General features: G+C 40.4%; 1 long non-coding RNA gene across 1 annotated transcript; it reads left to right on the top strand.

Moving 5' to 3' along the window:
* Positions 1 to 56,994: 56,994 nt before the first annotated feature.
* Positions 56,995 to 71,676, top strand: LOC103185502. Its single transcript, XR_006085465.1, has 3 exons — positions 56,995 to 57,079; positions 58,023 to 58,114; positions 71,101 to 71,676. It is a non-coding gene; the product is annotated as an uncharacterized LOC103185502 (long non-coding RNA).
* The last annotated feature ends 413 nt before the right edge of the window (positions 71,677 to 72,089 follow it).

Below are 72,089 nucleotides of genomic sequence, written 5' to 3'. Positions count from 1 at the left end.
AGTTATTTCCATTATTCCACCCACACAGCTGTGCGCAATTGGCTCCCGCATATCGGACACAAAATACACAGTCAATTCACTTTACAGTATATTCTGTGAAGCGCTTTGAGATGTCTCGAAGATGTGATAAGGCGCTATATCAAATGTAAGAATTATTATTATTATTACAGGACCCGTGACTTTACATACCAGAATCACAGTCAATGCTTATTGCATTATTGTAACTAGACTTACTCGAAATGATCATATCATCTTCCCAGCACTCTCAAACCTTGTTACAATATACTTTGTTATGACAAGTTTCTTGTTACAACAAACATCTTCCCCTGTCTCAGTGAACTTCCATTGAGGATGGTTGAGAAGCTCGAATTCCAAGAAGCATCTAAACGATTGAGGTTGTAATAATGAGGTCTGACGAGTTGCAATGAATGGGGTAAGATTGCAGCCTTTTATATTACCATATTTTATTTTGCAGTGAAAATAGAGGCATTCAATGACACAATGAAAGAAGCTATGCTTCCTGGCACTGATGTCAGCGATCAGCACAATGAGCCAGATGCCTTTGAGCTAATTGCTGACTGTAGAAGTAATTCTTATCATTAGAGCTGTGATGTAAATGGATGCACAAAGCTTGCTGTGTAACGCTTTGGTAAGACCCTCTGATCATCCGATCGTTGATTCTCTAATCACCTGTAAATTTACCAACCTTGGCAACCAAGCGCATCTCATTCTCTTGATAACCGAAAATCATTCACTGTATGTTTAGATCAAAGTCTTTGTGTCGTTAGTAACACCAGCATTTAGTTTGTACAGACTCCGAAAGTAGTATTGTCAAATTAATTATCCACATTGGCTTTCAAAAGGAAACTAATTAGATATCTAAAAAAGGAATAAACTCCAAGGGGATGGGGAAAAGTCAGGTAAATGGGACTGGAAGAATTGCTCTTCAAAAGAGCCAGCAAAGACACAATGTTTTCTTCTTTATCGTAAATGTCTATGTTTTCTATGGTTCTAATACTTAGATGTAGAACAAAGATCTTTCGCTACATATAACAATAGAAAAAACATGCAACTGCAAGGATTATTATTAAAGAAAACATTTTACTTCTTACTAATTTTACTTGTCTGACTTTCTTCCATTCACTAATCCTCTGCAGAAGGTATGTTGGAACCTTCCAGTACCATTGTTCCTGTGTGAGCGTTATCACATCACTCCCACCCTCGCTCCACTGGTTCCCCATCCCCCAGAGGATCAAATTCAAGATCCTCACCCTCACCTACAAGGCCATTCACGGCCTTGCTCCTTCCTACCTCTCCGATCTACTATCCCCCTACCTACCTGCCCGTACCCTCCGTTCCTCTGGCTCCGGTCTGCTCCACATCCCCCGCCCCAACCGCCCTACCATCGGTGGCCGGGCCTTCAGCCTCTCAGCCCCTAGGCTCTGGAACTCTATCCCCCAGTGCCTTCGCTGCCTCCTCCCTTTCCTCCTTCAAGGCCGGTCTCAAGACCTTTCTCTTTGACCGTGCCTTCAGCTCCCCTCTCGACTCTCTACCCCCTCCTCGCTCCCTCCCTTCCCTCCCCTCACCCTGACCATTTCCCCCCTGCTCGGGTCCTGACCCAACTGTACAGCGCCTTGGGACGTCCTCCCGATGTGAAAGGCGCTCAATAAATGGAATCTTGTTGTTGTTGTTGTTGTTGGCAGTGTTTGCTGCCAGGAGCTTCTTTGCAGAGTGTGTCCTCACCCAATCTACACCTTCCAGCAAGAATCTCTGAGTAACAGTCAGCAGGACATGATTTTCATTTCATTATCCAGAGTCCAATAGTAGTACCCCAACTACTGCACCAGCAGATATTAACCAACTCAGTACAGATTGTGTGTAGTTTAGCCTAGTAGTGTGCTAGGCAGCGCCTTTACTCTTTCTGGCTCTTTCTGGTATCTTACTAGCTCAGTTGGTAGCACTCTTGCCTCTGTGTTAGAAGGTTGTGGGTTCAAGCTCCATGTCGGGATTTGGAACTCATATTGTCTAAGATGATACTCCAATGCAGTGGTGTGTTGCATTGTTGGAGGCGCTGTCCTTCATATTAAACATTAAATTTAAGCCCTTCCTGTCTGTTCAGGTGAATTTTAAAGATACCATGGTGCTATTCAAGAAGAGAAGCGAATGTTTCCCAAGTCCTGGCCACAATCCTCTAAAAGCAAATGTGAAAGGCACTGTATCAAATGTAAGGATTATTATTATTGTTAGCCACAAGACCATTGAATGAGCCTAAGTATTTTATTGCATATAATATCTTTGATGACTGTTGCAAAACAGAAGTCAGTAAAACCACAAAATGGATCTTATCCATAATTTTTTTAAAAATAAGACAAGGTCATATTTATTCAATATGTTCTTCCTCCTGGCAATACAAAATCCTTTCCATGAATAATAATAGTGCTGTTTTGTATCTCCTACTCCTGCACTACATCATGTGTAGTGGCTTTTGTCCCTTATCCTTTGGTTTCCAGCATTTGCATCTGTCATGCTGTAATGAAAACAGCTTTGATCAAAATGGAAATAGGCTTCCGACTTCTCACAAATATTAATTGTTCTCCATTTTGCCTGTGCTTCTAAAATGTGGGTTGATCTTATTTGTATTGCCAACCAGGTAATGGGGAAACTGATCACCATGCTTAAGAATATCCAGATGAGAGTGAGAGTTCCACATTCACGTGTATGCCACCTGCACATGGAAATTTCCCTGTGGGTTGGAGTACTGCTGGAGTTTAACCAGCTAAAACTGCAAAGCTTTGCATTGAGAGCACTCCTCGGCAAACTACCCATTGCTTGTCCAACTAGGACCACCATACCCATTCAGGCTTTGGCTTGTAGGGTTCATTAGGAAATGTGGGAAGAGTCCCTGTTTCCGAAATCCAATGAGCCAGGCTGGCTTGTCTGTTATTAGCAGTGCCCTGGGGTACTGGAGACCCCATGGATCAGAAACTGGACTACTGAAATCTTCCCGGTGGACTGACACAATTGGGACATCCCATCATGTCATCTTGGAACCAGTTTGAAATTGCCGTATGTACTGCAATTTTGGCATTTAGAAAATGATTGCAAAGCTTCATGGCTAGAAAATAAATGTGATCAAAGACAGAATGTGACTAGGACAGCAGTATCACTGTGTTCCTCCTGAGGGTGCTGGTGAGATGACTAAATTTTAATAACTACTTTGACAGCGCTACAAGCAGTCGCCTAACAGTACTGCAATTTGTGGAGTTCATTTTTGAGCAGCTTTGGCTACGAATGTACTTTTAAATTCAGTAGCCGGCTGCAAAATGAGAGAATAGGAGCTGTGTTTTAAAAACTTAAAGCCATCGTAGGTGTCAAATACAATACTGAAAGATACTGCATTATCAATCCAATTTACAATTTACTGTGCCTTCAGCCACTATACCCCAAGGCTCTGGAACTGCCTTCCTCACTCCCTTCGGCTCACTCCCTCCCTTTCCACTTTCAGGTTTCTTTTCAACCGCGCCTTTGGTCACCTTCCCCCCCCCCCTCGGTCCCGGGATCCGTTACTGTAAAGCGCTCTGAGAAGCCGTCTCATATATATATATATATATGAGGGCGCTATATAAATCCAAGTTGTTGTTGTTACATATTACATTACATTACATATATGAAATGCTTTGAGACATCTCAATAATGTGATAAGGCACTATCAAAGGCGAGGATTATTATTATTATTATTGTTGTATGTTTTCTGGATCTAGCTGCTAAATAAAATAGTACTCTTCCAACACATTAAGATTTCAAATTGTTTCCTTAAATAAAAATATTCAGTCATTTTAAACCATTCCCAAAATAACAATTAGGACTTCCAAACACTTTAGTATCTTTTTAGAAGATGAATCATTCCGTCAAAAGGTTATTTCTGATTCCCAATATTCCTTACCATGACTATGACAACAGTCACCAATAAAGACAAACTAATCAAAATCCATTCTTGTAAAAATACCCTATTGGAACAGTATTGCGGCAGTGAGCAGAAGGTACACAAAACATACTTCAGCAGAAAATGCATGGCACTTTCATGTAAGCTTATTAACCACAAAAATGTTGGTTAACGATGACTTCAGTAAGTCTGCTACAGAAATATAGTTAAAATGCATTTCTGAAATACAGTAAACTCCTGCTAACTTGTCGCTCCAAGGGAAAAGGGCTCAGCAATGAGTTATCCAGAGAGATGACTTAAGCATATGTATTAATATATAAATAAATGGGCCAAGATATAGGCAGCATGCTGACTTAAGCAGAAGTGACAAGTTAAGCTAGGGTCGAGTAAATGGTGGTTTACTGTTACAAGGGCATGGTTTTGAGTTCGCAAGATAGATTCTGACAGTTATCAAATCAATTTGCCAGACAAGTGGAGCTTTCAATTGATTTGGGCAGAAAGTGAATAAATTGGACGCTGCTCCAGAGAAGTACAGCAAAAGGGAAAGAGAGAGGCAGTTATTCAAGAAAACATGAAATGGAATGGAGAAATTGCAGTAATCACTTTAATTGCACTGAATAAAAAGAAAAGTTAGATTTCATAGAATCATAGAATCCTACAGCACAGAAGGAGTCCATTCGGCCCATCGTGCTTGTGCCAGCTCTTTGCAAGAGCTATTCAATTAGTCTCACTCCCCCGCTCTTTCCCCAATTCCTTACAATGTTTTTCTTTTCAAGTATATATTCCAATTCCATTTTGAAAGTTATTAGTCAATCTGTTACCACAATCTTTTCAGGCAGTGCATTCCAGATTGTAACAACTCACTGCGTAAAAAAAAATTCTCTTCATTTCCCCTCTTGTTCTTTTGCCAATTATCTTAAATGTGTGTCTTCCAGTTACTGACCCACCCGCCAGTGGAAACAGTTTTTCCTTATTTACTCTATTATTTTGAACATCTCTATTAAATCTCCCCATAACCCGCTCTAAGGTGAACAACCAGTTTCTTTAATCTCTCCACATAACTAAAGTCATCATATCTGATATAATTCTGGTAAATCTTCTTTGCATCCTCTCCAAGGCCTTGACATCCTTTCTAAAGTGTGATGCCCAGGATTGGACACAATTCTCCAGCTGAGGCTAACCAGTGATTTGGAAAGACTTAGCATAACATCCTTCCTTTTGTACTCTATGCTTCTATTTAAACGCCAAGGATCTCATATGCTTTTGTAACAGCTTTATCAACTTGTTCTACCATTTTCAAAGACCCCAACATCTCTCTGTTCTGGTACGACTTTTAAAATTGTACCATTTAGTTTATATTGCCTCTCCTCATTCTTCCTCCCAAAATGCAACACCACACTTCTCTGCATTCAATTTCATCTGCCATGTGTCTGCCCTTTTCACCAGTGCCCTTTTCACTATGTCCTCCTGCAGTCTACCACTATCCTTCTCACTATTTACTACGTTTCCAAGTTTTGTATCATCCGCAAACTTTAAAATTGTGTTCCCTATTACCCAGGTCCAGGTCATTAATATATATCAAAAAAAGCAGTAGTCCTAATACCAACCCCTAAGGGACACCACTGTATACTTCCCTCTAGTTTGAAAAACAACCGTTCACGACTCCTCTCTGCTTTCTGTCTCCCAGTTAATTTCGGATCCATGCTCCCAATTGTGGAAATAATACAAAAGAATAATTTCTTGGCATAAATTAAGAGGTGTTAAGGCAGTTGCTTGACCTAAAATTTAGTTTAACGTGGCAAGTTGCAGTGTAATAATGTAATTCTTACATTTGATATAGTTCCGTATCACTTCACCGAAAGTGAAATGAAGTAGTTCGATTCCCAGCAGGGCGAAACCTTGGACAAGTTTCCTTACTCTACACATCCGTTAATAATTTCTCAAGAAAAAAAACAATAATAAATTGGTCACTTCAATCCACGACTGTTTGTGGGACACTGCTGTGCGCAATTTAGCTGCCGCATTTTACCCACAAATATACAGTCGATTCACTTTACAGTATATTCTGTGAAGCGCTTTGAGACGACTAGAAGATGCAAGGATTATTATTGTTATTAACTGAACAGGCAGACGGGACCTCAGTTATCATCACATCTGAAGGATGCCACCTCCAACAATACAGCGAGACCCCAGCACTGCATTGGAGCGCCAACCTAGACTGGGAATTCAAAGTTATTACATGGGACTTGAACCCACAACTATTTGACTCAGAGGCAAGAATGCTGCAACTGTGTTAGGCTGACATCTACCTTGTTGGCTCTTGTAAACCTGCACCAAACTCCCTGGGATTAGGTGAGTATGATGGGTCATGGTGAGATTACACACACCATAACATAAGAACATAAAAACATAAGAATTAGCAGCAGACGTAGGCCATTCGGCCCCTCAAGCCTGCCCCGCTATTCATTAAGATCATGGCTGATCTATTCTAACTCCACCTACCCGCCTTATCCCCATATCCCTTAATCCCTTTATCCACAAGAAATCTATCAATCTCAGTCTTGAATATGTTCAAGGACTGAGCACCTACAGCCCTTTGGGGTAGAGAATTCCATAAATTTGTTACCCTTCGAGTGAAGAAGTTTTTCCTCAACTCAGTGCGAAAGGGCTTACTCCTAATTTTAAGACTGTGACCCCTGGTTATAGTTTCTCCAACCAGGGGAAAAAGTCTCCCACTGTTTATTCTGTGGTGCCCCTTAATGATCTTATAGGTTTCTATAAGATCACCTCTCATTCTTCTATATTCTAAAGAATATAGGCCTAAATTGCTCAACCTATCCTCATAACTCATCCCCCTCATCCCAGGTACCAACCTAGTTTTTCCTACGTTGTACCCCCTCCAAGTACGTTGTACCCCCTCCAAGGCAAGTACATCCTTTCTTAAATAAGGAGACCAAAACTGCACAAAATACTCTAGGTGGGGTCTTACCAGGGCCCTACACAGTTGCAGCAAGACTTCCCTACTCTTATATTCTAACCCTTTTGTAACATTTATGTAATGTCCTACATGTGGGATAATGTCTCGTGCCTCACAGAGTCTGGGTCAGATGCCAAGCAAGGGAGGAGGAGGAAATGGGAGATGATCAAAGGTGCGTTCAAAGAGGTAGTTTTTTTAGGCAGGATTTAAACAGCTAGAGAAGGGGCAAGATGATGAGATAGCAGGAATTCCAGAAATTAGAGGGGATAGTTGCTGATAGCTTGGCTACCAATAGTAGCATTTATGAGGGGAGCAGAAGCATAGTATAGGAGAAGGGAGATAGGGGGGTATGAAGGGAGTTAGAAGTGACATTATGGAAAGGCACAGGGTGATGGGCATCTAGAGTTTGGTGTAGGTGAGGATGCTCATACTGTATCAAACATACACTTCCATACATCTGTAGTTTTTTTTTAGACTAAATATGAAGCCAGGTTGTGGGTTTGGACACAGAGAAACACTTTTTTTTCAAATAAGATTTGTAACGAGAGGAATATACCATATTTCTAAGGATAAAAATGATTTAAAATATCAGAAGAGAGGTGTGAATGATCCCAGCATGTTCTTTCTTCAAGGAGAGGGGAGGAGAGAGGGAAGAAGGGAAATGGAGGGGGAAAGAGAGAAAGGGTGGGGGGTAAAGAGAGAGTGGGAGGGGGGGAGAGTGGGAGGGGGGAGATAGAAGGGGGGGGAGAGAGAGAAAGGAGGAGAGGGGGAGCGGGGAAGAGAGAAGGGTGGGGGAGAAAGAGAAAGAGGAGAGAGAGTGTGGGGGTGGGGGGAGTAGAAGTAAAGACGCCTCCGCAATCTTTGCGCTTAGCAACCTGTGTGACAGCACAGAGGAGTGTAACACTGGGAGCTCCCAGGAAAAGAGCCAGAGAGAAACTCGGGGACACAGGCTCAGCAACAGCATCACTGACTCACACCCTGTGAAAGGAAGAAGCCTAGTTACCAACTTAAACCTTCCTCTCTTGCATCCCAGGTAACACAGCCTCCGCCAGCAAACCGTCACTGAAGCCCTCACTGAGCCTGGCTGGCGCTGGACTTGATCTGAGTGTTTCCACGACACCTTCAGACCCAGGCTCGTCCTGCTTCGCGTTTGTGTCTGCAAGTGAGAAAGTTAAGGGAAGGGGAAAACCTGCTAAATCGGCATTTCATCTTCTGTCATGCGAGGTTATTTTTTATTCCTATCTTTTTCTTAAATGACAACAACAACAACATGATTTTTCTTAGGAAAAGAAAGCGGTAATTTCTTCAAAAGGTTTGAGGAATCGTTTTTCTCAGAAAGTTCAAATAAAAACTTTTCTTCGGAGTGTTTTTTTAAAAAAAGGTTTTGTTCGAACTTTTAAGAAAAGTTGCTTCTTTTGCCACACGGGATCAAATAAGCTGTTTCTCTGGTTGCAGGGTTTAACACCGAGGTTTTTTTTTAAAACTAGTTTTTTTTAAAAAAAACAATTGCAGGTATTTTGAGGAACCTAGAAATGTTGACGATCAATGTTCTGGTGTCGCTAGTGACTTTGTAAAGAGAGCTGTGGAATAGGAAGGTTTGTTTCAGGTAGTCAGGTCAGTCCACAGTGGCAGTGAGGGTGTTTTTGACTGGCTCTGATAACAACAATAACCTGCTGTTTGGGCTCAGCATCATGAGGAAACATGGACCAGTTGGGTTAGGGTCCCAGAGGTTGCCATTACCCATGACATGTATCTCGCTCTAACTTATGGAAAGGAGGAGGTGAAAAATGTGTGAATTGCACACTGCAAATAGTTTGCAATACTGCAGAGAAAGCAAAGATTTTTCCTTCAGTCACGTTGGGATTCTGACTCTATAACTCTACTGCTTCTAATACTATCTATTCAGGACGTCCTTTATTGCATCTGTCCAATGCCAATTTACCTCCCCTCAAAATGTGAACATTGCATCAGTGAATCTGACAAAATAAACTAAAAGATTGTTATTTTTTCAGTTATATACCTCAAAATGTCTGCAACAGATGGAAAAATAAGTGCTCTATTTCGGTCACAGGTAAGTTGTGAATGGGTACCAGATGTGCCATATGAAAATGAATATTTATGTACCATAAGCCTCTTGTATTTTTCAATCTGAACATTTAGAAAAAAAATCATGTTTTATTGTATTGGGACACTGTTGTGCACAACTTCATTGCCACATTCGCCTACAAAATATACAGTCATTATACTTTACAGTAAACCCTGTGATTGCCTCACAAATGAAAGATCTGTATCAAATGCAAGGATTATTATTTTATTATTAAGTTAAAACTCTGCTGTACTAAAATTGAGGGGCACCAATGACTTCCTAACTAAATGAATCCCGATGGTTAAGATCTACACAGTTAGCAAGGGAGTGAAGGCGGGCGGGCGGTGGGAGATTAGGAGGATTTATTTTACATAGAGAATGCCAGGTTTGTTAGGATGTGGAATGCTCTACAAGGTGCGATGGTCAAGGCAGGATTCGTATGAGCTTCCAAGAGGGAACTAGATAAGATATATAAAAATGGCATTCAAGTCTGCTAGGAGATATAATTAGGGCTTCTGATTTTTAATTTTAACCACCACCCCTCCCCGATAAAACACCCCGATACTTAAAATAAAATGAAAATGGTGTTTATCCAATAATCCCCAGAAACACTGTGAATGTTTTCCTACCTTCATGCCAGTTGCGCATGTATCACTCTCTCCTAGGCTCACTCTTCCCTCCATGTGCGCAGGTGTGTCTGGTGATGTGTTTGTGTGAGGAGGCACTGTGCATAGGTGAGGGCACCTCTCTCTCCCCTGTATGCAGGTGTATCTCTGAATCTTGTATTGTATTACAAACATGTTTTTCTACGTTTTGCAGTTTGCTTTAGACCCTGTTTTATCTGCTTTAAGTGTGGAAATGCTGGCGGCATTTAGCTCAAGCCTAAAGTCGACTGATCAATAACCTTTAAAAAGGCAATTTAGTTTTTGTCATGATATATTTATTGAGGGACTCTATTTCTAAATCCATACACTAGAGATGACTTGCTTGAATTTAATAATAATCCTTGCATTTGGTATACCGCCTTTCACGTTGGGAGGATGTACCAAAGCACTTCAAAGAAGTCACTGGGGAGTGGAGCAACTATACATCTGTAGGTGAATGCAGCAGCTCAATTGCATATAATAATGTCCCACAAACAGCCATGAAATGAATGACCAGCTTTATTTGGGGGACTGTTGGCCCCCAGTGCTGTATTGGAGTGTCAGCCTAGACTGCAGACAATTTATCGAATGGGTGAATAGATCTTTGCAGGAAAAGCAACTGCATCTGAAACCAAAAACAGAATAATTCAATGACAACCTAATGTCAAAGCATTTACTAATAAACTGGGCATCTGAGCCAAATTGCCAGCAAATCTGCACATGGTTTGGTAATTTTAATTGATTGTATAGTACCAGCCACAGCCAATAATTAATGATCCAAGCAATTACCAGAAAAGCTTCCCAGAGATTTGCAGACACAGATGCCTTTATGAATATTGTGTTCACTCATTCCATCATCATTGAGATTATTCAATAACAACAACAACTTCCATTTATATAACAGTAAGTAGGAACCTGGTTGTTAGTCAATTGGCAGATCACTTTCCAGGGGTGTTAATCCCCCATTAAAAAAAAATTGGTCATTCAATCCACGACTGTATGTGGGACCCTGCTGTTATCATTATAACACCCTTCATGTAGGCTAATGTCTTGGAACACTTTATGGGTTGAGCAAGGGACGGGGAGATGGGTAAGTGGTCTAAGACACATTCAAAGAGGTAGAATTTAAGCCAGGGCTTAAAGGCAGAAAGAGAGGGGGTGAGATGGAATAGTCAGGGAAGGCGTTCCAGAGGTTATGGGCATAGGAACTGAAGGTTCGACTACCAATGGTGGAGAGGACGGAAAACATGCAGCAAGCCTGAGTTAGCTGAGCGGAGGAGGCGAGCAGAGGGGTCTGAGATAAGGAGGAGCCAGGGAATGGATGGATTTGAAGATGAGGGTGAGGAACTTGAAATAAAAACCTTGGGAGATGGGGAGACAGTGGAGACTGGCAAATACTGGGGCATTGGCCGTGTTAAGTTTCATGTGCCATTCCTGTCTAACTTCTGTGCATTAGCACATATGGACCATACAGGCTAGATTTTGATTTGGCCTAAATGACTAAGATGTGTTGCATTCAAGTTTGGCCATTTCTGCATATTGTTGTTGTATATAAAAAGTCAGGCATTGTATGTTCATTGCGGAGTCCTGTAGGTCAGTGGTTGGAGCACTTGCTTCGCAAGCGAGAGACCTGGGTTTGATTCCCGGCAAAGCGAAACGTTGGGCAAGCTTCCTTACTCCACATGCCTCTGTTTACCCAACAATAAGTAGGAACCCGGTTGTTAATCGATCGGTGCATCGCTTTTCCGGGGGTAATAAATCCTTCAAAAAAAAATTAGTCACTTAATCCACGACTGTTTGTGGGGACACTGCTGCGCGCAATTGGCTGCCTCATTTCACCCACAAAATATATAGTTAATTCACTTTGCAATATATTCTATGAAGCGCTTTGAGACGTCTTGAAGACATGATAAGGCGCTTCATCAAATGCAAGGATTATTATTATTATTATGGGGGTATGCAATATTTTAAGGAACAGGGGTTGGATGACAGAGTGGGTTAGATATTCAGATTATATGATCTGTGTTTTGAGTTTGGCCACATTTCCTAATAAAGAGAATTTCATGACCTCCAGTTTTGTCTGTCGAGGCCTTTTGTAAAATGAGTTTGGTAGATCTCAAAAGAATTCAAATTGGTGCATTGGGCTCAAGGCACAAAAATTGTCCTTAATTCAAGATAATGGAGCCTGGTTGTAGCTGAGCTGTTTGGTGTATGTATGTGTTCACTGGCTTGGATAGGTTTCCTGGGAAACCTACCAGTCGGTGAATGAGGCTCAGCTCCCAGCATATAATGGTGGACAGATGTTAATTCAAAATTGTTTAGTGATTACAATGAGTGTTTTTAATTTGCTTTTGCAGGGCTTGTAAAGGCTGGTCACAAAACCGTCTGTGTATTTGTATCAGAGCATTTTATAGAAACTGCTGACATCTGCTATACCTCATTTGTTTTAGTCTGGATTCAGTTATTTCAAAACTTAATTTTGGATTGAACTCTCTCTGATATTTAATACCTGATTTTTTTTATCATAAAATAAATGAAATGTAATGAAAAAAAGCCACTGAATGAAATTCAGGTCATAGGTTAAACACATAAACTTTTGTGCATACTGTAGTGGGTGGGTTCTTAAGCTTGACCATGGTTCTTCATGGCTCGATGCTAATTTGGCCTGTTTATAAGTAAAGCAGTGCCATAATTGTAATGCGGTTTCCTTCATGTGATCATCTCTAAAGCAAGTCAGTTTTCATTGCGATAACTAAACTGTTTTGTTTCTCTTTTGTTTGCTCCTTGCAATTGTAGCACAGGAGAAGTCCAGCAGCTGGAATCCGTGCTAAGCCAGTGGTCAACTTAATAAGGATATCAGCATCATGGCATTGAGCATTATAGCATTAATGCGTATTACCATGGAGGGTTATAAATTTGAGATTTTGTACCCTTGGTTCTCTTCAGTTTTTGATCCAAACCAACCCAGAGGAGGCTGTGATATTTCCCTATGGATGTGGGAAAAGGGTAGGGCGAAATTATAATCAATTACGGGTATCATTGTTAGTTGCTATCAGCATCAGCCAAAGGTGATACTAGTAAAGGTATGAAACAGGTCACCCAGAAGAATAACAAACTGAAAATAAGAGGGCACACCAATCAACTGAGGGTTAAGTTAACAAAAATATCTAAAATTACAATAATAATTATTGTGTTTAATTATTGTGTTTAATGTAGCAAGAGGACCAAGATTCAATTCCAGGCAGGGCGAAACATTGAGCAAGTTTCCTTACTTCTCACGCCTCTGTTTAGCTAGCAGTAAGTAGGAACCCAGTTGTTAGTCGATTGGCGGATCACATTTCTGGGGGGTTAATAATTCCTTTTTAAAAAAAAGTGGTCATTTAATCCACAACCGCATGTGGGACACTGCTGTGTGCAATTGGCTGCCGTGTTTCGCCCACAAAACATACGGTTAATTCACTTTACAGTATATTCTGTGAAGCGCTTTGAGATGTCTAGAAGATGATAAGGCACTACATCAAATGCAAGGATTATTATTATTGTCCTTGCATTTGATATAGGCCTTATCATGTCGTTGAGATGTCTAAAATATAGCACCTGATGACACTGACAATATGCCTCAAAGCGCTTCACAGGATTTACTGTAAAGTCTAGTGACTATATTTGTAGACAGATGCTTATAATAAGCACTTTGTGTCAATTTAATTCTTTTAAATTAATAGTTTTCTGAGTACACCTTAATCATGGTAACTGCAGAACTTTATTAATCCTTGGATTTGATGGAGCACCTTATCACGTCGTTGAGACATCTCAGGAGTGTGGGGTGGATTGAAAGCACTTCACAGGATTTTACTGTGAAGTGGACTGACTGTATTTGTAGGTGAATACAGCTGCCAGTTTGCACACAGCAGTGTCCCACAAACAGTCAAGAAGTCAAAGATTACATTTTCTCCCAGGACTATGGGAGAAACTCCCTTTTCTTTTCGAATAGTGCAGTTTAGACTGTCAACTACTGAAGAGACCCAGGGAGCAGGGCTTTTAGATGGCAATGGACCTGAATTTTATTTCTATACAGTTCCATCTCTATCTCTATCTCCAGTTCCATTTCCATTATTGGCATACCCCCAAACAAGGGAGAGAAGTAGCAGAGTGGATTGATATTGCTACTATGGTTCTCCCAAAATCATTGATCAGATCATTCCTCAAGCTCACATCCACCACCAGCATTTGTGAAATTGGATATTTTTTCTGCTGCCAACAGGTGGAAAATAGGTTCTGGTTGGAGATCAGTACTGCTGGTTTGATGGAGTGGTATGTAAGGCTTTTATAGATGTGGGTAACCATAGCAACCATCCAGCGAAGAAACTCAAATGTCATTGGCAAGGTAACCAGAATTATGCTAACTGCATAAAATAAAATTGCACCTTACTCTGTTGAGCTCTTTGTCTTTTAGTTACCTTTAGCTGTGAGTAGGCACTGAGCTGAGAGTAGGTACCTCTCAAATGATGGAAAAATTAGCTAAGCCTTCTCAGGCATCCTTGCAGCTGCAGTATGTTTGTAGTCTAAGATGAATGTAACCTTTGCTGGAAAGTTTGTGTGTTAGAAAGGTTGTTCAGGACAAGACCGAGCTCTGCTTAATGGCTTGAGCTGTCAATCTTGTGTGAAGAATGGTTGTTATGGGTAACATACCGAAGGGTGATATGGAGTTAGCACCATGAAAGGAAAAAAGGCAGAAACAAATCCATTAAAATGCTTCAGCCTGGCTCAGTTGGATAGCCTTCTCACCTGAGTCAGAAGATTGTGGTTTCAAACCCCACATCGGGACTTTGAACTCACATAGTGTTGGGGTTGCACTCCATTGTTGGAGGTGCTGTCCTTCTGCCTGCTCAGGTGGACGTCAAAAATCCCAATGGCACTATTCGAAAAGAGGTTTTTTTTCCTGGTGTTCTGACCAACAATCCCCCAAATAAAATTGTTCATTTCACTTTATGGCTGTTTGTGGAACATTGCTGGACACAATTTGATTCTGCCTACAAGATGCACAGTCACTTACACTTTACATCTGTAAATTCTGTAAAGTCCTTTGAGACATTGTCCTGATGTGAAAGTAGCTATATCAAAAGCAATTAATTCTATTTCTACGTAACTCTATTTCAGATGATGAAAAGAATAGAATTCCATCGGCTTGTGATGGAAATAGATCACTTTTTCTACAATCAAAAACTATACTACTTGATGATGAAGAAAAGGCGTTTAAAGTAAAAATGGAGCCCTTTCGCTTATCCAAGCATGTTTAAAGATGTCAAACTGAATTTTACAGTACATTTTCTCTTTTTTCAAAAAAAAGCATTTTCCCTTTTATTATAAATGTGATACTGAGAATATGTGACATCTCCAATGGAACATGCCAGAAAGATTTAATGCAATGTTTGGTTATGTTTGGGTGATCTCTGGATGTCTGAATCGTAAAGACTCCAAAATGGGCAGAACCATTGAGCATGGTGCTGTTCAAAAAGTGTCTCTGCTGTACACAAGTTTTGGTAAGCCTGCCTAAGAGATTTATCTGCCATTTAGTTATTCTGATAACCAGATAAACTCTTGTAGTTGTCCGACTATCATAGTTTAGGTAAAACACTCCCTTTTCATTCTGTTGACATTTAGCATTCCATGTCCAGGGTAAGCTGCTGGCAAATATCATAGAATTATACAGCACAGGAGGCCATTCAGCCTATTGTGTCTGTGCCGGCTGTTTGAAAACAACTATCCAAATCAATCCCACTCCTCAGCTCTCTCCCCGTAGCCCTGCAATCAGCTTCCATGACCCTTTCAGGCAATGTATTCAAGATCCGAACAACTCGCTTTGTGAAAAAAATTCTCCTCACCTTCCCTCTGTTTCTTTCAACAACTATTTCAAAACGGTGTCCTCGGGTTACCGACCGACCCACCAGTGGAAATAGTTTCTCCTTGTTCACCCTATCAAATCCCCTCATGATATTGAAAACTTCTATTGTCTCCTCTTAACCTTCTCTGCTCCAAGGAGAATAATCCGAGCTCCTCTAGCCTCTCCTGATAACTGAAGTCCCTCATTCTTGGTTCCAACATGATAAATCTCCTTTTCCCCCCCTCCAATGTCTTGACATTCTTCCTAAAATGCAGTGCCCAGAACTGAACACAGTACTCCAGCTGAAGCCTAACCAGGGTTTTATGAAGGTTCATCATAACTTCCTGACTTTTGTATTCTATGCCCCTATTTATAAAGCCTAGTGTCCCGTATGCTTTTACGGGACAGCTTTATCTACCTGTCCTGCCACCTTCAAAGATTTACTGATATGAACCCTCAGGTCTTTCTGTTCCTTCACTCCCTTTAAGATTCTACCATCAGCTTATATTGCCCCTCCTCATTCTTCCTCTCAAAATGCATCACTTCGCATTTCCCCACATTAAACTTCATCTGCCACACTTCTGCCCATTTTACCAATCTGTCTATGTCCTCTTGCTGTCTGCTACTTTCCTCCTCACAGTTTTCTATTTTTCCTAGCTTAAGAACTACTACACTTAAGAATCTATACATATTTTGCTGTAGAACCAAATGCTGAGGAGGTAATAGACATGAAATTCTTTCATGACCTTGTCTGACTACAATTCCAAGCAATCTCCAAGGACATTTATTTAGTGCCAGAAATCATTTAATGGCTACGTATGTCTGTAACGTTGGGTTATGTTTGGGTCATCTCTAGCTGTCTGAATCCTAAAGACTCCGAGACTGAGTGAGGTTCTTACTTCACCCCCAATGCAGCCCAAACCCTCATCCACACATTTGTCATCTCCAGCCTTGTGTACTCCAATTTCCTCCTCACCAGTCTCCCCATCTCCACTACCCGCAAACTACAACTGATTCAGAATTCCACAGCCCATATTCTCACCCACACTAAACTCTGTACCCCAGTCCTTGTCAGGCTCCACTCGCTTCCTGTCCCAGAATGGATCGATTTCAAATTCCTTTCACTTATCTACAAATCTCTTGATGTCCTGGCAATTCCCTATCTTTCTGACCTGCTTTCTCCCCATTCCACTGCCCCTGCCTCCTGCTTGTCCCTCATCCCCTCTGCTCCACTATTGGCGGAGATGTTTTCAGCCACTACGCCCCGATGATTTGGATCTATCTCAGCCAATCCCTCCTCTTTTTCTTTCTCCTCTTTTAGATCACGACTGAATATGTTCCTCTTCAACCGTGCTTATGGACACCTCATCCCTCCCTCTGGTTCCGCCACTGTTTAGCACTCCAAGACCCTGCCTCATATGTAGTTTTAGTTTGTCTGTTTTTATGCTTGTTTAAGGCTTATAATGAAACCGATCACCTGTGTGAACTTTATCAGCAACAGACGACTAACTGGCAGTGACATTCAGCTATGATGGAAAAACCTCATTATCCCAATTGCTGAACTCAACGAGAGCCCAGATTCCTACATGGATGTTTTACGTAACCAGGAAATGACCTGCATGTAGAGCAGCCAGATTTTTCATGCAAATATTTATTCAAAACACAAGTCGTGCGTTCTTCCTGGATAGTGACAGAACAACAACAACAATTTGCATTTCTATAGTACCCTTCACGTAAGATAACATCTCCAAGCGCTTCACAGGAATGGGCTCAGATTCCGAGCAAGGGAAAATGTGGAAGAAATGGCCCGCAAGGATGGTCAAAGAGGTAGGGTTTTAGACAAGATTTGAAGCCAGATAGGACAGAGTGGGAGGTGAGACAGTAGGGGTGAAAAGAGGGAGCTCAACCCCTCCAGACTTATTCCTATAACCTATTTTTAAGTAGCTGTACTCAGCCCATCAGATCATTATTTTATTGGAAGTTTCTTTCAGAGAAGGCAGTTTAGTTTAATCAGAAAGCAATACAATGCTATAAACTTAAACTTCAGTTTCCTATTTACTTTTTTTTTAAATTTTGTACAGTCAGATCTTGCAATGCTTCAAGCAATCTCCCTTGTGTCCTGTATCATTCTCTCCTTAGCCGTTAACTATCTCTTCCTCATGTTGTTTGAGCTATCCCTACCTTCTCTTGTGATATGAATCGCAAAGCGTGCTTTATAAACACCATATCACCATTTTGTTTGCCAGGAAAAGGTGAAATATAATATATGACTGAAAAGTAAGTTTGCAATGTACAGTAGTTTTAATCTGTGTTTTAACATTTCACAGGCCTTTTCAAATACTAGGACGTATTTGAGTTCTAGTTTAAAGATGAACTACACCTCTGAGTATTTGCAAAGCTTTGAGTTTGTAATGACAGTATTTCAGTAGAGATCAAGGATGCTTGCACCTATCATCTCAACGAACGATACATTGTGGAGGCTCAGGGCTGCAGAAATAGATTAAAAAAAGGATCGGGCAGATTGTTTCCAAAAATATTTATTCTACAAGATGGTCCTGTCTTGGACCAGGTGAGGGCGCCGTTGGTTCAAATAAAAAAAAACGGTACTCAGACTTGAGACACTGGCATTTGACAGTGAATCTACTACTAATGCGACCGATTTAAATAAAGCATAGTTTAACATTTTCTTCCTCATTGAATCTGACCAATTCTACCCTACCCCAAACCTCACCCTCCTCTGGCAGCTGTAGAAGAATGTTGATAAGATTATTTTAATTGCAATTCTATTTCTTCTTCTTCCAAGGGAGAAAATGGTCTCTGACCAGGACTCAAACTCGAGCTTCTACAACATCCTGTTGGAAATGCTCTATGAGGTCTCCAGGTAAGATCTGTGTTTTATATTAATAAACGATGTATGATAAACTGTATGTAATATATATAAATCAAGATAGCCACAAGAACAACAAAAAGAGAACTTTGAAGGATCTGGTTTTCACCCAGTGAATAGTTGGGATCTGGAATGATCTGCAGAGTAGGCATAGTCCATTGTAGCTTTCAAGAGGGAAGTAGACAGGTAGATGAAAGGTCGGAGCTTGAAGGCGTATGTGGATAAAGCGGGGTGATGGAACTGCAGTGACCTCCTTACTCGGAGAGCCAGTGCAGACTCGACAGGCCAAATGGCCTCCTTGTGTACTGTAGATTTCCACGTTTCTAAATGACAAGTGGAGGGATAAAATAGTTTATAAAAAGAAAACCTTTGTGTGGCTATCTTGGCACATGTTCTAAATTGCACAATAAACACCATTAGGGATTCCTTTTTCAACGGAAATGTTCTCCTCTCTAAATTCAGTGTTCTATCCCTCTAAAGGCTTTCATGAAAGTGTTGACTTGTACCTTTCCCTGGGTGCCAGCTGTCCTCTAGTATCTCACCAATGTGGGTCTTCATGTTTGTGTCCAGAAAGTGACCGTCAGCAGGACATTCAACCATGTGGGCATCACAATTAAACACAATCTTGGCTGGGTGATGTACAGGGAGTGTCCTTTGGATCATTCACAGAGGGTTTCCTATGGAGAAAACAGAGTTTATATCACAAGATTATTTTTCAGCCACTATTTGCTAGTTATATGACAGCTTTGCCAATCAAACACTTTTTGAACCCCGTTTCTATTAGCTTCAACATCTCCATGGAAATATTCCTTTCCTTATTGATGTAATTTTCCTATTTCTCAATACTTGTGATTTTATTTTGTTTTTAATTTAATTCTCCAAGAACAACAGATTTGAGGAAGGAGCATTTTAACTTAAATCTCTCAATATAGTGACATAATTACTTTGTGTTTTATGAATTTTATTCTCTAATTGCTGTACAGTACAAAGAAAATAGCAAGCAAAAAAAATGCATTTTTGTGAAAAAAGATAGCTACTTTGCTATTTACTTTGCTACAGGAAAACCCTTTGCTGTGATAATTGTTCTGATAATTCTCTTCTGATCAGTAGATAAATTGATGATAATAATGATCATCATCCTTGCATTTGTTATAGCAGTCCTGTGGCTCAGTGGTTAGAGCACTCACTTTGCAAGCGAGAGACCTGAGATCAATCCCAGGCACGTCAGGGCGAAACCTTGGGCAAGTTTCCTTACTCCACACAGAGCCTAATAATAATCCCTCCAAAACAAAACAATAATAGATTGGTCATTTTCAATCTACGACTGTTTGTGGGACATTGCTGTGCGCAATTGGCTGCCGCGTTCGCCTACAGATATACAGTCAATTCACTTTACAGTGTGTTCTGTGAAGCGCTTTGGGACGTCCTCCCGACGTGAAAAGCGCTATATCAAATGCAAGGATTATTATTATTATCACGTTCTCGAGACGCTTCAAAGAATATACTGTAAAGTGAATTGACTGTATATGACTGTATATATTTTGCGAGCAAAACGGTGCATTGCACTTCATGCGCTGAAAATTGCAACGGTTTACTTTATTTCTATAAATATTTATTAAACGCACATTTTCTTTTGTGTTTTTGCAAGTTTTTTGAAGGCTAAATTCTCCTGTTTCAACAAAAACAACACATTTGAGGAGGGATCATTTTAATTTAAACTTCTCAATATAGTGACACAATTGCTTTGTATTTTATTGTAGAATACAATACAGTACAAAGAAAATAGATGTTTCAACTTAGATAATGTAATCAACACTGTTCGTTTTCCTCTGTTAAGCCTTTTTTCTATCCTGGTTCCCATTAAACTGCAAAATGTAGCAGTTTCCTAAATTATTTTTTATGTCCTTCTATTGGGATGTTTCAAGTGGGGATAGATAGGTATTTCATTTATACAGCATGCTTACCATTGTATAACCATCACATTAGAATAGGGGCTCACACTGGCTGCGTGTGTCCTGCTGCAGAACACATTATAAATGCAGCTCAACATAGATTTACGGGTGAAACATAGTGACTTTAATTACCTGCAAAATGGACCCATTAGTGTTAAAGAACTGTGGGAGAAAACCTGAACCGTATCTGGCACTTAATCTTTGTGGTTTAGTAGAGAAGCCAAAAAGCACCTCCCTGAAGAGCTTATAAAATACTTGATTTTGAATCTTTGCACCTCCCCAGGACCTAATTCCTGACTGTTCAGCGCCTTCGGATGTCCTCCCGGCATGAAAGGTGCTTCATAAATGTAATTTTATATTGATTATTGCACCGTTTTCAACAAGAGAGCAATTTTTTTTGTGGGGGGGGATTTTCAAGAATATAGAAAATGCACCATTACTCAACTTTGGGTATGGCTGAGTGCCCAGGTTGGACATCATTAACTTTGGGCCATTTTAACCTTCTCAGTGACAAAGCGAATGTTACTTCCATGCATAATGTGGAGAGAACTCTTTTGAATTCCAAACTACAGGGCAAGATTGGTAATAGGGTACAAGAGTGGAAGCCAGCAAAAAAAATATTTTCAGTTATTGTAATCACAAAGTTAAAACCTTTGCTATGATTCCTATAATGAAAGGCCATTAGAGAGGGTCCAGAGGAGATTCACTGGATGATACCAAGGTGAGTGGTTTGCCCATCGAACAGACGAGAGGCGCTAGTCCTATTTTCATTGAAAAAGAGAAGGTTGAAACCTGATAAGAATTTATCAGGTTTTTGATAAGAATTCTCAAAATACCGCCTTCAAAACCAGGAAGTTAAATTCTGGCTGCTCTTAAATATTGACAAAGTTTAATAGACCCAGTTACAATTTTTTCCTCATGGTGCCTCTAGTAAGTATTGCAGGTTGATTCAAGCAGAATGGTTCGTGAATTTCAAAGAGTTGCCTTACATATATATGTTGCTTATCCTCCAGGTTCTCATTTGAGGCAATACTGAGCCATTCGTAAACCATGTGTGACTGCAAGTTCCAGTTGTCATCATTTATACCTGGGCATCTGGGCGTGTACTCATACATGGTGTAATGTTCTCCAAGACTTGGGTCTGAGCAGTGGGTACAGCTGCAGAGCCAAGTGACAGATCATTCCCACCAGGGTGGCCTGCAGGGACAGAGCACAATCTCAGCGTGCGTTTGGGAAGAACCGTCATTATTGTTGTTAAAGTGACCCAGTTTACTATTGTTAAAGTGTTTACTATTTACTCTATTTACTAGTGACCCAGTTTACTATTGTTAAAGTGTTTACTATTTACTCTATTTACTAATGATCCTGTTTACTATTGTTAAAGTGATCCGGATTAATAATAATAATAATTCTTGCATTTGATATAGCGCTTTATCACATCTTTGAGAGTCTCAAAGTGCTTCACAGAATACATTGTAAAGTGAATTGACTGTATATTTTTTGCCCACAAAACTATTAGGAATTATTATCCCCAGAAAAGCGATCTGCCAATCAACTGACAACCAGGTTCCTACTTACTGCTAGGTAAACAGAGGCGTGTGGAGTAGGGAAACTTGCCCAACATTTCGCCCTTCCCCGGGAATCAAACCCAGGTCCCTCACTTGCCAGGTGAATGCTCTAACCACTGAGCTACAGAACTCCACAGGATTAAGTTATGGTCATAAGCAACGTTTCTACCAACCTTGACCAGGCCTCTCTTTGCTTATTTGACCTCTCTGCTGCCTTTAACACTGATTCCAGGAGCAATGCTCTTCTGATTGATTACCTGTCAGGCATCAAGTGAGCTCAAACATTCTTCTGATGAATATTAATAAAACTGAGGCTCTCCTACCTAGCTCCAATCAGCACCTTCTTATCTAAAGCCCTGTCCACATCGATCTGCACAGATGCTCACTACACCTCACAAAGCTGGTTTGGTAACTCAGTTTCTTGTTTGACTGTCAACTGTCCTTCAAGTACTTGATTGGCTTTCCCTCAATGTTGCCCTCCTTTGCCTCTACACACCCCCCCACAGACTGCCGAGGCCCTCATTTATGCTTTCATCACATCTAGTCTCGACTGTTCAAACGTCAAGCTCACCAGACTCTCCAGTTCCTCTTTAGAAAGTTGCAAACCATCTAGGGTTCTGCAGCCCATGTCCTCTCCTGAACCAGACTCTCAGCATTGTGGCAGAAAATATCATGGGTCTCAAAGAAATAACTTTCAACAGCAAATCAAAGACCAGCTAACTAATGGGGAAAAAAAATGAATGAGGCATGAATAACTTGCAGAACATTCTTCCTCGCCCCCCAACCCTGGTCTATTTGTAGTAATGAATGAATGATATAAAATATCCTACAGAAATAAAGCCTCCTCCAGTTCTGCTGGTGAAATTCAGCTCCAGATGTTGATGAGATGGAACACATGGCAGTTCATTCTCGTTAAGGTCTCCGTTGCTTAATGGATATTGCAACAAAAATAAGATGTTTATCACAGCACAAACTCCTCCAAGCCTCTGTGGGTGCCATTAATTTGTTTATTTGGTGATTACATTTTCGCTCTGGAAAACCTGATTGAGAGCTGAAGAGTTTCACTTATCTGACAGCTGCTGTCACCTATTAGGATATTCTTCGTTGTACAACGTTCCAGCGAGATAATCAGATTGATCGCTCGCAGGAGGGTAGGCATTAGATTTCTTTTTCTCAGATTGAGATTTTAACCAGGTATTATTGTCCAAAGGTTTAAATTTGCTCTCGCAAAAGCTATCTGTTTCAGATGGTGCCAGGGGCAGGTCCATTGTCTAATGTCTCGTGATTATATTGGCTCATCTGAGATCATTCCAATTGTGTCCTGGACTGTCAACAGCCAGTCTATGTCAATTTATGTCCATTTGAATGGCTGCGAATTGCAAACTCGGTCAGAGTTCCCAAACCCAGGCAGTCTCTGCAAACTGTGGCAGTGCAGTAACTTAGCAATGTTGTTGCTGCATTGCCAATAACAAGCTACGTCCTGTTGTGTGGTTTATAATAATCATCCTAGGATTCAATATAGTGCATCTCACACGGAGAAAACGTCTCAAAACACCTTACATGATCTACCATAAAATGTAGTGACTGTATTTTATAAGTGAATTGTCCAAAGGTTTAAATTAGCGCAAGCACAAACCAGGGAGTGATCAATTTTATCCGGGAGATTGTTGGATTGTTCACTAGGACGCTAGAAGAAATTCCCTCCTCTTTTCGAACATTGCCGTGGGATCTTTAATGTCCATCACAGATTGGGTGAATCTACGTTTGATTGTCTCCTGCCCTTATGCTCATGGTTTTAAATCTCTGTTCAAATGGTAATTGTTAGAATCCCCTCTTGCTATTCTCGGGATTGATGTTTGTATCTGATTGCATTGATGAAAGGTCTGAGTTTGGAGTTACTTAAGCTGCCCATTACTGTGTACATGTAATATAGTGTCACAAAATGTACAGATTTACGAGATTTATCATATTGATTATTCTGTGCTCTTCATGCAAGCCATTAAGTCAGCCAAAGAACTTCAAACAATGTCGCGTTGTTCTGTGCAGAAGAGGGCGGGTTGTAAAATTGATCGGATCTCTTTCAGTAAACATATTTGACATTGTCATTTGGATGCAGTTCATTCTGGCTTAAACTGAGAGTTTGTGGTGGCTTTTTCCAGGCGCTCTTAATGCAACAGTAGGAAGCTAAAGCTGAAAAATATTTTAAATGACCTTTTCAAACTATTTGCTGCCATGGACCTCAGTTCTGCAGAGAAAATAAAATCAGCTTAGCAGAGTGTGTAAGTACAATCTCACTCTGAATTATTTATTTCTTTTTTTAAGAATAGCATATTAAATCTCCTAGGATGTAAAATCTAGCCATAGTTTTTCTCAATTTTTTTCACTCAGAATTGCAGACTTTGTGTATTTGTTTTATGAAATATACCCTAAATATTTTCATTCTCCTCCTATAAATCCTATAATTCCATGAGAAAGGAATTGAATTTACCACCCACCTGGCAAGTTCCTTCTCCTGCTTGACCCATTGGGACCTGCGTCTAGGTCATTCAATTTTGATATTGTGATTTGAATGCATTCGTTCTGGCTGAAACTGAGAGTTTGTGGTTATTTTTTCTGGCACACCAGATGCAAGTGAGAAGTTACAACTAACAAATGTTTTAAAAGACCTTTTCAAAATGTTTGGTACCTAGATTTCATTTATCAGACTCCAGACACCTCCACTTCCTCAACTTCCTCATGTTACCTACCTCTGCAAGCTCCTGGCCCAGGAAACCGGACTGCTTCATGTCCCCTGACCTATTTGCCCCACCACTCTGTGGAACTCTATCCGAGTGTTTCTACTTTTAGTCTCCCTCCCTGCGTTCAAAATACACCTTAAGAATTATGTTTTCTACCTCACTGTCAGCTGCCCCTCTCCCTTTCGCTCCATCTCCCAGCTTGGTCTCCCAGTGAGCTGTGTGAAGCTCTTTGAGATGTCCTCCAAATTGAAAGGAGCTATATAGATGTAAATTGTTATTTTCTGGGAAAAGGGAAAATCTTGCAAATGGTTGACCTCAAGTTGCTATCGTGCATTTCCCGACAACACATTAAGGACCAATGTTGGCAGATATACAGGAGGAGGCTGCCAGCCCACCTTTTGGGGTAATGGACAGGGAGGGCTGTACTGGGGAGCGGAGGGAAATGTAACAGTAAATACAATCTAAACAATTGTTGTAGCGACTGCACCAGATGGTGACTATCCAAGGTAATGATTGAATGTGCATTAATGTTCACTTGCCAACAATTAATCTTTTTTGGAAGTCGGAGTAGTGCAGAGTTTAAATGTAAATTGAATTCAAGCTTTCAAAAATTGCATTGAAAAGATGGTAGTGGATCTGAATAGTGTGAAGTGGAGGGCTTCTTGCAGTAATGATTCTTGCACGTAAGAAACTGAGAAGGGATTTCGTTCACAATAGAGCTTTGGATAAAGAAAGCCCTTTGATCTTTTCTTTAGGAATACCTAAATCTTCTTGCCATTACAGCATCTTACTGATCCTTAAATGTGTCCTGGCCTCCTGGCCATTCTGCTGACTCTACTACCACATCTGTCTTGCTGCAGCCTGCCTGGCTTTCAGTTTAGTCTCAGGGAGGCACTATTTCCCTTCCTGGGAGGATTTTATCAATCTTGAAAGAGTGAAGGGCTGTCTGGGATTCAGGCCCAGAACTTCCAGTCAATGAAATGTTACCTGTTTCTTTACCTGTTGCGCATATTTAAAGCTATTCAGCTAGAATTGGATCCATGGCTTGCATTGACTCTCAGTGGTTAATCTCCAAGAGAACATTTGTCACAGATGGAATAAAGTGATGTTAATTTTTCCTTTCTGATTTATTCAATCACTATGATTGCTGTTGTGTCGACTAGGCTAAAAGCAAAACAAATTTGTGTCCATTAATGGGAATGGAAGAATGATTTATAAGTCACTCAGCAAACCTGCTGCTGCTTTTTCAGATGTGGTTGTTAGTACCCGACCATTGGTACGTGTAAGCATCCATCTCGGGGACAAGGTTTTACTCTTCTTAAACAAAAACAGAAGTCGCTGGGAACACTTAACAGGTCAGGCAGCAACTACAGAGAAAGGAAAGTGAGTCAGCGTTTCTGGTCGACGACCCTTCATCAGAAATGGGGCATGTTGGGAGGGAGAGGCTTTTAAGGGCTAACAGAGAGGGGGGGTTGGCAGAGCAAGGAAGACAAAGGAAAAAATGGGGTAGAGGACAGGGGATGATGTGTTAAAGAGGTGTTAATGATGCAAAACAATGGGGGGATTGCAACAAAGCAGGGGAATAGAGGTGTTAATACTGCAGAACAAAAGGGAAGGAAGATTGCAACAAAATAAGCAGAACCAGAGAGAGAAAAGGTGTGTCTGAGACTAAGATGATGTGGTAAAGCATCTGCACTATTTTGTTTACTCTTCTTAACATTGGTTCTGTTGTGAGCTGTGTGTTTCTCACTCAAACAAAATACTGAATTTCACTTGCATTGTGGAATCTGCAGGCACTGTCTATCTCGCATATCTCCACCCGAACAGGCACCTCGGTTTAACGTCTCTTCCGGAGGGTGGCACCTCCAACAATGCAACCCACAGACATTGGAATGGTTCACGTGGGTTTGAACCCACAACTTTCTGACTCAGAGATGTGATTGCTACCACTGACCCAGGCTGACACACTAGGACAGACTGTCCTCGCTGCTAAGTGGATAATTGGAAGCTGGCACTGGAAACTCATCGCCAAGTTGGGAGGGACAATATACACAATACACAGCTGTTATAAGTCTCACTTTTTTTCCTCGATTAATGAACAAATCTTTTCCATAATGGTTAGGACCATTATACACCTAACGGAAGCTGCCTGTGGAGGTGCCCTGGTATTATCTGGCTCTCGCAAAATCTAAGTACATGTAATACCATTGGTAAAGTGAAATTTGGGTGACCAATGCAATGGGTATTGTTCAAAGGTTCCCTGGGCATTTTATCACTTTGTGAAAAACAGTAAACAGCTGCAGAATGGCTTCAGAAACTGCAGAAAGTTCTGGAACAGCAAGTAAGCGGGGTGTAAAAAATGACATAATGCAGCTGTTTCAAGGGTTGGGCACCGAATCCTAAATTGACCTAGGTTGCGGCTCATAATTCTGTTTTTAACCATTCACGTTATTGTGTAGCAGTTGTGATGTTGATAAGAATGTCAATTACTTCTCTTAATTGAAACTGCCAATTCGCTGGATAATGCAGGTGACACTGAGCGAACTGTTCACTCTTAGTTAGAGGCCTGGGATGACAAACAATTAATAATGTAATCATAATACTTGCATTTGATATAGCGTCTTATCACATCATTGTGATGTCTGAAAGCACTTCACAAATATACTGTAAAGTGAATTGACTATTTTTTGAGCGAACCCCCGCAGGCAATTGCGCACAGCAAAATTGCTATTGACAGATTTGTTTCAGTTTTCTAACATGTACCAGAAGTCTGAAACTCATCTAGTTTTAGCCTAATGGCCTCAGAGCTACTTTTTTTAAAATTTAAAATCACGCAGAGTTGTGGAAAATACTTAAATTCAATCTTAATTTGGACACCAGCGCTTTTTAAGAACTATCGCAAACCCGACTTTCAAATTAAGAAATTTCTATAGTTCTGTGTGGTCTTAAATTTTAAGACAAAATATCCTTACAGGCTAGACTTTTGGAAGTCCTGGCGACTTATTTCAGGAAATCGCAGTATTTTTAAGCATCCCCAATGTTTTTGCCTGTATCACATCAGCTTTGTTATATTAGGACCATCTTTTATTCTATAAAGTAGATTATAATATTGTTCTGGCGTGGGATTGAACTCTACCATCCGGAACAGCTGTGAAGAATGGTTCTGCACAACAGCTGTTTTCCACAGATTTCTGAGCAAAACTTTACCAGCTGTGCAGAGTTGCAAATAGTGACTCTTTGCAAAATAGGCTTTAGTAGAGAAAGAGAAAGCACTGGAAGACCACTTTGTTTGCGTAAAACGAAATCAACAAGGTTTTGTATTCCTATATGCAAATATCCAAGTGCTGTGCAAGTATCCAAGTGCTGTGCTGTACTTCTTATTGTGAAATTAAAGCAACTTTGGAGACTTGATAAAAAGACTGATCTCAAAGCTTTGTTAACAAAATTACATCTTTGTACAAATATTTAATTTCAGTTTAATAATTAATTTCATTGACAATTCAAAAATGTTGACAAAATACCACTGACTTAAATAGAGATTTATAGCTGGTGAATTTAGAATGAAATGGAATAAAATAACTGCAATTTGGACCCTTAGGTTCTCTGTCTCTTGAACATAAATAGAGGTTAACATTTTCAGAAATCGATTGATATTTGGAGAAAAACTAATTTAGGAAAAATTTTGGCACACTATTTGGTTTTAGCTGTTTAAACTCCAGCAGTACCAAAATGTACACATAATGATGCATTCAATTTCCATGTAAAGGAGACTTATGTATGTGGAACTCTGTCTGGTTTTAGAAAGTCTTAAGCATGGTAATGTGTTTCCATATATGTCAGACACCCGGCTGACCACAAAAAGGGGAAATATAGTATTACCATCAGTGAATATTTATATATATATATACACACACATTATGTTAAAACCAATTAGGTGCACATTGTTGTAACAGAAATCTGGACTTTGAAATCAATAGATCATGCTTCATGTGATGTTGCTGGTGAGGGTTAATAGACATTAGCTGTACCTTGTGCCACTATCGTCATTTCCTCAGTGGTCTGTCTGCCTTTACTGCAAGTTCAAAATATTCTATCCCACTAGAATATCTTTAGTTTACTTGCCAAATCTATGTTTCTTCCCCCACGGCATGTTCAGCAGATTTTTTCCACTGCTGTCATGAACTGAATCTGATCCATGATCTTTACTGAGTGTTCAGTGCATGTTCTGCTGACACAGAGCTTTTGAAAGGATGGGAGAAACCTGCTTCTGTCACGATAATTGATGGGTGGAGATTAAACATTTGGAACTTGTAAACACTGATCTCTAATAAGCATTCCAATTAACTGTCTGGTCAGAAAAATGTGTTGTTGGGACAGAATATTCTTTCAACAGGCTTCAAGGGAAGCATTCCTGCTGTATGTCTGAGCTGACTTCAAATCCAGGTCTCTTGCATGAAAGGGCAGCAATTAAGTTAGATGTGCTATCCAGGCTCTCTATTTCCTGGCTCTCCTAATTGGTAAAGTGATGATTCAATCTTGAGGTATAACGGAGTGAGGATATCAAATGATTGTACTTTGCTCCTGGGTTTGAAGGTTCTCGATTCCAGGTTCAGGGGCCTCTCTACTGCTGGGGTTCAGGCCTCTCTACTGCTGGGTTCAGGGTTTCTGTACTGCTAGTAGAACCTAAAGTGCCATTTCTGATTAAACCGTAAGCGGGGGATTGGGGGAGGGGGGTGAACAATGAATTGTCTTTGGATGGCTTCTGATAACTCCTAGATCGAGCATTGCTCAGTGCCATTGTAAGCATGACTTTTCTGAGACTTGATTAGTCCCACACCGATCTACTAATCATAAATATTCTGGGCATTCATTTCATATGTCAGACAATATCACCTGACACAAGCAATTGTATTAGATACTCTGTGGTCACAGTCTAGTTTCTAGACCTTGTTCCCTGGAGTTCATGAAAATGATAGCTCTAGTAACCTGTTTGCGATAGAAAATTAAATATAGTGCTGCTGTCAAAGAATACTGACACCATTTTTGGGTGAAATCCATGAGTATTAACTTCATTAAAAAATTCTTATTGCAGAAATGAAGCTGGAAAACAATATGAATTGTTCAAAAGGGTGCTGGATTGGTATTGTTGCAACATTCACAGGCTCTCCAATCTTCGGGTAAGTCATTATAGGCTTTCACATGACTTGTAAGTCACTCTAAACAAGTCATACCATTGACACGCTTGTTGATGCCCTTTAATTCTGGAGGTTATGTTCACAAATGTATACAGGATTTGTGGCCTTGACACTTTTTAACTATACAGTAGATCAGACATCCGTCAGATAGGCAGATGTTCGTCAGATAACTGATAAGGAAACCCTGAGGCTTGGGACAAAAGCTGCCGGAAGGTGTTATCTGGAGTCCGAGTTCGTGAACATGCGTTCAGAGTTCCAGTGCCTGAATCCACCTTTATTGGCCTGCACAGGTAAGTGGCTGCTGATCAAGTTCCACATCTCCAACTGGTGGAACCAAGCGCTTAATAAGAAGAGATGTGTGTCCTACAGGAAGATGGTGGCATTGCTCTCAAGCATTTCATGCTGAGCTGTGTTGCCTACCAGGAGGCTCGCAGGCAGTTCCTGGGACCTCCCGTCCACCTAGTGAGGGCTCAAACCTGCTGTTGTCGGATGTCAAATGGCCAACTGATGACTATCCTCCAGGGTGACATGTCTGGCAATGGAATGTCAGAATCGAGCCAGTCCTCTTGTGCCGGTCTCGGTATTCCGGTTCCTGAGCCAACAGGTCCACAGTATTCCAGGACACTGCCGATGACAGCACAGCCAACCTGGCTCATTGGTAGGGCAGACCAATCACTAGAGGCAGGGACTCTTCCCACTCAGCTCCTGTTAACTCTGAAAGCCAAAGCAGCAGGAAAGCTTGCCAGACAGTGCTTTCAATGGCAAACTACTATTTGAGCTGGTTAGACTCCAGCAGTACCCTAATGCTCTGGGATCCCCAAGCCTTTCTTTCGTCAACCTGTGCCTCATGCTTTCCAGAATTAGGAAAGCAGGATGCTTTCCAGGGAGAGAGTGCACATTCCATTCCACCATATATCTCTGGAATTCCTATGTATAGATGGCATGCATTAAACCCTCAGTTTGGTTTGAATACTCTTAAGCATGATAATGGGTTTCCGTATGCGTCAGATACTTGGTGATCAAAAAATATAGATGAATATCAGAAAACAACTGTGAATACTTTATAATTTTTTGTCCCAGGATGTTTGGGTCAATTTGGTTTACATTATATAGGAACAGGAGCAAGCCATTCAGACCCTCGACCCTACTCCACTATTTTATTAGATCATGGCTGATCTGTACCTCAACTTCAAATATGTTCCCAAAAGCTCTCTTCGAGGTAATAGCTCAAATAGTCTGGAATGTTTAAAGAGGTCTTAAGTGACACTCTTTACTATTGTAGTACCATATCTACCTTCTGGTTTCCTATCTCTTGCATTGGTTGAATGGATTCCAATCAGGGTAGAAATTCCACCGGGACTCAATTTTCTGAATGTTCAGAACATCTAGAATTTGGCAAAAATTCTTAAATTCAGCCTTAATTTTGTACCTGGTTTTCTGTAGGTTCTTTTGAGAATTACAAATAACTGGCTTTGGTGGGGAAAGTTAAGACTGAATTCAACAATTTGCCAAAGTCTGGACTCTCAAACGTTCAGAAAGTAGACTAAATCTATTTCTCCCTTTAAATTATGACCAGGCGTCTCTCAACTTCACTGTCTGACCCAACATACAAACACACCAGGAAGCTCAGAAAAATTACAAGTTGAAAAGCCTTTCCTGAATCTCTCTTCTAAAATAAATCACATTTTCAGGTACATAATGATCAGGTTATGCACCATTCCGAACTCTAAACTCATCCTCTAAATTATCTCTGACATTCATTGTAATATACTCTCATTTGTACAGAATTTCAAACTTCAAAACACACGTTTAACCTATAGCATACAATGCAAATATGTGTTTCATTAAACTGCTTAGTTTAGAATTAAGTAATCTTATTGCACTTTAAAAATAATTGTACTTTACTGACATTTCCTGTTTGTCACGAATAACATATTATGACAGCTGATAAATTCTGCTTTAAAATTTTTTACACAATTTTTATTCCTCTTCGAAAAGAATATTGTTTAAAGATTAACTCTCTTCTAGTCGTAACTGATTTCTCAAGAGTTTTACTATGTTGACTAACTTTAGCACAGGTTGTTTATTTTTCCTGTTGGATTTGTGCTCATGAAAGTGAGGGATTGAAGTGTTTTCCAATTGGGCACCTCAGTTAAGTGACATTTCCTTTGCTTCTAAGTGTACCAACTGTATGTGCACTTGTCACAGAAAAATGCACATAGTCAAAATTGCTGGAATATATAGCCTCAAGAGAAGTTTCTCATTCCAAGCAGCAAGATCGAGCATCAAAATATAATCATTACATTTGATAGAGCATCTTATCACGTGATCGAGATGTCCCGAAATGCTTCACAGGGTATACTGTAAAGTGCAGTGATTGCATTTAGGGCAGGTCAAGCATTGACCTGAAAAGTCAGTTGAGATACAGGTAAAAGCTTCCTCTATTTTGCAATAAGCTCAGAGAGCAATCCCTTATTGCACCATTGTGACATATTCCATTTGTCACACCAGACATCATGTGATCCCTGTGAATGAGTTTGCCAGTTTAGTAGAGTATTAGGCCAGTGTTGTGCTGTAAGCCTGCACTCACCTGGAATTGGGCTGAGCCTGTCCAAACACATTTTATTTAGGATCCATGCTGCCAAAAGACACAGGAGCCTTCTGCCCATTATTCTGTGGTGGATTCAAACCGTCTCCAACGGTGCCATCAGGTCAGTGACCAAGCTTCCTCCTCCTGGATTTTTAACTGGTGGTCTCTGCTGCATTCTTAACTGCTGTGCGCAATTGGCTGCCGTGTTTCACCCACAAAATACAGTCAATCCACTTCGCAATATATTCTGTGAAGCGCTTTGAGACGTCTGAACATCGTGTTAAGGCACCATATCAAATGCAAGTATTATTATTATTATTTATTTATTATAACCAGTGGTCCCCACTGCTAAACTGACAAATTGTTATCCAAAGGTGCATGTTGCAACAGACTGATTTTTGTTTCTCTTTGGGGAGGGCAGAGGGGGGAGTTATAATTATGTAATGCAGTTATGATAACTATGATAACTATGGATAAACCGGAAGCATTTGTTTCTTTGGTCAGCTGCAATTTTGACATATGTGGAAACCCATCACCATGCTAACCAGTATCCAGACAATACTGAGTTCCACCTATGTATGCCACATACACATGGAAATTTCCCCCGTGTCTGCAATAGAATGCACCCTCTCTCCAGAGGTACCCACCCTGGTTACCTAATTCTAAAGAGCATGAGCTGCAGGTTGTCAAGAATCAAGGCTTTGGGCGCCAGAGTGGGCTTTGCCATTGAGAGTACTGACTGGCAAGGTTCCTGCTGTTTGGTTAGCTAGGACCACGCTACCCATCAGGACATTGGTTGCAGGGTGAACGGGAGGTTTATGATGAATGTGCTATCATCCCTTTTTGTAACCGTACATCTAGACTGCATTGGTGGGTGCCACAGCACTACCAATACTGAAGTATAAAAGGACTGTACTTTCAGAAACACAAAAATGGAATAATGAACAATTCAATTAATCCATGCTCTCAAAGCAATAAATCTGATATGGCGTCAGGTTTACTGTGCTGTTTCTTAATGGTGTTTATATAATGGAATTAACCATATGGCATCCATTACAAGTCTCGCTTCAGCCCATCCTGAAATAAAAAACGTTGCTAGGCAACTGCTCTTCCTCAAACCACATAACTGCAAAAAAAAACATCTGTATCAGTACACACTCATAATTAAACCTTGTTCATCTTGTATCACATTTAACAAGGCTTGATAGGGACTGCATTCCTATAAAACAATTCCATTACACATACTGAAGCATTTTATTCTACTACCAGAAACATACAGTCGGGCGATGTTATACTGCACTTCTGAATAGAAAGTGGCTGTGTTCCGACACTATATGGGTCCATGGGTGCCACTCGGTGGCACAGTGTACAAGATGTGCAATATACCTCTGGTGCTGCCTGCTTAAAACACACAGTGCAGAAGGCCTCCCAGGACTCAAAAACCAGAAATGCTTGTGAGTGGTTGTTGGCTTATGTGTGCATGGCAGGATGGGTGCCAGCAGCAGCGATATCATCGATGACCTGACATCACAGAAGTGCTGTCCAGCAGCTGCTCTATAACATTATCTGGCTGTTTGTAGGACACTGATGTGCGCAACTGGCTGCCAGGATTCGCCCACAAAATACACAGTCACTCCACTTTACAGTATATCCTGTGAAGCACTTTGAGACGTCTCAATGATGTGATATGGCGCGTGATCAAATGTAATTATTATTATATTCCATTATAACATGGCGTCTGATTTTACTGATTCAAACCACTGCATCATTACAGAGTCCCAACTGTTTTTTCAACATAACTTTCATTGACACATTACTCCCCCTCCAACCATTGCCCGTAAAACCTCCATGAGCTCACCTTTTTATTCATTGTGCCAATGGACCCTGTTTGACTTCTACATGATGCTAGTGCAGGTCAGGCAAATCACACACCATTCATCACTAAGCAATAATCCCAGAATGGACTGGATTGAAGAACTTGCTCCTTCTTTTCTGAATGATATCTGGTTTACAGTTTATTTTTATTGTAAAAAAAACCCTGGATATTCTTGTTGTCTTAGATAAGCTATGATTTGTGAAAAAGCTACACTTTGGTGTGACCCTGATGAGCTCAACTACCTCTGAATTAGTAGGTTCAAGTCCCAATTCAAGACCTTAAATTCACAGACTTGACAATCCAATGTAGTGCTGGGAAGCACTGCATTGTTGGAGGATCTGTCCTTTGAATAAGACTTCAAACTGAGGTCCCATTTCCCTGTTTAGGTAATCTTTCAGTTCCTCGTTCTACAAAAACCTAGTAACTACACTTCACAGTATAATCCTGTGATGCGCTTTGAGATGTTTCGACAATGTGATAAAGTACTAAATTAAATGAAAGGATTGTTTATTTATAAAAATAATTGTTTTTCATGCAGTGACATTGTGGTACATTGCTCTGCGTAAATAATAACAATAATCCTTGCTGTTGATATAGCGCTTCATCATGTTGTCGAGATGTCTCAAATCGCTTCACAGAATATATTAATAATAATATAAATTGTCCGCTGCGATCATTTACAAATACACAGTCAATACACTTTACAGAAAACTCCTTGGGTGCTTTGAGATGATAAGGCACTTTTTCAAACCAAAGATTTTTATTATTATATAAAACACTTTTTTTTAAAATCAAATTCCCCAAAGTCTGTTTGCGGTGTTTTAAAGAATTTATTTTATAAATAAATGGCAATTATGTTTATGGAGATTCTGAGTCTATTTTAATTCCTATGTTATAACTTATTTAATGTTGAATAAACCTAAAATATTATGTAGCTTTGCAACTTGTCTAGAACTGCAATTATCATTTTATATCATTTGAATGGTTGATTATTCAGTTTCTTATTTTCTGGTTTGCTATGTTGCTGTGTTCAGTGTGGAAATATTTGCATTATGTCTTTCTTATGGTTTGTAGATAGATTCTATCGGGTGGGAATACGGTGCCTTTTTAACAGTCCTCATTTTAATACTATCTTAGGCTGTTTACAATGTGTTATGAAACAACTAGTTAAGGCTTTACATTGTGACACAAAATCTTGTAGTGTCTGAAACCCTTTCATCAATGCCTTTTTGTTTTATAGATGTTTTTGTTTTAAATGCTCTATCAGTTCTCTATCATTATGGCACCAAACTGAATCTGAGAAGGATTGTAAAATCTTTCCTATGCAAAAACATGTTTGGTCTCAGCTGGGAGTCTGAGACACAGAAATTCCTTCACCAAATCATTATCCAAATCAGACTGAGAGTATTTTAGAAATGTCTCTAAATTGGTCTGTAATGGAATGCCACTCTCTAGCTCTCCCTGTTTACCTAATTCCGAAGAGGATTAGGTGCAGGTTGGCCAAGGCTTGGTGACTCTAGACTGTACGTTGGATACTATGGAATTTAAGCATCTTAAACTGCATTGCTTGCCACCGAGAGCACCGTCTGGCAAACCTTCGGCTGTTGTTCAGCTGGGACCACCCTGCCCATTAAGCACCAATGAGCCGGGCTGTTTGTTATCAGCAGTGCACTTGAGGTCTGTGAACCTGTCTGCCCAGGAAACAGACTACCAAGACTACCACAAAGCATTAATAATAATAATAATAATAATAATAACATTGACTTGATTCTATCATTCCATTATTCCGTTGCCAAGCTTGTCACCTTGGAGCCAGATCAGCCCCAAGTAGAGGATCGGTTGTTTCTTTAAATAAACAATTTTGCTTTCCCTGCGTAATCTATTCAACTGGGAGCTACACGTCTGCAAATCATTTTCTTTTGGTGCAATCAACAGTTACCAAAAGTGAGAGAACATTATGCTTAAAATATATAGTGTGTACTCTATTCTTGCTGATCAATTGAGCAGTAAATGGGAACTGTGTGGTAAGAGTATTATGTAACATAAGAGCTGAAGAAGGAGCTTGATGTCTATTCATTCTTTGTCATTTTCTTTATCACCTGTACATGGAACTGTGGTCAAGACACTTACACTCATTGTATAACAGTAAATATTAAACAGTAAACAGGGCATCAGGTGCATCTCAGTATAGTATATCTACTGAGAAAAGTTGCAATATTATAAGGCTGTCATTGTGTTACTTAATACTGACATAAACAAACACCAGGTGGCAGCACTGCCCTATTGGCAAATGAATGGTTCTTTCAGATCTGAATCACCATCATCTATGACTTCCCCTTTAAGCGAGATGTGTATGATCCTAAATTTGACTTCATCAAGAGCTTATAATTTTGTTTTATTGAATATTTGTCTTTGGGGAGAGGGGCTAAAGCCCTAGGTTTGAGATCTTGGGTAACTGATTGGTAAATGACAGTCAAGTGAAGATTACCGTAAATACGTATTTGAGCTTCAATGGGGCATTTTTCAGGCTTTAGCAACACTAACTAAAAAGAATTCAGTCTGCAAAGCTGAAACCATGTCTAATTATGAGCTCACTTACTTGTCGGAGTCTTATTTAAAAAAAAATCAAACGGCAAAGTCTCACGCACTAAAGTAGAGTCCAGCAGGACATCATTTCAGTGTGCACAAACATCTGCAGATGGTCTGTTTGGAAGTTTGCTAGAGTGTACTCTAAGTGCCTACACAACTCGTGTGCTCCACACACTCTCGAAACTTTCTTCCAAAAAGAGACATTTGTGGTAGCCAGTTTAGGAAACACACTTGAGCGCATTAGGGGTGTTAGACGTAGTCTGTGGTTTAATTTCACCTTTACTCTATCAAGGCGGCAACCTCAGCAAACAATGCACAGCTAAAGCATTAAGGTCGTCCTCTACCGTGTTTGTTCCCAGGCTGAGCCCGAGCCTGCGCCTCCTCAACTTCCTTGTGTGGGTGGATGCCTTCATTGGGGATGGCATACGAGGATTCTCCACGCCCCCACACATTCGCAAACTTATCTCTAGAGCATCCGCACTCACATGTGGTTTGGGCAGCCAAGGACTTGATGTTAAAAAAAACATATTTAATTGGGAAGGCAAAGCTTCTCAGCATTTCCCACTTGTCATTAAAGTCTTTGAGCTAGTTGCTCATTCAGTTGACTTTTCTTGAGTCTTTGTTCACTCCCTCCGGATGAGATGCTTTGAGTGGTGATGTTGCCTGTTTCCCAGTAAAACAATCAGATGAGGGAAAGGAGAAAGCTTCTTTCATCTGGAAACTGAAAGAACTACTGATCCAGCTGTTGAATTATCTTTCATCATCTTTCACCACCAAGAGAATGGCTGCAGGATATCCTCCCCAGCAGCGAAAGCACTTACTGACCTCACCGCATCCTGTTGGGGCCATTTTATTGTCTTCATGTATTTCAAAGCACTAAACATATATAACTGTACAGTCCAGCTTAATAAAATCAGAGGAAACCAGTTGGATGGGTTAAAGATTCGTCGGGGGATCTGTGTGGCTCCATGGCTAATCTGGAGATGGTTCTTTTTGGTTTGTACACAGCAGCAAGATTGTTTCATTGTTGGATTCATTCTGATCTGTGCTGCAAAATAGTTGAATGCAATTTCAAAGCCTAGGAACATCGTATTGAACATCTGACTGGTGGCTGTCCGATTGCATGTTACCCTGCAACAGAAAGGAGCATACTGTTTTTATATGTGGGCCAATTGGCGGCCCACGGGCCGCATGAAGATACGCGCGCTCATCTCACCCGTCCACCATTTCTGCACCCAATACCTGCGGCTCAGTTACTCATGTCCCCCATTGCCCAGGTTGCACATTATCATTGCATCGACCCTCAATCCCTGTACCCAGGTGTCCAATTTCAGTCTCCATGACTTCATTCCACAATGCCAGGCTTATTGCCCACTCTGCTGGGCTACCAAGCCGTGTGGCTAAATGGCACCTACCTGGGTCCTAGCACCTGTCTTGTACTTGGTGCCTTGAATTCCTCAGACCCCATATGCTGAGTTGATACAGTATCTTTAATCATTTATCTTTAACATTAACTTGATGCATATATTATTTCCATTTGAGATTATCATTATTTTGTCCATTGTTAGGGCTACTATTTTAATTTATTTAATTATTTCTTTCACTTGCATTGTTTACTGTGGATTTAATAATTATTCTTGTGTATATTTACTTTATTGATAGTAGTGTATTGTTTTAAAATTGTGAATTTTTACATTGCTTATTTAAAGTTTGTATCGGAACTAAAATATAGTAAAATTAAGTAATACAGTTCCACAATTTAAAACAGGGTTTCTTTATGATTCTTATGGGTTGAGCTTCTGGGAAACATAAAAAGGGAAACATAAAAATATTGCTGATATTTCTCAAATCCAGCATCCGATCCTCAACAGCCGAAAGGTTGGACCAACCTGATCGAGAGTCAAGTAAAAACAAAAGATGCCATTTCCCTTCACTTGGTAAAATCACCACTGACATAAATAATAATTCTTGCATTTGATATAGCATCTGATGTTGTTGAGACATATCAAAGTGCTCACAGGATTTACTGTAAAGTGCTGTGACTGTTTATTTTTTAGGGGAATTTGCACACAGCTATGGAGTGATTGACCAATTTTATTTAGGGGATTGTTGGCCATCATACAAACTCCTTTCTTTTTTGAATAGTGCCAATGGGATTTTTAATGTCCATCTGACCACAGTTTAACGTCTCATCCGAAGAACGGCTCCTCCGACAATGCAGCAGACCCCCAGCACTGCATCGGAGTGTCAGCAAGGATTATGTGGGTTCCACGTTCAAATGTGGAGTTTGAACCCACAATCTTCAGTGAGCCAGCAGACACACAGACAGGAGGACAATTAAGTAGTATGACCATTTTTTCTACTTGGAATGGAAGTTGCAAGTTTCCTCTCTGCTCCACGGGTAGATAGCAGTTAACAAAACGACTGGTGGACTGGCAAAGCAGGCACTTAAATGATGGCTAGAAACTAATTTACCTGGGAAATCTCTACAATTTCTCTGCCTCTTAGGCTTACTGACGATTGTGTATTTAATCATAGTCTGAGCTGACAATAAGTTTGAGGTCCCAGTGTGCTGCAGTATTGACAGACTGTGTTCTAATATCTGTGTCAGAATATTTAATGCTGAGGGAGCCAGATGCCCACTGAATGGTGAAGCCAGGTGTGTGGCCAATAGATTTGTGCATTGGGTTTTCAGCTGCTGGTGAACAAGATGTTCTATTAACAACAACAGCAACAACAAGAACAAAATTATATTTGTATAGCGCCTTTCATTAAATCAAATGTCCAAATCTGTGCGCCAGAAGTCCAGTTCTGGACCTGGAATCATGGACTTTACCAAAGAGAAGATCTCAGGAGCTCGCCACATCCATGTGCGTCCATTCACTACTCTAAACATTGAATAGACCCCCACTGTTATAATTTCAATATGAACTATTTATGTGAACAACAACACAGAGTCAGGACTTTATTTGGTATTGTCTCACCAATATAATACAGTAAAGAGCCCAATAACTACTCTTCCTTTTGTTTGGGTGTTTCTCCCTAATCCCGTACTCCCTTGGATGAGATTGCCACCTTGCATGTTCGGGAAAACCCAGGTACCCGGTAACCTTGTTGGCATTTAACAACTTAAAATGTCTGCAATCATTGAAGCCCAGCTTCATTTGCGTATTGGAACTCAACTGCAGATAAATAGACAAGTGGATAGTCAAGAGGTTGCACAGCATTCTACAGTACAAAGGCAATTTAGATCAAAAATTTTAAATACATAGAAACACTTTGCAACAGTTCAAGTTAGATGAGTGACTGTAAACTATGTATTTTCTGCTTATTTTGAAAAATAGTTGTGATGGAGAGACCTTCAGATTAACACTCACACAACCTGATGTTTTGGCCACCAGGGTTCCTATAGCTTTATTGTGTGGTCTATAGACTGAAGGGTATATAATAATGTACTCAGTGGTATCAAAAGAATTTCTTGTTCACAGTGGATAAGCGCTATGGTTTGCCTTGCTGACTGCCAAGGCAGCTAAGGTAACAGTGCAATGAAGCTACATAGACATAGGCAGATATTGCTCTCAGGCCTGTACAACTTTTCCCTTCCATCCCCATCAGCTTCTATCCCCAGCTTGGATGTCAAACCAGCATTGACCAGCCTCAGGATGTCTTCTGATGTGAAAGGCACTAAATGTAAATTTGTATTGTAACTCTAAAACAATTTATCAAGCAAGATTTACTGCTCTTAAGTCCACACTGTCTCATTTTTTATCATGTGTGCATGTGCATTTAGCACTCCTTATTATATTGGGAAATTCTGGGAATCTTGCACGTGGTCAAATTGAGCTGAACTTGGCAGCTCACAGACCATTACCTTCATAAAATGTTTTAAATAAAATGCACTGATTTATATCTGGATGCAAAAAAAAAGGTTTTGGGTGTGTGTGAAGAATTATATGGGGAAACGATCACTTTTACTTGATGGACCAATGCAAAATAAATCATATGTTTCCTAAACCAGGGGTCACAGTCTTAAAATTAGGGGTAAGCCCTTTCGCACTGAGTTGAGGTAAAACTTCTTCACTCAGAGGGTAGTGAATTTAAGGAATTCTCTTCCCCAAAGGGCTGTAGATGCTCAGTCCTTGAACATATTCAAGACTGAGATTGATAGATTTCTTGTGGATAAAAGGATTAAGGGATATGGGGACAAGGCGGGTAGGTGGAGTTAGAATAGATCAGCCATGATCTTATTGAATGGTGGGGCAGGCTCGAGGGGCCGAATGGCCTATTTCTGCTCCTAATTCTTATATTCTTATGTTCTAAACTACTATGTGCCACTTGACTCCAGAACAAACTAGTGTGTGCCTGTTGTTTAATATGTGCTTTGAATCTTTCTAATGGAAAAGGTGGTGGTTTGCTATGGAATTCATTAACAGCGACTGAGTCACTAAGGGAATCCTGCTGGTAACTGGCAGCTTGTCATGGCTGAGTAGTTCAGGACATGATACGTGCATGCGACTGCTAGGATGGTGGAAGGCGAATCTTGTTTTTTTTTGTCTACCATTTCCTATGTTCCAAGAATAATAATAGTAGTAATAATCCTTGCATTTGATATGGCATTTTATCATGTTGTTGAGACATCTCAAAGCTCTTCACAAAATATACTGTAAAGTAAATTGGCTGTGTATTTTGAGGCATGGCAGCCAATTAAGCACAGCAGTGTCCCACAAACAGTCGTAGATTGAACGACCAAATAATTATTATTACTGTTTTTTTGGGGGCGATTGTTACCCCCAGAAAACGATCTGCCGATTGACTAACAGCCAGGTTCCAACTCACTGCTAGGTAAACAAATGCGTGTGGAGTAAGGAAGTTTGCCTTACGTTTCGCCCTGGTGGGATTCGAACCTGGGTCTTCTCACTTGCGAGGCGAGTACTCTAACCAATACCCTAAAGGACTCCACAAGAAATTTGCCTGAGTTTTGCCACGCCCAGGAATTGAACCCAGGTCCTCTTGCTTGTGAGGTGCACGGACTAACCTTTACGCCAGGTTAGTAGTTCTGGCTTGAGGCATCCCTATTCTGAAGCACCAAATGTAGATCACAGGATTCCCGTGAGCCATCTTGCCATGCTGTTGGTTACTGACAGGATTCCTTGCTAGCGACATTTGCCACTTACCAGCTCAACAATTTTATTGACCCAGATTGCTCAGTCATTCTGTTCCTTGTTATTTACAGTTTACGCTCCGCAGTTTAGTAACATTATTAAACCTAAGTAGCTTGGTTTCTGCTCCCACTTCTAGATCATTTTACATACAGTATAAATAGGATCAGCCTTAGCACTGATCCCTGAGACACTCCCATTAGTTCCTTCCTTCCATACTGCTGCAGTTCTGTGTACAATTATCCTTTGCCGTCAATAATCTGGCCAATTTCCAATTCACACGAGATCAGTTATTTTCTTCAAAGGACTAAAAAGATTTGCCACCTTTGGTCTGTTGTTTCATGTTAGGCAATGCTTGTAATGGTTTAATTGACTTTCAGACTCACTTTGTTTGAAGCACAATACATATTGATCTCCACTTTTCACCTTGTCAGACAATCTTATCTCACTTTATTAAATAAATGCTTGCCACATCGTTAAATAAACACATGATGAATGGTTGTGAACCCGAAACGTTGACTCACTTTTCTTTCTCCATCAGTGCTGCCTGACCTGCTGAGTGTTCCCAGCGACTTCTGATTTTGTTTTCAGATTTCCTGACACTAACTTTCCCGTGATTCTCTTTTCAATAGTATTAAATAGTTTCTCCCTTTTAGAAGTGGTTAATAAATGAATGTCCAAATTGTTTAAAACAACAGTCCTGAAATACTCCTCACTGAGATGAACTCCTAAACTTTCAATAAATTAATTTCTCTTCCCTAATCCCTTACTCAATTCCATTTTCCTCCAGCTGAATTGCATTCATCTCTGCCTGCCCCATTGTATTCACTGAAATAAATTGCAGAATTAGTTAAAGAACTCCCCTCTGACCTGGTTTGCTGCAATAATGATTAAATAAATAAGCAGTCAAACATTATTCAATGAATTGTTTTCACGAGAAACAATGAGTGAATTATTTCTGCTTATCAATTCAAGTACTCACATTCTGATCCTTACATTAATTTGCTTTCCTTTTGTCATGCCCCTATGTCTTTCTTCCTGTGCATTATCTCATGTTTCCACCGATCCGTTGTGTCACCAATCTGTTCCTATCCTATTCTGATCCCTGTTTGTCCATGTGCATTGTATCTGGATCCCTCTGTCCAACTCCAGCACTCTGCTTTTTGTTCCGTTTTCTATTGCTCTTCGATTTGTCTCACTGCTTATGAGCCTTATTTACTTGCACCAATTGTGCTGTTTACTGTCCATCTTTACTATCCATCTAGCTTACAATTTTTAATAATTTGCTGCTGACCTCGGGCCTGAAATTTCCTCATGTTCTGAGGATTCAGAACAATGTCTTAACATTGAATCACGTGGAGTTCTGGAAAATATTTAATTGAAATTGATTTTGTATAAAGGGGGAATTTAAGATTATTTTCCAAAATTCTGCACAATCTTAACTCTTAGGAACAGCAGCCTTAAGTCTAAGAACACAAGGAATTTCCGTCCATTGATAATGATGTCGGAGGTTGATTCGCAGTCAAGGTGAGCTTTCCCCCTCTGCTCACTTTCCTCCCTCTCGTCCATCTGTAACCTGTTTGGCCACCACAAATAACCGGACTAATGCTCTCTTTTGTTAGGAACAGGAGGGAGGATTGTACTAATGATGCCTAAGACTGAATTCTAGTCTTAAATTATGCTCTGGGTAAAAAATTCCTGGTGTCTGTCCCGAAATTAAACGTATGTCCTTTTGTTCTACTATCTTGCATCGGAAAGAATTGTTCTGCATTTACGTTTTCAGTCCCATTTAGTGTATTATCCTTGGACATGTTCTTACTCGTGCTGCATGGAAGAAAAAAATGGATTTGGACTCCCACTCTAATTGTAATACTCATATAAGTGGAAAATTCGCTTCAGTTATAGTCAGAATGTGTTATGAACAAAACAGCATTTGTGGCTTGTACAGAAGGTCTCGTCAGTTTCCGCTTTAGGATGATTGGTTTCAGGCTTGTGCACACTGACTTTAATTTCTCGCTTATGCTCCTGGGCAGCACCCTGACCTCTCCCCCAAGTCACTGGCAGTGTTCTGGACAAATATTCCTAATTACATCATCCGTGGACGTTAGTTTGCAACAAATCAACACAGTAAATATACATATTTACTCTTTATTCCACAAATAGCGACATTTATACATATTTACTCTTATCTTTATACATATTTACTCTTTATTCCACAAATAGCAATGTGGAAACTCTTCCCTCCACAACTCTTCCCTCGATAAGCTGTAGGTCAGATCATCCAGAACTCTGCAGCTCGTGTCCTCTCCCGCGCCAGGCGCAGTGACCCCATTGCCCCTACCCTCGCCCGGCTCCACTGGCTCTCCATCCGTCACAGGATCGAGTTCAAAATTCTCGTCCTCATCTTCAAGGCCAGTTCTTCCATGGCCTTGCCCCCTCTTATGTTTCCGACATGCTAATCCTTTATCCAACCCTATAAATGCTAGCATAGAAATAACTTTGTGAATGCACTTACTTCACAGAACATCAATTAAACCAAAAGGAAATCAGCTTTGGAAAATTAAATCAGTTTGGTATATGTTGTAATTGAGAAGGAATAATAACCATTCCTGAGCCAACGTACAATAGTTACAAACAGTAGAACAGTGAATGCAAATGAAGTAATGGTTTTGTAAAATCCACTGTAAGAGGAAAAATAGCAATGTGGAAAGATTGAAAGGCAATAACAAAGGCTTTAAGAAATAGATGTGTTCAATCATAATTTATTTTATGTGTGTCCCAAATTAAAAAAAGAACATTGATATTAATGTTAAAAAGGTTAATTAATATTATCAGATCCAAAAAGCAAAGCATCCAACCATCTTCTTTTCTATTTGAGAATGTACAGAACTGCACTTTAATGGATAAAATTATCAAAATTACAGCATTTTGCCCTTAAATAGGACCTTTCATATAGGAAATGTCTCAAAGTGAAAAGACTGAATGGGAGTCCGAGGGAGGAAGATAGAAGAGGCAGGTGGCTGAAACTGCAGGAAAAGAAAGAGGTTTTTAGACAGGTTTTGTATTGTGGGCATTAGTGTAGTGAATTTTCCACATTAGGGTTTTCATTATATTTGCTTATAATACAAAGTGTGTATCAGGTATAAGGCTCTTTACATCCCCCTAAAATGTTAAGTAGTTTTACACGTGATCTGCCCTAAAGAGAATGTGTTTTTTTTATAAGATTGGGTCATGCTGGCTGGAAGGATTACAGCTCCAGGTTTTTTGTCCATTTGGTTACTGGATCGGGGGTATAGCTATCAGCATGTTACGTTTCCACAAAAGATCCCTCAAAACGGCCCTGTGTTTTTCCAGTCTGGATAAGTTAAGAGCAGGCGATAGCTCGGGTAGTCCTACGAAATAGTGATTATATCCTCTCCTGTTGTGGAAACTTCAGAAACAGAGAACTGCACTTAAGAGCAATCACACGTGAAGTGCTTTGAGATGTTTTGAGGTGATCAGTTAGTATGTACTTTCTTTTATAAGAAATTATAAAATGCACGTTCTTCAATATAGTCATAAGGACGACTGTTATTTGTAAATCAGCCACGGGAAAATTAAATCCGAGTGACTTCATTCAGAGTCTCCCCTCCTGGTGTGGTTTAGCTTGATACCGTTAATAATAATGTGTGCATTTGCTGTTTTTCCATTTGTGGACAGAATTAAACAATAGTTTTTGTTGATCATTTAAGAACAGATTCTTAAATGTCATCATATAACATCTCAGACACGACAACTGTTGGGTTTTTTTTATCAGAAAGCAAATACATGACAATGGTGAGCAAACTGGAATCACTTTCAATAGCTTTATTTACAGCCTCCACAATTCAGTGCACAATGTGCACCTGCCTCCACTGAGCATCTGTATGTTAGTGAGTCAGTGTTTGGTCACAGTGCTGACAGCTTGCAGCAGCTTCACCATCGACTATAAAACTGTCTTAATAGTTGCTGCTTGTAAGAGTCCAAGTTGTTTCACTGGATTCTCATGCCACTCAAGGTATTGGGTGAATATACACAATAAATGACTGAACTAGGAAGACAACATCTACTTTCTTAGTATTTCTTTCAAATTCCCCAGTTGTTTTGCTTCCTGCAGTGTCTTTTGTTGCAGACGCCCTGGGCGAGCAGTTCTGGAAGGACAAGATTAAATAGACTGAAGGGCTCTTTTTATCTGAACCTCTAGTGGGATTTTGTGGCAGGGATGGAGCTCTCTTGCAGCCTCTCAATAGCTGAAAGTTTGAGAGTCCTTGGCAATTGTGTCTCTATTTCTCCCTCATGTTAGCGAACGTTTGGTCTTCACTTAGTGCCTGCAGTATTGAAGTGATTGGGATCAGGAACTTATGATGCAGGTTATTGTGAAAATGAACTATACCCCACTTGCTGTGCTGCTAAGAAAATATTCACACAGGCTGCAGGCAATGCATGTTATACTGTGAAAATATCTAGCAGTTGATTATCTCCAGTGTATATCCGATTCAGTCAACTGTTCAAGTTAATACATTCTATATTGAATTAACGTAATATTTTTAGGGAGTTTTTTTTCTTATTTTTGCAACTTGGCAAGGCAAGCTTCTTCAGACTCACACAACTGCCTGAGCAATCCATCTCTCATGTGTTTGGTCATTATTCAATTAGATTTCCCAAATTGCCCATGGAAATTAAAATCGTAGAACTGTTAAACTTCACAACAGACCAGGGTAAAATATAATGGAACCTCCACAGGCGTTAAGACCGATATGTTGAGGTTTTTTTGCTTGATTGCATTCAGGTTGTCAAGGAGATATTTAAATTTTTTCTTCTTTGGAAGCGTTACTACAACCCTCAGGATGGCGAGTAATTTAAGGAGAGTCTTTGAGAGCGAAAGTTTAATGTGGTCCATTTGAGATGAGTCAAGTCAATACATTCATGATCAATGCAGGTGAAATGGCCCCTTTTTCATTCTCTAAATATTGGAGTTGTATTCCCTCAGAATCAAGTCAGTCTTCTCACAGTGAAATATATAAAGCACCAATATTATGCCGGAGCTGTTTATAACATCTTGAACAATGCTGTCATTCGGTCGTTCTGTTATCTAGCAATGTACGTGAATTTAATAATAAATTTACTGTGGTAATACATTTTATTTTTTACAATTATAGACAAGGATTTTCCTAGTAGTTTTGCTGTATGTAACTAAAATGCTGTTTCCCTTTGATTTTTGCACATTTGCAGCTTAGCATTTCTTTCACTCTTAAGGGTTGTTAATGTGCTGAAGCACATGTGACTCTACTCAATAATGTCAAAGTAATTGGCAACCTTGTGCATGTTGCCTTATGTCTACTCCTGCAGCCAATTCTTCCAAAGCACATGTTTTACTATGTGCTTGTACATTCTGGAAACACCTCACAGCTTGCTTATTAAATTGAAATAAAATTAAATTATCCTCCTTGGGGGGGGAGGTAAGCAGGGTCCCTTCGTCATGGATCTGAAACGTTGACCAACTTTCCTTTCTCCATGGATTCTGCCTGACCTACTGAGTGTTCCCAGCGATCTCTGTTTTTGTTTCAGATTTCCAGCATCTGCAGTATTTTGTGTTTTAATCCTAGTAATCTATGGCATCCATCTGTTTTACAGATCAAGGAAGCTGCCAAGAAAGAGCCTATTTACCTGGAATCAACGTATGAAGATACAGAGCTGAACAGTCAACCATTTCTGCAGCATGAGGAGTTTAAAATGGATGTAAGTATTAGAGAAGAAGAAAAGGTTAAAGGAGAAAGCAATGGTTACAAATATAGAGCCTGGGTCCATGAGGAGCTGAGATGTGTTTATAATAATGTATATAAATGTAATAAATATATATGCAAGGATTATTATTATATTCCGCAGATCCCGCCAGTCCTTTATCTTAAATTTTTCATAGAATATCACAAGTGAGTTACGCGTAATAATAATAATAATCCTTGCATTTGATATAGCGCTTTTCACGTCGGGAGGACGTCCCAAAGCGCTTCACAGAACACACTGTAAAGTGAATTGACTGTATATTTGTGGGCGAACGCGGCAGCCAATTGCACACAGCAATGTCCCACAAACAGTCGTAGATTGAAAATGACCAATTTATTATTGTTTTTTGTTTTGGAGGGATTATTATTAGGCGTGTGGAGTAAGGAAACTTGCCCAAGGTTTCGCCCTGCCTGGAATTGAACTCAGGTCTCACACTTGCAAAGCGAGTGCTCTAACCACTGAGCTACAGGACTCCACGCAGAATGCAGATTGTAGTCCATGTTATGCTAATTCATTCCTGGACTTGTTTGTAACTACAAGTGACTCTGGATTAATTCATTCCTGGACTTGTTTGTAACTACAAGTGACTCTGGATTAACTGCAAGTTATACAAGTAACTGGAAGCATGTCAACCTGTGGAACTCCATTCCCACAAACAGTCGAATCGGATCAAACTTCCAGAGATTCGCCACAGAGATACCGGAAGAAATCACGATTCCGGTTACAAATCACTATAATTCTGACTTTCCTACAAGGGAGAAGTAAAGAGATGGGTATTGGAGAGGCATATTAGGAGGGATGAAGGCTCCTGTGGAGTATAAAGACTGACATAAACTAGTTGGGGCAAATGGTTTGAAGTGGCTGCCACGTCCAGGCTACAATTCTCACCTTATTGCTTGTTGATCTGGGGTGAAAGCGACGTCCGACTTTAACGCTGCCGTAGACGAACACTTAAATAACACACTGTCAATGTATTAATGTGCTACACAAATCTTTATAGGACAGTCGTCCACATTTTCAGCTACCCTATTATCTAAAAAAAAATCATAATTTCTTTAAGAATTATTAGACATTGTAATCGTATCACGACTTATTTAAGTAACTTGTCTTTAAACAATGTTTTCTGTTGTTTGCAGCAGAATTTCACCCATTTTAAAAGCAACACTCCAAAACTATATCCCAGTATTAAATCACAGCCCATTGACCTTGTTCTGGATGATGAATATGCAACCCATTCCTCTAAAGTTAGCAGACCTTTCACCTTAGGAGTGATAGGTAAGTGTACTGGTTGAAAGTTATTAAATGCAGAACTTTAGTTTTTTGTTTGAAAAGAAAATGTATGCAAATTGTTCAACTGAAAGGAAATATACCCATGATTACAACTACAGAATTTTACCGCACGGAGGAAGGCTATTCGGCCTGTAGTGTCTGTGCTTGCTCTTGAAAGAAAGGATATAACGTACAACTTGTGCTCTAGGTATTCTCTATATATATATCTGAAACAGCACCCCTGCTGAGTCACATCTGGCGAAAATACCTCAGTAACGTGAATGTTCTGATTTTGTTGATGCTGCCACCCTGTAGCACCAATCGACCACTGTACCCTCCAATCACAGGCACCATAGAGGGTATCCACCAGTGGAGGCTGGTGACCTTTTTGACAGCTGAGGCAATCTGACTTTGGCTAACCATGTTATATTGTTACCATGGCAAGAGGCCCTTCACACACGTGCAAAGTCTTGGCCTCTCTCCTGCTGGCCTGGCTGCTGATCCAATACTGCGTTACTCCCGTGGCTGCCATGCTGGAACTGACTTGCCTTGCTCCTGCACTCCCGAAATTCGAGGTGAGGCAGTGGCTCACTTGCCTCAACTGACGAGTCGTCACTAGTACTCACATCCTTTGGAGCAGATGTTGCTTTTTATCATAGGAACCAGAGGCCCGATTGTTCAACTCATCTTAGCCTGTAAATTCTTTATACCCAAAAATCTTACATTAGTTTTCTGCAGTTGTACAGATTTCTTAATTACAACTCATCTTAATCTTTTTGCAATTCTGTCAGATCTTAGATTTCAAGACAAAATGGTCTTACCGGCTAGGAATTGGTGGAGGTTTTGGGCTCCTGGTACTTGTATGCTCTGCTTCCTTGGGTTAGCTCCAAACGACCCATAGAGTTAGGGCAAGGGTTCTAGCACACATTGTGCTTCACCCGTTTCCTATACTATGTGGCAGCGCAATATGTGGAGGATGTTTAAATTGAAGCATTAAGAATTCACAGTACCTGATCTTTCTTCCTTCAGCACATTGCAACCTTTACACTCCACTGTTACATCCTGCACAGCAACAACAACAGCTTGTTTTTATGCGGCGTCCTTCACACAGGGTAGTATCTTGGAGTGCTTAGCAGTGGCGGAGACTGACATGAGCTGGGGACAGAGGGACGGTGATCAAAGGCACGATCAAAGAGGAAACAAGCAAGGAGGGGCAAGGTGGAGGGATTGAGGTAGATTTTCAGAGTTTCGGAGCGTAGAGGCTGAAAGCATGGACGCCAGTGTTGGAGCGGAGGGGACGAGGGACATGCAGAATGCCAGAGCCAGCTGAGCGATGGCAGTGGGTATTGGATTGGCGTGCCAGCAGGTCGGAGAGATAGGGAGGTGCTGGGGTGTGAATTGATTTATAAGTAAGTCTGGAGAGTCTGGAAATCGATTTGTTCTGCAACAGGGATCAAGTGGAGCCTAGCAAGGTCTGAGGTGATGGGGTGGGGGGTGGGGGGAGTTTAATACAGATGAGAATATGTGTGGTGGAGTTTTGAATCAGTTGGATTTTATAGGTGGTGGAACTGGGGAGACCGGCAAGGAGGCCATTGGAAAAATCAAGACAGGACCTTACATACATGTAATAGGATGCAATAAATACTGGGACGTACGGTTCATTTTAATTTTGCCTACTCAAGTGCAGTGATTGCTTGCTCCCCCAATCACACAGCCAATCGAGCTTTGTAAGAGAGATAAGATTAATCAATATGAGATATAATCTTGAAAAATCTTTCCTTTTAAGATGTTCTGTGGTATCCTTGCAAAAATGAAGGAGGTGCAAGTGAGTGCATGTAGGAAAGATTGATGCATGGGGGAAAACATTTCCCATTATAGTCTTTGACAATCTGCTTAATGCTCATTGGAATTTTTTCCCCATAAATAGGATGAGAATGACATCAAAAACATTCCTGCCCAAAGGAAGAAACACAATACTGTCTACTTGTCACTGGACACCCTCTGACAAACTGGCTGAGATATAAAGGATTGATGTTTCATATTTTATTTTTCACTCTCTTTATTCCTTTTGCAGGTCCACAAAAATCCACATGTGTAGACCCTGAGGCCAGGTGGCAAAATATTCAAGGGGCAGAAAATGTAAGTGTCTTAAAGTAGTGCATACGTTTAATTTTAACCTGGTTGGATCTAAGAATGGGGGGAAATACAGAGTAACCACGTCATAAAATGCCCCAATTTAGTTCGGATTCACTTACTGCTCTATACTGGAACATAGTCCAGCATCCTGTTTGTCTTGTTTATTGTTGCTTCACACTGTTTTGACATGGTGAGACATACTCTTTCAGCTTCCCCCTTGATAAGTTCAATCCCATACGTGAAGCATATTTGTTTCCTATTCTTACACCCTATATGCAATACCTTATATTTATCTACATTGAACTTAATTTGCTAGTCATCAGTCCACATAATTACCCTAATTACCCTATCAAGTCCTTTTTCAGGACCTTTACTATATCTTCTGATTACTCCCCAGTTCGGAGGTCCTGGCAAATTTATCTGCTTTACACTGGGTCTGCAAATCCAGGTCTTGCTTTTTGTCATCAGCAAAAGTTGCAATTTTTTTAATATAAAGACAAGTAAAACATTGCAGTTTACCAATGTTCAGTGCTCTTCTACACTTTGAAATATATTTGTCTGCAATATCCATTTCCTTTATTAGTTTCGAAAACAAATCCCCAAAGTTTGATGGCTGTTCATTCCTTCTATTCTGTCCAATTAAACAGTCGGGAGAAGCAGACTAATCAGAAATTCTATAAATTTGTAAGGCTAAGGGGAGAGCATGGGGGAGTAGGATTAATTTCAATAGTTCTTTCAAAGAACCGACATGGGCACGATGGGCCGAATGGCCTCCATCTGTGCTGTATAATTCTATGGTTCTCAGTGGTTAGAGCACTTGCCATGCAAGCGGGAGACCTGGGTTTGATTCCCGACAGGGCAAAACGTTGGGCAAGTTTCCTCACTCTACACGCTTGTTTACCTTGCAGTAAGTAGGAACCCGGATGTTAGTTGATTGGCGGATTGCGTTTCCGAGTGTAATAATTGCTTCAAAAAAATAATAATAATAAATTGGTCACTCAATCCACGATTGTTTGTGGGACACTGCTGTGCGCAATTGACTGCCATGTTTCGCCCGCAAAATATACAGTCAATTGACTTTACAATATATTCTGTGAACGCTTTGTGATGTCTCGAAGACGTGATAAGGCGCTATATCAAATGCAAGGATTATTATTATTCTATAAGTAGCTAGTAGTCTCCCACTTGGCTCCTGTTCATCCTACGAGCCAAATCCTTAATTACTAGGGTTGTCCTAGCTGGACCTGCAACAGGATACTTACCAATGTGTGCAATGGTTGAGCTGGTAAAACTCCAGCAGTACTTGAATCCACCTCCGAGTGTTGGCTCTGTGTGTAAACCCTACCAGATTAGATGAGCATTCCTCAGTGGAAAATGTGCCCACTCCATACCAGACAAGCAGGAATTTCCATGCATACGTTGAGCTCTCAATAGTTTGAGTTGGATCTTTTTAAACGTGGGTCAGTCCCCCAGTTGAATAAAACAAATTAAATAATAATTTACACTTGTATAGTAATTTTCATGTTGGGAGAACATCGGAAAGTTTTTACAAGGATTGAGCAGGAGGCTAAACTATAAAAAATAATAATGCTTGCCTTATAATAATAGCGCCTTATCATGTCTTTGATACATTTCAAAGCGCTTCACATAATAAACTGTAAAGTGAATTGACTGCGTATTTTGTGGGCGAGGGAGCTCAGGGAGGGAGCTATGCAGGAAAGTGGGAAGGTGGCCACATGCACAATCAAAAAGATAGATATTCGGGAGGCATTGAAAGCAAAAAGGGAAGACGCAAGCTGGAGGGATTTCAAGAGGGAGTTTTAGACAGAGGGAGCAAAAATGCTATAGGCTCCTCCATCATGGAGGTGGAGCAGACAGGAGTCCATGGAACAAGCAGGAACTGTCAACAACTGTTAATGTGAATTGTTAAACTGACAGCAGTTGATTGTTTGAAATGACACGATAACAGGCAATAAGAAACCCTTTATTTGTTTCAAATCTATGGGTTGCACAGCCACCCTGGTAGTCTCATTTAACATGAAATAACAATACAACCACAGGAGTAATGAATTGGATTATACTGCCTTGCAATCAAAACCATATGCAGCTCACAGCCACTCAGATTTCAGTATGAAATGACTGATGTGACTTACTTTACACCCAACGATTAACAAATAATATTACACACTGTGTCGTCATGGGGCTGATGCTGTGCCTGCAGCAAACAGGATAATATGATACTCTTCTCTTCCCCAAACAAATAAAAGGTTTGTGACATAACTTTAACCCAATGCAATTCCTTTGACAGAGGCTCACCAATCCCTTTGTTCAACGCCAAGGAGCTCCCAGTCCTCTGTATTCCAAGAGGCAAAGCAAACTGTGCTGGGTGAAGAGACCTACTGCCTCACTAGATAGTGGGAAGTTACAGGAGGAACCAAGAATCCGTGCTGCTTTGACAAACGTACAGTGTCTGGAAGAATTTTACCAGATGACTGACAGATGCAACAGTGCACGAGGGCTCAAAGGGCTCTGTGCAAATAAGCAGCAGGAGCCATCAAGGCAGCAGAAGCAGAATCCCTTCTTAAAGAAAACTGGTAGGAGGCTTATGTGACAGCATGCTGTTCTGTCCGGGGAAGCAATCTCTATTATTGTATTGAAAACATGCAATTGTATTGTTTGACTGGGCAGTGGGGGACTTTCACAATGAAGCATTTAAGCATTAAATGTTTATGGACATTTCTGTGTGCAAATTGGCTGCCACATATACCTACAAAATACTACAAAACACACTGTAATTTATAGTATATCCTGTGAAGTGCTTCAGGACGTCCTCATGACGTGAAAGGCGCTAATCCATGCAAGGATTATTATTAGTAGTAGTGCTGTAGTAGCATTTTACCTTCCTATCTGCACATTGTCCACGTATACAGACATGGGTGGATGATATATATGAGTTACCATAAGATGTATACTTTTGATCACGAAATGAGGATATGGCTTAATACTGTTAATAATCATTGTATTTGATATAGTGCCTTTCATATCAGGAGGACATCTCAAAGTGCTTCACAGGATTCACTGTAAAGTGTAGGTAGTGTGTATTTTGAAGGTAAATGTGGCAGCCAATTTACACGCAACAATATCCAACAAAGAGTCATGAAATGTATGACCAATTTTATCTGGGGATTATTGGCCAGGACACCAGGAGAATCTCCCTTCTCTTTTCAAATAGTGCCATGTTTAAAGTCTCATCCGAAGAATGGCACTGAGCCCCAGCACTGCATAAGAGTATCAGCCTAGGTTTGGATGTAATATCCCACATTGAGCTCCTGCTCTCAACCATTTGTGGGGAACCATGGCATGAACAATCAATTTACGAATCTCATACTTATCATGTTTATGATCTTTCCAAGTGCTGCAACATGCTACCCTACGGGAAAGTAGCTATGTAAATGCAAGTTGTTATAATAATAATAATAATAATAATCCTTGCATTTGATATAGCGCTTTTCACGTCTGGAGGACGTCCCAAAGCGCTTCACAGAACACACTGTAAAGTGAATTGACTGTAGGTTTGTGGGCGAACGCGGCAGCCAATTGCGCACAGCAATGTCCCACAAACAGTCGTAGATTGAAAATGACCAATTTATTATTGTTTTGGGTTTTGGAGGGATTATTATTAGGCTCTGTGTGGGGTAAGGAAACTTGCCCAAGGTTTCGCCCTCTGCCTGAAATTGATCTCAGGTCTCTCACTTGCAAAGCGAGTGCTCTAACCACTGAGCTACAGGACTCCACTCCTGTTCCTATGTTGCTATATAAGTAACCAAAGCAAATGAAGCAAAGGCAAGACTGTGCAGGATCAGCTGTGACTGATGGTTGTTGCCTCAGACATTGGCCTCTGTTGCTCACTTAGAAACAGCAGAGCCTGAACAATACAACACATTACATTTGTTTAGCGCCTTCCACGTTGGGAGGACATCCCAAGGCACTGGATGTATGTTGTTTTTGAAGGGGAAGATGTAGACAAAATAAAAGGTCTAGGGCAAGAATCCGTGCCCAACAGTATTCCTGGCTGTAGAAGCAGCAATTTAACCTGGCTTCACCGGACACTGTTTTAAACCGAAGATTGCAATTTCACACTAGAGAGCTGAGTACTCGCTCTAATTGGGACCCGGCCCATCATAGATAAGCAAACAGTGCAGATTCTCCAACTGTCTTTCCCTCTCTGCCCTTTTCTCTTTCTTTCTCTGAGTCTCTCTAGCTCTGTCTACATTAATTGCTTTCCCTAACCCTGCACTGCATAAACACCTTTGTGCTACCAGGACAAAATACACACATTCATGTGTGGTTACCAAGGACTCAATTTACTTACACAGTGCGGGTAAATTGTGTCCCTAGCAACCTCACGAGCATGAGATTGGATTATTGAGCCTCTCAATCATTCTGCGTTGCAGCCTAATATGGATAAGGTAACTGCTGTACATTTAAAATTAAATGACTGAATTTAACAAGAAGTAAAGATTTTAGCGGAAAGGCTAAGTGGAAAAAGTCAGGTATTTTTGTATTTTCAGCAGTGTGAAGAGAGAATTGGTCTTCCACAAGTTGGGGAGGGGGAGAATATTCAGTCCCAAATCTGTTGTAAAAGACACAAAACAACCAGATTATTTAACCTTGTGATAATTCTTACATTTCATACTGCATATTTCCCCTCTTAAGAATGCTCATTGAGATGAGAGTTGCTATTAGTATTCCTTCGGGAAAACTGCACTCCCATAAGAGCCAATATCACCAGGAATGGAAGAAGGCAAAAGAACTTGTTTCTTTGTGGAACCACCAGAACAAGATAGTTAACCTAAGCACCATGAGGGATGGGTGGATTTAGGCAATGCAGTATGTAAAATCAGAAAGTGGACAAATTGCCCCCCCAAAAAGGATGCTGAGAAACTGAAGAATTCTCACTTCAGTTTTAACTTTAGTCATCCCACTCAGCTCCAGTTAACCCTGCAAGTCAAAGCGCTAGCTGGACAAGCAGCGGGAAAGCTTGCCAGACAGCGAGAATTTCATGCATCTCACCTACACATGGAAATTCCAGAGATGGGTTGTTTGGAATGGAATGTCAGACAGCAATATCAATGGCAATTTATATGGTTTGAGCTGGTCAGTTTCCAGCAGTACCTAAACACACACTCTGGGGTCCTCAATCCTTGGCTTTTGCTAACCTACACCTGATGCTTTCTGGAATTAGGTAAGCAGGATGTGTCCCTTCCAGGGAGGGGGTGCACAATCCATTCCAATAATCTATCTCTGGAATTTTCAGGTGTACGTGGGATGCATGAAACACTCAGCTTGGTTTGGATACTCTGAAGCATGGTAATGGGTTTCCGCATGTGTCAGACCTCGGCCAACCCAAAAAAAATAATTTCAACTTCAGTGAAATTGACATCCGAGGATTGGGATTCACTGGTTACAAATCCTTTTATTAGTCTTGGAAACAAGACCCCCCCCACCCAACACCCCATTGTTGCAACTTCTCTCACTTTGCCTCATTACTTCAGGTGAAAAATATACAATACAAATTTATATTTTTACTTTACAAGTTTACATTAGATTTTGTTGCACTAAATACAGTTCATGTGTAGCTAGCCGTTGATGTTTATTTTAGCGTTCTGAAAAAATAAATTTGCATTTTTGTGCAGCTCCTGTAAATTTAGGGAACGTGTTGGATGTGTTGGTGACGAGAGGCTTCAATTCAAAAACCGACCCGACAAAAAAGAAAAGAGCACAGAGGTAAATATTAAAACATTTTCTATGTTATTTCCAGAATCGAGGGTAGGAGCTTATGAGATGTAAGCAAACAAATTATAGGCGGGGACTGTTAGAGACCGTGGTTTGGATCCATCAATGCAGACCCTATGTTATAATGGTTGTGTTTTGGAATAGCCGACAGTCATCGCCTGAGACATCACTGCATAATGTACTGATTTCCAGTGCTTGCTGAGATGCAGTGAAATCTTCAGTGCCTGTACTCCACGCACTAGAAGCCAGAAGAATACTGACCTTCCAATATAATAATAGTAATAACAATCCTTGGATTTGATATAGCGCCTTATCACGTCTTCGAGACGTCTCAAATCACTTCACAGGATACACTCTAAAGTGTAGTGACTGTATGCTTTGTGGGCGAATATATAAGATGGATCTATGGAACTACTGTGTTCCAAACAGACCCACTTAAGGGGTCTGACTGTATCCAGACAAGTTTCAATTGGTTAAGATTTTGATCTCAATGAATAGAGCCAAATCTAGTGATAAGAGGGTTTACTTACATTATTCCATAATTGTAGAAATGGGGACTCCTTCCAATAACTAGAATATTTTCATGCCAGCCTGTGCGAACTCCTCTCTGACCTGATCGATTTTCAGAGTTCCTACACAGCAACAGGAATTCCAATACAAATTAGATCCCAGCATTTCATTTGGAAGTTAACTAATTTGATTTGGGAGACAAAGAATTGTACTTCTGTGGTTTTCTATAAACGGTAAAGGTAAAGTGACATCTCACTTAACCATTTAGCCCATTATAAATTTTGAAAATGTATTCCTTTCGTATAAATTTTAATACGAAAGTGTAGAAATGAGGGGACAAACTTCAATTTTATTTTGTGACGTCAGACTTGTACGTGACATCTGCATTCATTGAAACACACCATGTTTAATGTTATTTTTTAAGCGTACCGCCCCGCCAGTCTCCTTCTTTGCCAAAACGCTGTGCAAAAAGTGACCAGCGCCCAGAAACAGCTCTGACGATAAACTCTGCAAGAGGTAAGACAATGTTTCAAGATATATTCTTCATCAAGGGATTCATATGAGCAGAAGGGAGGAAGGGGGAGAGGGGGAGGAGTTGTTGGATTTGAGACCAAAATACAGATTAGTTGCTTATTTAACCTCTTATTCAAATCAGTGCTCTTATTCACTTCATAGCTTTTCTGGTTGGGGTGAATTTTTATTTGAAGGTTGGTTTGTTTGTGCAGCGGAATATTCCAAAATGATTCAGTTTACGATGCTAAACCAAATCTTTTGAGAGTAATTTGTTTGGTTGATCATGATTAACATGCCTGAGAGCATTGAAATGCAATTCAGTTGGTTAGATACAGGATTTTTTTTTGTATGGTTCCTGTTAATTGAAAATGATCAAAAATTACCTCAGGTCTTAGACCGTACGTACCACAGTTCGCAACGGCAATTGGGAAAAGCCTGAGAATAGAAATTCCTGTAGGAAATCATTGAAAGAGTTACTGTCAATTAGTGGGTGTGTGGGGTGGGGGCTTTGTGCTGCTTCAGTGTTGCCCAAGTATTTCAGGAGAGCTGCGCACCTTCCAGGCTTTGTCCATCCCTCCTGATCCAAACCCCCAGCTCGAGACAAAATCCCTGACTCCAGTGCCTCGGGAAGCCCTCCCGACATGAAAGGTGCTATACAAATGAAATTTTGTATTGTATTGTAAGATACATAGGGAGTTTTACATGGTACAATTACCTAGTAACTTACGTGCAGGAAGGAGTTACCCAAGGCTGGATTGATCCAGCCTGCAACCCGCACATTGTTTTGATCTGGGCATGTGCCGTTGCCTTCAGAAGTCTGGCTAACTGGCATCATCGCATTCAACAATCACTGTCACCTTTAGTCTCGCGTAGATCGGTACTGTTAATCTGCAATAGTCCAACTATCTGTCTCTTAGACTGTGTCCTGAAGCTTATAGTTGCTGAAAAAATGAAAGTTTCACTTGAAGGAGCATGTGTTGTCTAGTCCGTCATGTTGGACCCTTCTATGGACTGTAGCAAGTTTACGCCTACATGCAACAACCATAAATCAGCATTGGTCTTTAAGGAGTCTAACTTCACCGAAGTTACAAGACAAACAACTGTGGTATGAACCACATCTGTGAATGAAGTCCATTTTATAGCTTTACACCCCAAAAGAAGGCCTTTGGAATTTCACTGGAATTTTAAGATGTGTTGCATTATTTTATTTTCCAAATTCTTTCAACAACATCACTACATTTATGATAGAATTCTAGGCCCCATGACCACTTAGAAACCCAGACATGGGATCATAAAATCTTCGGAGTCAGTGCTAGCATGATTTCTGAATTAATTATCACTGTTATCAGTGAAAGCGCTATTACAGTTGAATTCAGTTTCAGTACCGATATAGGTGAGGTTTCTGGTGCTCTGATTATACTCTGTTATGTTGGTTGATTGGCTGGATTGCATCAGCCAGTGTCAATGAGCTATTAAATTAAACAACAGGTACAGAACCCAGATTTTTATTACACGTTTCTACCTCTAAAAGATATTTTATTCAAACTTCTACAAAGAGCATACCACTGAAATATTTAAACAGGCTTTACTGTTATAATGCTTGGAGTTGAAAGGACAAATGTACACTCATGTCAATTGTGCATATTTTCAAATGTTAAGGATCGCTCTCATTTCCTTATTTTAATTTTTATTTTTTAAACTGTTACCAATGAAAAATGGCACTCAAGCATGGACTCTCCTAGAAAGAGGCACAGATGGAATAGTGAGAAAAATCTCTCTTTCTGGAGGAGCCATAAAGATTCACAGCAGAAAGTGCTAAACCCTCTATCCAATGGGACCCTGATTCATCAATGAGGTTACTCACTACTTTGTCTTCAGGGTACCAGTCTAACCAGAATGTAGAAGACAACTATGGATTGGGGAAGAGTGCGACATATTAAAACAAACAATTCAAAACTGCTCAAATTTGTTTCACTCCTTTTCCAAAGGTTCTCAAAATAAGCATTCATTTTCCAGCCTTGGGGAGGGAGAGGGGGAGGGGGTGGGTTGGTGGTCTAGTGGGATTCAAAGCTTTGGTTGCTCAAGCCTTGTACATTTTATTTTGGTCAGCTGGGTGTTTGACACATGCAGAAACCCATCACCATGCTTTAAGAGTATCCAAACCAAACTGAGAGTTCCATGCATCCATGCATAGGCTTGTGCGTATTGTTCATGCAAGCCTGATCACCACAGTGCATTTTAGTAATCGCAATTAGCCAAAGCTGCTAACCGGGGCAGTTCTGACGAAGGGTCATGGACCCGAAACTTTGACTCACTTTCCTTTCTCCATCGATGCTGCCTGACCTGCTGAGTGTTCCCAGTGACTTCTGTTTTTGTTTCAGATTTCCAGCATCTGCAGTATTTTGGGCTTTGTTGGTCATTTATGTTATTTATTAAAACAGATACTGTAATTAATAAGACCGATAAAGTTGAACACCTAAATAGATGTGATGGTCAGTAAAGTCTGAAATGGTAATTTAATCAAGGAGCTCAGATAACATTACTTCCATGGTTTACATTTATTACCGAGAGTTTAAATAACTGAGTGAAAATTATGAACAGCGACCTAGCATTATTTATAACGGTAAGAAAATATATTTTGTGTTTTTGAGGGAATTTGCTTTCTTATAAAGGTATGTTATACGCTTTTTCTCCCCTTCTACCCCCCACAGCACATTGTTAACCATAGGCATAATTGATAATGGCGTGAAATCACCTTATCTCAGGCTCTCTTGCTGTGCAGCTCAGCCTACAGATCGGGTATAGGACTGTGACAATCACTTCATTAATACAATACTCCCCATTTCAAACACAAACACACAGTTTTAGTGCACTTCCATTTTATTGAAACTTATTAAAACTTGATTATTTCTAAAAGCAAACACCGAAATGCTTGGTAACACAGTGTCATCATGTAACTAGCTCTATTTTTCTCCGAACAAGCGATGTTAAGAGTCAGCCTTGCTGTATGAAAAATAGAAGCAGTATATCGAATGATGTATATTCATCGCCACAGTTTCAACCTCTCCCAAGAAAAGCTGAATGTAACACAGTCAGTTGCGGATTGGCAGCCCAGAACGGCTCGGGATTGTCATGTAAAATGGGGGGGTGGTTCATTCATGGGGGACGGGGGCACCAAAAAGCATAGAACATCCGTGTGTTTACAAATTCGGGCTTACATGGAACTTCTCAACTAGATTGCACAAGGTGGTAAATCAGGAGACGTTTACGTGGGCGCTCGGTAAATTTCATGATTTCCCATATACCCAGCCCATCACTGAACACATTTACATATGTGGTGGTCTGAATATTGAGTAATCGGTAAGAGAGATGTAGATACTTGTTCTTTTGGATGGTTCCAAATCATTCCAAATTTAATCTCCTTTAAAATAAAAGATTTTTAAAAATATATCTATATTACCAGGGTTGTTTTGGGGCCCGAGGGGGAAATTAAGGCATGGCACATGAATGGTAATCTGCACATTGCATGAGTTCAGTAAATGGAAGTTCATTAGCAAGGAAGGAAAAATGTTGGTCATTATTGGCCATTCTCTCAAAGGATTGTGTCAATGTGAGTGATTGATCCACATAACCGATTAACTTTTGGAATACATGTTGGATGCATTTGAGGAAAATCTGCAACCGGTTAATTTACTCCTTGGCCAGAATCACATTTGAAATGTAGTGAACACATTTGCTCACCCTCCTCTCAAAAGTTTATCAGTGGATGTGGAGAGAAATCGGGAAAAGCAACAATGATTCTACAGATTTAAGGTCTAAGTTATATTTTTTAAAAAGTACACAGAAGTGAACTTGTCTTTTATGGAGATAATATTGAGAAGCCCAAGACTGGGAAATACTAAAAGGTGTGGAAATTGTGGATTTTGAATGGATTATTTAACTTAAAATATGATACGAACCAGCCTCAAGTGCGACTAGAGTTTAGGGGAAAAAAATGTTCCCATGTCTAAATGTGTACACGTACTCCAACATAAAGCAGTTACAAACATTTACAAAGAATGTGCAGCCCAGAAGCAGGCCACTGCCCAACCAGTTCGTACTGGTGATTATAACCGCAAGAATCTCCACCCTATCTTAATATTGCATCTGGTAAGGCTTTATGATGATACTGCTGAGGATGTGGAAATATTGTCTAGAAAACAGCTGGAATGGCCCGAATAATGGTTCTTGTAATCTTCAATAGACGTCCAGTCATTTTCTAAATAACCTCAGACAGAAGGGTGAAATGTAATAGAGCTTTATCTTCCTTGAAATCTTATCAAGGGCAATTCATCTCAAGATGTTAAATAATATAAAAATAATAAATGGTATGAACAGGCAGAGTCAATGATACAGGAATTGTATATTGCCTGTTGAAGGTGGGGCTCAGTGGGGTGAACAGCCTGCTCTGAATCCAAAAAGATGTCCTTAACTGTGGAATAATTGCATTAGTTTTTAACTGCATCAGTTTTGAATCCTTCAGAGACTGCTCTCAGCTGACAGCCAGCAAGGCTAGCTGCAAAAACATGTCATACACTTTGGGAAACAATATTAATCGTAGTGTCTTTGGAGACTATTGTGCTGTTATTTCTAATATGGTTAGACATGATTTGTTTGGCAAGAACAACTCTTCAAATTTGCCGAACTACCTAGAGGAAAAAATTCTGAAAGAATTGTTTCTCTTGCAGTTAACAGTTTGGCCAGGTTGATAATCCTTTTGATCAGGTTGGTTGTAATAAGTCCCAGCTCTCTATCATTCTCTATATAATAAACTAACAATAGAGTACAGTTTTACCAAGCAATCATGGTTGATCATCGTTGATCAGTATCTGAAATACTACAAGGGGAGCACTAAGATTATTAGACATTGTCACTGACTCCTTCCTGAACATAATATATTCACTAACAAGAATGAATTGTCCAACCAGTAAATCAAAAAAAACGGACTGGGTCGCTATTAGTGATTCATTAAAAACAGCTTATCTTTAGAAATTCAAAATGAAAGCACTTAATTTTGCTACCAAAGCAGAACAGCCCCTATCATTAATTAATCTTTAGAATGGCTAATTGGCAGGTCTCCAGAGATTACTATCTCTGTGGACTGACTAGTTCTGTACATTCTGTACATTTTAAGTGATTTACATTGGCTCAAACCCAGCTTCAGAGGTACAAAACCGAGACTTGACAGGGTTGTCTGATAGATCGAGCCCTGTCAAACTCCCATTCAATTTTTAGTCCAAAGGCTCACAGCCTCTGGTGTTTATACTTGTTAACTGTCCTTGGTAGAGATTGTACCACACCAAGTGTGTGTGTGTGTATATATATATATATATATATAATATATTATACTAGCTATGCCCAGCTACACTTGCAACCAATTTAATTTAATCGGCCTTCTCTCTTTCGTCTGGCATTTTAATTTGTCCTTGAAAGGCTTGATCTTCGCTTCTTAGGCATCTTTATCCCTTAAGACTAGGAACTCGTTAGCATCCCTTGTTCACATATTTGCACACATATCCTTTTGGGAGGACTCAGTGGGAGGACTCCTGGTTGGGAGGCCTCCTGTAGTAGGACTCCTGGTTGGGAGGACTCCTGGTTGGGAGGACTCCTGGTTGGGAGGACTCCTGGTTGGGAGGACTCCTGGTTGGGAGGACTCCTGGTTGGGAGGACTCCTGGTTGGGAGGACTGCTGTTGGGAGGACTGCTGTTGGGAGGACACCTGGTTGGGAAGAATCCTGTTGGGAGGACTCCTGTTGGGAAGACTCCTGTGGGAGGACACCTGGTTGGGAGGACTCCTGTTGGGAGGACTCCTGTGGGAGGACTCATGTTGGGAGGACTCCTTGTTGTGATGAGCTTGTTTAGGTCATGATAGGAAATCCCTGAAAAAAATATGCCTATGACACTCCCCTGTGCAAGACCTTTCCGATGAGGTATAAATCATGTCTCTACGTCAACAACAAAATGACATTTGTAAAGCACCTTTCACGTCGGGAGGATGTCCCAACAGTCGGGGATCAGGGTTGGGGTGAGAGAGGGCAGAGAGGTAGGAGGGTGGCTGAAGCATGGTCAAAAAGGAGGGTCTTGAGTCACGCCTTGAAGGAGCCAAGGGAGACAGCAAGGCGAAGGTATTGTGGGATGGAATTCCAAATGGTGTGGGTAGAGAGGCTGAAAGCCTGGCTGCTGATGGTAGGGCGGATCGGGCGGGAGACATGGAGCAGGCCGGAGCTTGCTGAACTGAAGGAGCGGATAGGTTGATAGGTGGTTAGCAGGTCAGAGAGGTAGGAAGGGGCAAGGCCATGGAGGGCCTTGAAAGTGAGGATGAGTTTTGAACTCGATCCTCTGAGGGATGGGGAGCCAGTGGAGCCAGACAAAGTGGGTGTGATGGGGTTATGGAGTCAGTGCGGGAGAGGACACAAGCTGCAGAGTTCTGGATGATCTGAGGCTTGTGGAGGAAGAATAGGGGAAACCAACAAGGAGGGAGGGAGTTTCTACAGTTGAGTCTTGAGGTGACGAATGCGTGTATGAAGGTTTCGGCGGTCTGAGAGATGAGGCAGTGGCAGAGTCGGGCAATGTTACGGAGGTGGGTGAAGGCAAGAGCGGGTTATGGCATGGATATGGGGGAGAAAGAGTAGTTGAGGGTCGAACAAGACGCCCTGATTCCTCACTGGCTTGGAATTGAGGGTGGAGGCAGAGAGATAGATTTGGGTGTCATCCGCGTACATGTGGAAGTTGCCTCCATGAGTGGGTGATGTCTCCAAGGGGGAGCATGTACAGGATTGAAGAGGTGGGGACCGAGGACAGAGCCCTGAGGAACACCTCACGAGACTGTGTGGTGACTGGAGGAGAAACCATTGGTGGAGACAAATTGGAGACAGAACCTTGAAGGTTGAGGTGAGAGGAGAGGCGGTGGAGGAGGATGGAGTGGTCCACGATAATAATATTGTGATATAATAATAATGTGTTCTGTGAAGCGCTTTGGGACGTCCTCCCGACGTGAAAAGCGCTATATCAAATGCAAGGATTATTATTATAAGGGTGCGTAACCTCTGTCGCTACTTTGTTGCAGAATACCATGCATACCTTTTTAATTAAAAATGCTTAATTAAAGCATTTTTTAATATATTTTTTAATATAGTTCATCAATAAGATGTTTAATATACTTTTTAATATAACTCATCAATGATAGGAGATCCCACCAAAGAAATGTGAGGTATGAGATCTTCATGCAAAGAATAAGAGAGTAATCATCTGTTTTCCATTGTACAGCCTTCATTTATCTACATTTAGCTGATTCATTAAACTAATGTGAAGCCAGGCTTTGTTAGCTTTGAGTCTGGATAAGGGATTTTTCTTTCCCTGGTGGCAAATCAAAAAGTGAGGACTAAGCCAGGTTTTCAATCTGGCATTTGAACCGTTGAAGGCAAATAACTAGTTTAGTTTTGGCTTTGATTCACTGGGAGGCCTTTTGTTGCTCTTGGACGTCATACTGTACTTGGACGTGCATCAACTCATCAAGTACATACACACATTTTTGCAGTCAGAAGTCACACAGCGGTGCTCAGTTACATTAAAAAAATACTCAATGTCTACAGTATAGAATGGGAGGTGATCTAAGACTATGTTACAAGTAACAGCAGGGCAAGTCAGTATTAAGTATTAAGAAGTTCCCCCTGCCTACTGCTGTGATTTTAACCAAATGCTGAAACAAAATGTGAAACAAAAAGAGTATTGTCCTAGGATTGTGAGGAAAACACGTAGTCGTTTTACGGAAAAAAATGGCAGAATTAAAGGCATCCAAAGTGATTTGATAATTGATTGAACGTTGCGCTTTTAAAAGAATCATTTATTTATTAAATGGAATCATCACCAATCCACATGCAGTTAAAATAAATATAATAAGACGTGGTGAAAAACACATTAAATGTTAAAGTAAACTATGGAAGTATATCCTGGGAATTGGAGTAAAATTCCAATTACATAGCAGTGGTACATAAAAATTTGCGGAATATCTGATTTTACAGTAAAACTTTTCTTAATTTAGTACCCGGTAATTTATTCCACCCTGGTTCAGCGCCTTGGGACATCCTCCCGACGTGAAAGGCGTTCTACAAATGTAATTTGTTGTTTTTTTAAGCAGTGCTAAATTTAATAATGAGGTTGTGAAAACATTTAATTCCATATTTAAATTGTCGGAACATTCACTAACCTGTTTATTTGGTTAAAATTCCATTGGCACTAAACTTAGTGCAGGTGCTTTAATTTCACCCAGACTTGGCCAAACTTTCAACAAAAAATCAGCAAACAGATCAATCTTCTGTTCCAAAAGCATTACTAACATAAGTTTCAACAACTTTTCTGCTGTCTTACATGTCACGTTTAAGAGTAAAGTTGCATGGCTTATCTCCCACACAAAGTTCTTACAATGCTTCTGTGCTAGATGGGCATTTTAAGAACTCATAGGTGCTGCATCGTGGGTGTCTTGCTATTTGAGAAGGGGGATTCAAAGCACTGTGAATCAAAGTCCCAAGCAGACTGGGAAAGAAAATTGCGCACAAGGATCACAAAAGTGGGAGGAATTACCTGAGAGGTGACTTTTCCATCAGAGATCAAATTATTTGGACTTAATGGACTATAATATTTTACAATGGTTTTAAGGTGCCAAAGGATATCATTAGCTCAATGGTTAGAGCACTCGCCTCGGAAGCGAGAAACCTGGATTTGATTCCCGGCAGGGTGAAACGTTGGGGTAGTTTCCTTACTACACACGCCTCTGTTTACATAACAGTAAGTAGGAACCCAGTTGTTAGTCGAATGGCGGATTGCTTTTCTGGGGGTAATAATTCCTTCAAAAAAATAATAAATTGGTCACTGAATCCACAACTGTTTGTGGGACACTGCTGTGGGCAATTGGCTGCCGCGTTTCGCGCAGAAAATATCCAGTGAATTCACTTTACAATATATTCTGTGAAGCGCTTTGAGACCTCTCAAAGCCATGATAAGGCACTATATCAAATGCAACGATTATTATTATTATTGCACCATTACTGAGCTTGTTGATTTATCTGTCATGAATTTAAAAATAGTAGTGCTTGGGTGTTTGAGTGAGGTCATTGGAGTGTTGAACTTTTATTAGTCTGGTTCATTTTCTAGGGTGATGTAGGAGGGATTGGTCAATTCGCCCTGTGTACAATCATTCATCAAATCACCAATGCTCCAACGCATCCCAATACTTTACATTAAGTAAAATAATTCACTATCAGGTACAGTGGAATGTCAGGCAAAATGTTTCAACCTGGGTAGAACTTCACAAGTGAGGCTGGTGAAACTAGGATGTTGGTCTCATTCAAGACAGAGCTTGGTACTGTAACGAAAATACAGTAAGGTGGTTCACCTGGAAAGATGAGATCAAATGGGCTGAAGGATTTTCTTCATCCAAATCTAATTGAATCTCCAGATGGATGAAATGACATAAAATGTCTTATGCTATCTCTGAGGATACGTTTGGGTATTAAAACAAATCTTCATTGCTAGGATCACTTGGAGGGGGTTACAGTATTACTCTGATCACAATCATTGAATTTGGTCTCAAGTGCTCTATGTTGCTCAGCATTGGCAAATGTAGAGGCATCAAATTGGCTTTTGATGAACAGCTCCGGCAAGCTTCAGTTGCACAGGGTGAAATAAGTGATCATTGCCCTAAAGTTGAGAATAATCAGCAGCCAATTTCCAGGCACACTTCATTGACTTTCATTAACCACATTTCACAGCCCATTGCGGAACTCTTTCAGGCCAATGACCTTTCGTCAGAACTTTACAGTATACCCTGTGAAGCGCTTTGAGACATCTCAATGACGTAATAAAGTGTGTTATCAATTGCAAGGATTATTATTATTATTTATTTTGCAGAGTGAAATGCTGTGTTTTTCTCTTGAGATCATGTTAATGCTTAGGATCCCCTTGTTAGCAACTTCATCTGACTTATGAACTATATTTCCTAAACACATTCATTTATCAATCGTGACTTCATGCAAGTGTCTTCATTGATTCTTAGATAAGTGTTATGTATTCTTACAAAAGAAAAGAAATGAGGATCTTGCAAATCTCTGCAGTACATATTTAAAAACTAGTTTAGGGCTATTGTGAAGTATTATTGTGGATATTTAATTGCTACACGGTTTCTCATGAAGAAATAAACAAACAGTTTTTTTTGTAAGATGACTAATTTGTGGTAAAAATAACTTTGGCTGAATGGATTTTTCTTGGATAATATGTTTATCTTTGTCTTATTTTTATCTTAATATGTGGAATATGTTATGCATTCATCTTGAGAAATTGAAAACCAGTCTCAGCTCCCATCAATCCTTGGCTTCTGCAGGAGTCATCAGGTCAAATGAGCTATGGGACAGTTTTACAGTTGATTGTGGATTTAACAAGGAGAATACTGGTGGAAATAGTGCTGGTCAAGCTCTTTATTTCTATTGCCAGCATGAATATTGTTTTTCTTGTATTAAAATCCCCACCAAGGAGCTATTTATCATTGCAACACCCATTTTTGTCTTGACTACTGTTCATAATTAATTAGTGACATCTACAACAGATATAGGTAGCTCAGCGTACACTCATCACCTATCTCTTCCACTAAATACTAATAATGGCGGGAAATCTCATTTATTTAGACAGTCAAGTCACATTTCTTTTAGTGATAACATTATGTGAGACCCCCATAGTCATGTTATGTTAGACCCCCCTCCCACCCCCTCCATAGTCACAGGGTGTCTGTGGAATAGCATTGACTATCCGATCTTTTATTAGTCTCTTACTATTGATGTTACTTTTCGCGATTGGTCATGCGATATTCATGCACAAACAGAAACATTTCTTTAGCATTTTAGCACTTTATCTTATTGAAACATTTCAAAGCACTTCACAGGTAATTACTGTTAAGTTGACCGTTAGAAGAGAAAAACAATTCCCTTCCGTTTTTTGAATAGTGTCATGGGATCTTTAACATCTACTTCAACAGGCAGGTGAAACATCACTTTAGAGTCGCATTTGATTGCTGCTATCGCTAAATATGTAATCCTCCTGCAGTATCGCACTGGAGTTTCAATTTAGAACAAATAGCTGATATCCTGATGTTTAAACCTACCAATTAACTTAGAGTTGTGAATCAGGTCCCTCTTACCCAAAGCTAAAAAAGTTTGCTAGATTTAAGAAACATTAAATATCCACACTAATTAGGACTGAATCTATTGTGAATGTGAAAACAGTGCAGATATCATGTGTGTTTGTGCCTGTCTCTCTTTCTGTACCAATCTAACTAAGTATGTGTCTACCTGTCTCACACACTTAAAATGTTTTTGCTGACATCACAATCTGGGTTCACTTTAACATTGGAGACCCAATGTGGATAACCAAACACGCAGCAACAACAACAAAATTACATTTATAGAGCGCCTTTCACGTCGGGAGGATGTCCCAAAGCGCTGAACAGTCAGGTGTCGGGGCCCAAGCATGGGGGAGGGGTGGTGTAGGGGTGAGGGAAGGCAGAGAGGTGGGAGGGAGACCAAAGGTACGGTCAAAGAAAAAGGTCTTGAGACCCACCTTGAAGGAGGCAAGGGAGGAAGCGAGGCGAAGCGACCGTGGGATGGAGTTCCAGAGTGTAGGGGCAGAGAGGCTGAAAGCCCGGCCAGCGATGGTAGGGCGGGTTGGGCGGGAGACATGGAGCAAGCCGGAGCCCGATGAATGGAGGGAACGGGCAGGCTAGTAGGGAGTCTGCAGGTCAGAGATGTAGGAGGGGGCAAGGCCATGGATGGCCTTAAAGCTGAGGACGAGGATCTTGAACTCGAGGCCTTAAAGGTGAGGACAAGGATCTTGAACTCAAACGCAGATCATTAATGTGCAGTTATGCAGCATTCTACTGTAGATACATTAAAGAAATTGAATGGGCAATTGGGCAGGTAAAATAGATCAACCAAAAGGCAAAATACTCAGATGCTGAAAATCTGAAATAATAACAGAAGTCGCTGGGAACACTCAGCAGGTCAGGCAGCATCTATGGAGAGAGGAAAGTGAGTCAACGAAAGGTCATCGACTTGAAACATTACTTCACTTTCCTTTCGCCATAGATGCTGTCAGGATACTCAACCATTCGTCCCCTGGTTTAGTCCTGTGTTATTTTCTAAACTTTTGCTTTACTTGCAATTTCTTTAGCATGTAAGTGAAGACAGCATAACTGTATTGTTATTGATGGGTAGAATAAAATAATGATAGAAAAAAAATATAGAGTCCTGTAGTTTAGTGCTTAGAGCACTTGCCTCGCAAGCAAGAGGACCTGGGTTTGATTCCCGGGCAGGACGCAACATTGGGCAAGTTTCCTTACACCATACGCCTCTGTTTTCATAGAGGCAAGAACCCAGTTGTTAGTCGATTGGCACATCGCTTTTCTGGGGTAATAATCCCTTTGAAAAAATTGTCACTCAATCCACGACTGTTTGTGGGACATTGCTGCGCGCAATTGGCTGCCGTGTTTTGCTTGCAAATTATACAGTCAATTCACTTTGGAGTATATTCCGTGAAGCGCTTTGAGACGTCTCGAAGATAGTAGTTGAAGATCCATTCAACTAAGCCTTTCACTCAATCCAGCCTTCCACACTGATAATGCATTTCATTGCTCTTAGCTGGGTGACTAGACAAGGACTGGGAGAAGTGGAATGCTCCATCTCAAAAGTGTTTGTTACAATGAGGGTGAGCTGTTGTTGCTTGGCTTCTTACATTGAAACCATATTATTTGTCAGTCATCACTCAACATTAGTGATATTCTGAATGAATTCATATCCTGCAATAAACTGTTCCCTGGCCAAAGCTACAGTGGGAGGATTATTGGTTTACCTGTTTCTCTGTTATTCTCTGTGTGCTATCTTTCTGTCAACTGTATTTGCAATTTTTCAGAACACAGCAATAAAGTATGGTGTACCTGTGGTGTGATCTAGAACTCACCCATCCATGTCCTCTGCCGCAACAGGCTCTGTGAGCCTGGCACCCCCATGGTCACTGGACGGGCTTCACTGGCTCACTACAACCTTACTTCCTACAATCTTACTATCCCAGCAGCTCAGCTAACCTTGTTCATGTTCTCTGCTTGATCCGCCCTACTATCTGTGGGTGAGCTTTCAGCCTTTCTGTCCCCAGTCTGTGGAATTCCATCCCAGAGACCCTCTCGCCTCCACCTTTAAAACTTATCTTTTTGATCATGCTTTTGGTCACCTTTCCCCCGCCTATCTAACCTCCTCAGCTTCCCGGCCCTCCACCTCATAAGCTCTGTAAAGTGTTTTGAGATGTCCTCCAACATGGAAAGCACTGTATAAATGTAAATTGTTGTTGTTGTAAAACAGATAATCCAAAGAATTATATAAAATTCAGCGCGGTTTCAGAAATGTAATGCATTATTGTTCAAAAGTCATTGTGAGAACATGTAACAGTTTATCTTTAATGTGAATGAGAAAAGCCCAAATCATTAAATGTTTATTTGATTGAATCTTGAACGTGGTGGCATTTCTTTGATTGGACCTCATTGTTCTCAGGTTAAGTACAATGCTTATTGTGTTGGGCTCTGACTCTAGTTTTCTTTTGGAAATAAAAAATGATTTCATATGGCAGCATCTTTAGTAATGCAGAAGATCATTCTTGAATTATTGAAGCCCTTTTCAATGTACTTGGCACAAGAACAATAGACTGCATGGTACTTTTCTCAATGTACACAAGTGCTATTTGAAATCCAGATGAAAGTGATTTGATCAGAATTCTAAGTCCTCTCTGTCACAACTAGTTTTGTAGACAATTTGGGGTACACTGACCCCAAACACCAATCTGCCTTACAGACACCATTAAAGAAGCTTCAGCAAGTTTGTGCTCCTGTTTACTGATTAATATATTTTAAC

This window comes from Callorhinchus milii, unplaced genomic scaffold (genome assembly GCF_018977255.1).
Source record: "Callorhinchus milii isolate IMCB2004 unplaced genomic scaffold, IMCB_Cmil_1.0 Scaffold1, whole genome shotgun sequence".
Lineage (NCBI taxonomy): Eukaryota > Metazoa > Chordata > Chondrichthyes > Chimaeriformes > Callorhinchidae > Callorhinchus > Callorhinchus milii.
This window is presented reverse-complemented; position numbering and strand designations above follow the sequence as displayed.